The sequence below is a fragment of the Onychomys torridus genome, chromosome 1, assembly GCF_903995425.1.
Source record: "Onychomys torridus chromosome 1, mOncTor1.1, whole genome shotgun sequence".
Classification (NCBI taxonomy): Eukaryota; Metazoa; Chordata; class Mammalia; order Rodentia; family Cricetidae; genus Onychomys; species Onychomys torridus.
Window position 1 is genome coordinate 103,288,792 of NC_050443.1, and position 71,237 is coordinate 103,360,028.

At 49.3% G+C, this 71,237-nt stretch overlaps 1 protein-coding gene across 1 annotated transcript; it reads left to right on the forward strand.

Moving 5' to 3' along the window:
* The first annotated feature begins 25,746 nt into the window (after window positions 1-25,746).
* Il4r (interleukin 4 receptor) lies at window positions 25,747-53,089 on the forward strand. Its single transcript, XM_036191597.1, has 10 exons — window positions 25,747-25,816; window positions 40,016-40,102; window positions 41,786-41,924; window positions 43,552-43,703; window positions 44,446-44,597; window positions 45,919-46,075; window positions 47,424-47,523; window positions 49,790-49,868; window positions 50,313-50,362; window positions 50,685-53,089. Exons 2-10 carry the CDS (start codon window positions 40,033-40,035, stop codon window positions 52,198-52,200), a joined length of 2,415 nt encoding a protein of 804 aa, XP_036047490.1. The 5' UTR covers window positions 25,747-25,816; window positions 40,016-40,032; the 3' UTR covers window positions 52,201-53,089.
* The last annotated feature ends 18,148 nt before the right edge of the window (window positions 53,090-71,237 follow it).

The window sequence follows — 71,237 nt, forward strand, 5'->3', positions numbered from 1 at the left end:
TCTAGATCTTTCCATCTCTGTCCTCATCTCTGTTCTTCTCAATCAATTCTCTTCTTGCTGTTCTTTCAACTCTGCCTAGGTCTTTTCCATCTTCTTCTTCCTCTTTGTTCCTCCAAGCATATATGTATATATTCCATTCATTAACAACTTGTTAGTAAAATCTACAAAGTAAACTCTCAGGAACAAGTATTCTGATAAGAGTCACACTTGGCAAAGACTTGGTCAGCTTAATTGGTGGTTGACAACAGATGTAGACTGTAAAAAGTTCTGGCTATCTCTTAAAGGATAGCTACAAAGGTTACAAGGAAAGAAATTAAACCAATGAGAGATTTAAGGAAAAGGCAAAAAATATGTGTACTATTTTATGTGATTAATAATATCCAGATATGGTTAGTCTGTTAACAGTTAGTCACCTGAATCTCAGGATCTATATATAATTAGTCTATGAGCCTAAAGTCTTGCATTAAAAACTGATGTAGAAAGTGTTCATTGTTATTTGAATTCGAGTGGGAGGAGCTAGTGGAGGAAGCTTAGGGCAACACAGGTGCTATTGATCTTATGAAGGACTAAGATACACCAAGGCCAGACACCTGCTTTATCACTTCTGGATCACTATAATTCTTCTGAAGAGTTTTGATCTAACAAGCCCAGGCACCTGCAATTCTGCTCTGTGAAAGTTCTATGAAGATACCTTATCTGGCCAATATTTACCTTGTCAGTGGCTAAGGATGGAGAGTAAGACCTCTATCTACAATCCACATGGAACAATAGATCTAGTAGGAAGCATATTTTAGTATGTTTCTATTCATAAAAATTGTACAGTTAAATAAGAAACCATCTTCTAGACTACCCACAAATGCATGCCCATAAGATTGAGATGCAATCGTGAGATTACATGTACACACAACATGGAAATGCACAGTAAATGGGGAGAATCATTGCTGTCATTGCATAAGAAGTTTACAAGAGACAGCCAGTTCATTCAAAAGGCAGTAATTCCATAACGCCTTGCATGATGGTTTCCTCTAACAGAACCCTTAGTTCTGATAGGTTGACTTTCTGAACACTAGTTGTCACTGTTGTATACTCTCATGGACTTTTGCTACCAGCGGCTCTCAATATCACAGATACTACCTCTCCCATACAGCACACTCCAAGCATATACATTATCACCAAACCACTCTCTTATGTTCTCATCTTAGCATCTATGGCCCCTTAGATGGACCCTCTGAAGCACTCTTAACTGCTGTCCTTTCTATATCATCCCTACTGTCAGCTCGAAGCAGTGAAGAGAGATTTGCACCCTAAAACCCCCCGACCAGCAATCCAGGTGATCTCTGGAAGGGACAAATGAGCCATCCATCTCGTCCTTCTTCTTGCCTTTTGGGGGACTTAACCAAACTGCATCAGTTAACTTCTCTGTCTAGCCAGCTCTCAGAAAACGCTAAAGACATTTCAGAACAGCCCAGTGTCCTTCAGGACCAACTCCATTCTTGGGCAGCTGCTGCAGCAGTCCAAATTAAAGAGGACATCCCTCCCCTCATCCTTTTATCTGTCCCCAGGGTCTGGAATGAATGGTTAAAGACCTAAAAGCCTCAGGTGAACTCAAACTCTGGACAGGATTTGATAACATCTGCAGGCAGCTAGGAGCTGGGAAACTCCTCCTGAGGTCAACGTATCGACCTCCTTCCGTGTTCACGACTCGGAGACTGGAGAGAAACCGTTCTATGGGTGCAATCTCCTACCTCCAAAGTTCCCGTTTCCGCCCTAATAACCCAGTCCCACTTTCGCTCGCCCGATCCTCCCTTCTCCTTAACCTCGGAGCAGTCATGTCATTTTCATTCAGTATAGCTCTTAATTTATATGTATGCCAGCATTGATAAAAACTTATTTAGCAGTTTATACTAAGCATATTTTGAAGAAATTGTGAATTTTATGTTACTTATTATATAAGTGAAATAAAAATTTATATATATATATATATATATTTATAATCTGTTTTGAAAGGCAATCTTTATCATTAAATTTTATAGCTCAATGAAATCTTATGACTCTAATAAATGTTTTATATAAACAATTAGCATTTTAAGTTTTATGAAACATTTACTATACCCAAATATATCATTTTAATAGGTTAAGATGCTTAGAGAACCAAAACTTATAAAGTAGTATGTATTTATCAAGACTTAGTCACAATATTTAAATTTGTGAATCTGCGCATGTATTTTAATTGGGTATGCCAAAAAATTTTTTTAGTATGTGGTAAAAATGACTTTTTTTTTGGTTTTTCGAGACAGCATTTCTCTGTGTAGCTTTGAAAAATGACTTTTTAAAAAGGGAGAACTGAAGTGGCTTTGGCTTGTTAAAAAATAAAAAAGACACAGTTTGTCTCTTTGATATAAACAACACAAGAAAACAACGAAAAACATTTGTAAATAATTCTGACATACAGGACATAATTACATGAGTTAGGTACACCCAGTTTAGAAGAACAAATTGAATATTTATTTAAGATGTGAGAAAGACTTCGTAACACAAAAGTTCAAAAGGTGAGGCATGACTTATAGACTTGAGGCTCTTAAGGACTGCCCCCCCCCAATTGAGGTGGAAGTCGTGTTTTATTGTGTTCCAGGCTGATTTCTAGGAGGTAAGAAATTAGCTTGGGATGTGTAGATGTTATTGAACTTAGAGGTCACTGCTTGTGCCCTAAGTCAAGTCGGGCCACCTCTTCCTCAATAAGGCCAGCTAAAAGAGCCAAATTAAAGACAGAAAGCAGAAGAGATGTATTTAGTGTGGCCACATTGGGAAGAGAGACAAAGAGGTCCAGCAGACCCCTCAGGTCTATCTTCAGAAGTCCAAGGATATGAACATTTAAGGAGTTTCTGCCATGCCCACCATTGACTCATCGTTATCTGGGTTTCAGTCTCATCCTGTAAGGTGGTTGGACAAGTTGTTGGAACTGTGTGAGATCTCTTTCAGGGAGACAAGGTTCCCCTCCAGCTGGTGCTTTTTCCTTCTTCCAGCATGAGACTCTTGGGAAATTCCCATTTTTAGGGGGCTCAATTGTGCTGGCAAGTCTCAAATCAATATGACACACAAACTAGGGTCATCTGAAAGGAGAGAAACTCAATTGAGGAAATGCCTCCATAAGATCCAGCTGTCAAGCGTTTTCTGAATTAGTAATTGACGTGAAAGGGCCCTACCCATTGTGGGTGGTGCCATGCTTGTGCTTGTGCTCCTGTGTTCTATAAGAAAGCAGGCTGAGCAAGCCAGTGCAGCACCCCTCCACGGCCTCTGCCTCAGCTCCTGCTTCTAGGTTCCTGTCCTGTTTGAGTTCCTGTCCTGACTTCCTTCAACGGAGGACTACAGTATGGAAGTGTAAGCCAAGTAAACCCTCTCCTCCCCGAGCTTGTTTTTTGATCATGGTGTTTTCATCACAGCAATAGAAACCCTGACTAAGATGCCAATATTCCAATAGTCTGATAGTCTGAGAGATACAAGTGTGTCTTTGGATATCTTTAAGTTCTGCCAGACCAGTCACATGGGAATCAAGGTTTATGAAGATGTTCCCCCGAAAAGCCATGTGTTACTACATATGACCCAGGAGCAAAGTATGGATGGGTCTAGAAAATGTCTGTTTCTGATGTCAGTGGAACTCAAACATTTAGTGGGTTTCTGGTTAGAAAAAGAAGCCAAGGAACACAGAACCCATGTTTCATGGGATGGGTCAGCCAAATGACAGACAGGGAAACTCACCAAGATGCATAAAGATGGGTCGCAGGATAAATCCCCAGGAATATTGTTGGGCAGACCCAGACATAGCTTCATTTGGTTATCTTTGACAGTCGGTGGAATTCTCCTAAACTTTGGGGACCAAACTGAGAGTTTTGGCTTTAAGACTGAAAGAATTTTAGGTCTGGTTTGTATAATAAAGATACTTTACTGTAGGCCTAAGAGTTTAAAAAGCTGTTCAAGAAAAACTCTAAGATAGGTAGGAGATAGAGGGGTGAGGTCAGAGGGGATGAGTGGGACCTAATTTAGAGTTTATTTTTAGTTTTGATACAAACTCTAAACAAGTTTTTAAATTAATTTTTAATTTTAGCATCTAATTTTACTCACATGTAGTTCTTTATTATCACCAATTACCAATTTATTGGTTTTTATAGATCATTTTACATTTTAATTAAAGCATGCTGCCAATTTGTGTTTTTTAAAAAAAAAGAAAGAAAAGAAGAAAAGAAAAAAGGAAAAGAAAAAAGAAAAAAATCATTGCCTTGAACTTTGTTAAGCCCACAAGATGAACCTTTTGGAGGTAGTAAATATTCATGGTATCTTTAGATATACCCAATTTTCCAAATACTGGCAAGTTAGCAATTATCACACATAAACCCAGCTAGAATAGAATACCAGATTACAGTTTATCTCCAAACATTTCCCCCTTGTGGAAACCTTGGTGTGTGTGTGTGTGTGTGTGTGTGTGTGTGTGTGTGTGTGTGTGTGTATTTTCTCCTAGGAAATATGTGTTTGGGGTCACCTTTTGTTGTTGTTGTTTATCGAGACAGAGTTTCTCTGTGTAGTTTTGGTGCCTGTCCTGGATCTCGCTTTGTAGAGCAGGCTAGCCTGGAACTCACAAAGATCCTACTGGCTCTGCCTCCCGAGTGCTAGGATTAAAGACGTGTGCCACTGCCACCCAGGCTTGGGGTCACTTTTGTGTGCTGCTTTTTGGTTGTAACTTTCTCAGCTTTCACCCTGAGGCCATCTTCTTCCACTGAGTCTCTGGATTATTTTACACATTTATGCAAACAGGAGGGGGTCTCAAGACACTATGTAATGAATCTCTCATATGTGTCTTCCTGGGTAAGCCAATATCAGTCCCTTCTGATCCAGAAACCAGGTTGGGTTTCCTTATAAGGCTATTGTATGTCACGGGATGTTCCCCCTGACATTACCAAACTTGGGTGGGAAGAAACAAGTGCCTCTTGTCTTCAGTATCTATTATGGGGTGCTTGTAAAATCCCCAAGCAAAGGGCTTAGCAAGGTCACAGGAGAAACAACAGGGAAAAAAATGTAGAATTTACCATTTGAGAAGGAGCATCAGGAGACAAAGACCAAATGATATTAAATCAAAGTATTTTAAAGATAACAAAAACCAAGACAACAAAACAGAAAACAAAATGCCTTTAAAGTTCCAAAAGTGAACAAAATCCAAACAAGCAAACAAAATTAAACAAAATGTCTAGACCAAAATGTTTTCAAAGCAAATAAACTAAATACCTTAAACCAAAAACTATGAAAGCAGACCAAAAAAGGCATCTATCAAATTAGGATCCTTAATTAACCATCTCAGAATAAACAAATGGATTGTCAGCCAAACCAAGGGAGGGCTGGAGCCCTAGAAAGAACTCAGCAACAATACACAGAGGAAATAACACCAGATGGCCTATACTCAATGGGTCCATGCAGGTGATTCTGCCAGTGGAACATTCTCAGGCCCCAAGTTGGGTGACATAACTGTCAGTCCAAAATACCATAGCTCACATCTTAAAGAGAGTAAGAGATAGTTTGTTCTGGAGACTTCTTGAGTAACCATGACCCAGGAACACAGATTTAGTTTACCCCTAATTCTGTGTTTCCACATGGAAGAAGTTTCATAGTTTTACAGAACAAAGAAAGTCATAAATCAAGGCAAGTTTAAAATACATTGGTGGTTATATCTGAGAGATAGGTACAAGATGGAGGAAGCTTATATAGGCCTAAGATGCTGTCTTAGAGTTTCTACTTCTGTGACAAAACACCATGACCAAAATCAACTTAGGAAGGACAGGGTTTATTTGGGCTTACATATCCTGAATTATAATCCACTGAGCGAAGCCAAGGCCAGGACTCAAACTGGGGAGGAATATAGAGGCAGAATCTGATGCACAGACCATGGAGGATTGTGGCTTATTGGCTTGCTACTCAGCCTTGCTTTCTAGTAAAACCCAGGACCATAAAAGGAGAGGTGGCATCACTCATGATGGGTTGGCCTTCCGCCATCAATCTCTGTGGTGGTTTGAAAGAAAATGGCCCCCAAAGGGAGTGGCACTATTAGGAGGTGTGGTTTTTGTTGGTATGGTATGTTTGTAGGTAATGTTCTTGTTGGAGGAAATGTGACACTGTAGAGGTGGGCTTTGAGGGTTTATACATGCTCAAGTCACACCCAGTGACACAGTCCACTTCTTGTTGCCTTCTGATCAAGATGTAGACAGCACTATGTCTGCCTGCATGCCACCATGCTCCCCGCCATGATGATAATGGACTGAATCTCTGAATTGTAAGCAAATCACTTCAATTAAATATTTCCTTTATAAGAGTTGTTCTGGTGATGATGTCTTTTCACAGTAATAGAACCCCTAACTAAGACAATCACTCATCAAGAAAATGCCGCACAGGCTTACCTACAGCCTGATCTTATGGAGGCAGTTTATCAATTGGCATTCTCTCCCCTCCAATAACTCTGGTTTTGTGAGGGCTAGAGTTATGTTTTAAGTTTTAATTACTGTGCTTAAGAGATCTGTAAAACAAAAATGCCTCTATATACTTTCCCAAGGACAGATAATTTCTTGGAATGCTGGGGGTTGTTGCTCATGTAAGATAACAAGTCACATGTTTTCACTTCTGTAAACAAGCTTGCTTGCCCCAGCTGCACAGGATGTGCTTGATCACATGTAGGCCCAGAGTATGTAGGTAGGAAGTACATCAGGATGTACTTGCCCCAGATTGGATGAAGGCAGGGAGTATGTAGCCTTGTGCATTTTGCCTTTATAAACAATTGACCAATATAATTTGTGACCGTTCTCTGGGAATCCTGGGTATGGACATGGCCAGTGTTCATGATCCAGGTAGTATTTAATGAAGCTTGCTTCAAATTTGGCTCAAAAATTGTGGTAGTGGTCTTATTCTCAGCTGGTGGGATCAACAGTTTGTGTCAAGTTGACATAAACACTAGCCAGCGCAGATGCTATCTGATGGCATTCTTAGCTTTTGGCTTTGTGGATGCTATAGTCTGCTAAGTTGATAGATTTTAAAATGTTTTTTTTATCTATTAGTCATAGGATGTTAGTTCTGACAGAAGTGGGCAAGGTATGAGTGTTCCAGGGCCTAAAACTAGCCCTAGATAAGGTCATTAGCCTCTGGACCTGCAACATCCCAACCTCTCCAGACCATTGGAATTTTAATCATTCAACCCATGTTTGCAGACAGGGTCTCTTTCCTGGAACTCCCGTTCACGCGAGTAATGCATAAGGGGTTCAAATGTTTTCACAGTGCACAGAGTTCTCCACGAGAGTCCCACAAGACCGCAAGTTGACCTCTGGGAATAGTGAGTAGATGCTGAGGCCTTGAGAGTGGTTCAATATTATTGTAATGTTCTTATTTGGAAATGCATCTCCATTCAAGAGATAGCCTGTGTAACCTGATGACATGACAGGGGAAGTTTGTTGTTTTATTATTGTAGATATGAGAGAAAACAGCCAGAGGCATCTGAAGTGTCCAGAGCAGAGAGAGAAAGGAGATTGGACATGGCCGGGTGAGAAGTAAGAGCAGAGTACAGCGGTGGGGGGAGGGGGGACAGAGAGATAGAGACAGAGAGACAGAGAGACAGAGACAGAGAGAGGAGGGAGGGAAGGAGGGAGGGAGGGAGGGAGGGAGGGAGGGAGGGAGGGAGGGAGGGAGAGAATATTAAGAAGCAGGGTTATAAGGACAATGAGGAGCTGGGGGTAGGGAAGCCTGTGAGGAGTTTAGGGTAGGGGAGGAGGTGAGAAGGGCTATGAGGTCAGCAGGGACTCTGAAGTGTGTAACTGTACTTGTGACATGGAGGCCAGCATGGGCTTTGGTATGTTAATAGGCACCACTGCCAGCCTTTTGGCCAGTGGTAAGGGAAGTGGCTCCTTTTGGTAGAAGAGAACCACTTCCCAAGTTCCTTCGGAAAATGATAGCTTTTATCTAACCTCCACGTATCCTCCTACAGGCCAGGTGGAGGCCATTTCTGGATATTTGGACTGCCATGGATGGAACTTGGGTCATCGGGGTTGGTGGCAAGTGCCTTTACCTGCTGAACCATCTTAGCCCACTACCTGCTGCCATGCTGTTAGAATCATCAGACAAGTTTGTACTTCTCAGTATACAGTTTACAGTGAAACACACGGATTTCTTTTCTTTCCTTCTTTTCCTTTCTTCTTTCTTTTCCTTCCTTCCTTCCTTCCTTCCTTCCTTCCTTCCTTCCTTCCTTCCTTCTTCCTTCCTTCCTTCCTTCCTTCCTTCCTTCCTTCCTTCCCTTCCCTTCCCTCCCCTCCCCTCCCTCCCTCCCCTCTCTCTCTCTCTCTCTCTCTCTCTCTCTCTCTCTCTCTCTCTCTTTCTTTTTTAAAACAGGGTTTCTCTGTGTAGCCCTGGCTGGCTGTTAGCCTGGAACTTAGAGACCCACCTGCCTCTTCCTCCCAAGTGTGGTGACTAAAGGCTTGCCACACTACATCACAGCTACACACACACACCTTAAGCAGCCTTTCTGATGCATGTTAACAATATGGATTCACCTGCACAATGCAAACTCCCCCTCAGGCTCTAGCTCGCTCACAACCTCCAAAAGTTCCTTATTTGACATATTTAATTTTGAAGAATGCTTGTACTTGAATAAGCCTGAGTCAAGGCACAAGGCACTTTCATCTCCTAAGAGCTTCTCTTTCTCCTCTTCCAGTGAAGCCTGGCCACTCTGTCAATACCCAGGTGGCCCCATCTCATCTCAACACTGTAGATAAGTTTTACCCCATATGGAATTTCTCATAAATGAAAAAAGATGATATGCACTATTTTTGTGACCAGCTTATTTCACTCCTGACAAAACAGAAAAATGGAGAGGCAGCTGCATGTGAAATTCTGCTCAGGCAATCTTCATTTTAGAACATAAATATTCAGAATAAAGTGTTAGGGAATTAGAGTTCGGGGTGTGTGTGTGTGTGTGTGTGTGTGTGTGTGTGTGTGTGAGTGTGTGAGAGAGAGAGAGAGAGAGAGAGAGAGAGAGAGAGAGAGAGAGAGAGGTGGATGGATGGGGAGAAAGAGAGGGAGGTTAATTGACTGACTAGACTTGGTCAAAATAGAAAACATTTCTCATGTAGCCCAGGCTGGCCTCAAACTCCTTAGGTAGTCAATGACAACCTTGAACTTCCGATACTGTACCTATGGAATGCTGTATGCGGTACTAGGAATTGAACCCAGGGCTTTGTGCATGTTAGGCAAACACTCTACCAATTTGAGCTATATCCCAGCCCTGAAAATATGTCTCTTACTGTGGATTATAAACAAAATGACTAAAAAAGGAGTCAATTCATCTGGGGTTGCAGCTCTGTAGTAGACTACATGCTGAGCATGTTCCAGGCCTGGATTCAATCACTTGTACCACATAGTACAAAGAACAGTAATTCTTTCCCCTTCTTTCTCTTTTTCATCTGGATTCCTGTCGGGAGCACAAAGGTTCTTGTACCCAAGATCTCCAAGAAAACTAGAAATGTTAAGCATACAGGATTGTCCTCTCAAAGGAAAGGGTGTAAAAACCTGTTTTTCCACCCAGAAAGCTGGGGGTTGGAGGTGATTAATAGCCTGGTGATCTTGATTATCTGTTGGGCTAGGCCATATCAAGCTTCCATAACCAGGACTGGAGGTGGCTAATAGTTCAAATGACCTCTACACTGTCTGTGTGACAGAGACTGTTAAAGACCATTATGCTTCTCTAGGCCCTTAAGCTAGTGCAGATAGCCTGTCTCTAGAACCCATCTTCTTGGAAGAGATGACACATACTTTGAGTTGAGTTCCAATGTGATTATGTCCCCTTGTGCACAGGGTATTGCATTACACCAAGAAATTTTGTTTTTCCAAATTGTAATGTGTTTAAATATACTAGCAATAAACAGCCTGGCATCAGACTTCCAAAGTTTGATCCAGCCTGTCTAAGTCAAGCTGCACCTAGTTTTCATTCTTACCTCTTCACAGATTGGTTCCCTGCCTTCCATGACACCTGCAGGGTCCCCCACAGATTCTGGCCAAAAGCCTGTGTGTGCTCTCCCTGACGCTCTGGGTTTTCTCACTGCTTCTCTGAAGGTCTCTCCCTTTTTACTATGCAGCTGATGGCTGACCTCAATTGCTGACCATACGGGCTGTCCTGGACCCTAACTCAAGCAGGCACAGCATTCTTTCTTCCTCATTTCCATGTGTCTTCTCCCAGAAACTGCTGAGCTCACACCTGGCTTGATCTGTGGGGTTTTTTTTTGTTGTTGTTTTGTTTTGTTTTATTTTTGTTTTTTTGTTTTTTTTTTTAACTCTTATAAAATTGTCCTCAAACTTAAAAAAAAAAAAAAAAAAGAGGTGGGTGGGTGGGTGGGAGGAGGAGGAAGAACTTACTAATCCAAAGTTCCCATGGTTAGGATTTGGGATCCACCCCCACCCCCACCCGCTCCTGCCACTTGCCTCCTCAGCCCATATTAGCTACCATCTCTTCCTCCCTTTGGTCTACTCTTTTTACTTCCACCCTGGCCCTGAAGCTAGAGAACTCCTGCTCACCCATCAGATGCCCTCCTGACTAGTTGTCCCTTGTAAACCCTTTCTTGCTCCTAAGCTCCTCTCTCTAAATCAGCACTACAAATATCCAAGTTCCTTTGTCACTCTCCTCCAGCTGACCGCAGGCTTATGGGGACAGGGGCATGATGTGTTCACATCTGCAGTCTCTAGCTTCTACAGGTCTTGGCATGTCATGGGCATCAGAAAATGCTGACTGAATAACCAGTGAGCCCCAGGGTTCTGGGTGGCAGGGTTGTAATACGTCAGCTTTATTCTGTTCCTTTTTGGTTTCTTGTTCTGAACCTCCCTGGAACCTCAGCTTCAGTGTCCCACAAGCTCCTCCAGGTCTCCTCTGTCCACCCCAGTACCAGTACTGTCATTGTGTCTCTTCCTGCAGCCACAGAAGGGACAATGGCTGTTACCTTATATGGTCAATGGCTGCTATCTGTTAGTAGAAAGTGACACTATGCCTTCATATTCATAACCTTTGTCCTTGAGCTGCCCCCATCTTACCTTAGTTCTATGTCTATAAAACTTGGAGGTGTGAGGGCCCATGCACACATCTGTATGGGGGATGCATTCATAGTTTTACAAATACTAAGTTACAAACTCTGTATCAGCAGTCTTTCAAACCCTGCCCTCTCTTTGCAGGGGGTCACATCTTTTTGACAACTATTACAAGTGTGCATGTGTGGGTGGGCACACATGCTACGGCATATGTGTGGAGGTCAGAGGACAAGTCTCTGGCATTGGTTCTTGTGGTGTTTGAATGAGAACGGCCTCCGTAGGCTCATGTTTGAATACTTGGTCCCCAGTTGTTAGAGCGTTTGGGGAGGATTAGGAGGTGCATGTTTCTTAGAGGAGGTGTGACACTGGGAGTGGGCTTTGAGGCTTCAAAAACCCATGGCATTCCGTTATCTATCTATCTATCTATCTATCTATCTATCTATCTATCTAGTTATCTGTCTATCTATAGCTCTCTCTCTGTTTCATAACTGTATTTCAAGATGTAAGCACTCAGCTACTGCTGCAGCACCATGCCTGCCTGCTGCCATGCTTCTCACAATGATGGTCATGGATTCACCCACTGCAACCATAAGGCCACAATAAACTCTTCCTTCTGTAAGTTGCCTTGATCATGGTGTCTTCACAACAATAGAAAAGTAAGTAAAACAGTTCTCTCCGTCCACCTTGATATGGGTCCTCGGATTAAGGCAGGTCATCAGGCTTACACAGTAAGCACTTGTCCCATCAACCATGTCACTAGCCCCAAGACAAATGGGTTTAAAGAGTGAATGCCAGGGCCCAGGAAGGGAGGAAATGTTTGTGTTTCCATGCCCTTCAGTTCAGCAACTTCGATCCTCAGTGTTTTTCCTGTGTAGACAAGTGTATACTGACAGACACCACAGTGTGGTTTAGAGTGAGGGAAAGACAGGAAACAACCTAAGTCTCTACTGGTAAGAGAGTGACTAAATATCCATTGTGTTAGTCAGCTTTGCATGAGTGCAACAGCAGCTGAGCTAGTCAGCTCGGGAAGAGGGATGGCTTCTTCCAACTCATGCTAGAAAAGAGTCCACAGGTCCACTGGCCCTGGGCCTTGGATGGAGAAAGGCCAAGCAAAGCTTGACCTAGACGCGAAGGAAGGGAAAGAAGAGACTGAGGCCCAACAATACCTTCCAAGGGAAGTTTCTTGTTCTTATTTTCATTTGTTTGTGTTTTTAGAGATGTGACCCAAATGCACAAGATAATTCACAAAGAGGAAAATTTACAATTCACAAAAAGGAAAGACTTGTTTTTGCTCATGGTCTCAGAGTCAGAACATCACAGTAGGAAGGCACATGGCAGAGAATGTCTAATTCAGGAAACAGCAGAGAGGAATGGTCCATGGACCAGCTAGAACCTTCAAAGGTGCATCCCCTGTGATCTCTTCCTCTAACTCTTTCCTGCCACCTCCCCAAACAGTGCCACTGGCTGGGGATCAAGTCCTTAACACAGGACCCTGTGGAAGATGACACACCCCTGACCTAAAACCTGTAGGCCCCACCTCTTGTAAGTGATGGTCAGTCTGAATTGTCAACCTGATGCCATCTAGAGCCACCTGGAAGATGGGCCTCTGGTTGGGTTGTCTCAAATAGGTTATTGCCATGGGCAGCACCATTTCCTGGGCTGGGATCCTGGACTGTAAGAAGAAAAATTGACCCAAGTATAAATGTTTATCTCTCTCTCCTTCCCAAGATACAGCGTGACTGACTGCTTCATGCTCTTGTTGGCTTCATGGCTTTGTGAACCAAAAGCTACTCTTCCTTCCTTACCTACTTTTATGGGATGTTGTCTCACAGCAACAAGAAAAAGACAGCTCTGTCATCTCCCCAAAGCACTGCAAAGAAGATATTTAACATGGGCCTTTGGGGCCAATCCAGATCCAAATGCCAGTGCCTGCACAGTGGGCCTGCATGCTGCCAGCAATGGTGGAGGGCTGTCTGTGGTGGGTAGCAGATCTTCTTCTTAAGTGCTGGTGAGTACCCAGTAAGCTTCATGGGCCACACGGTCTCTGTCACCTCTACTCAAACCTACTAAGACTGTGCAAAGGCAACTGTACATGATGTGTGAATGAATGGTTGTGGCTGTTTACCAATAAAACTTTATTCATTCTTGATTAGTTTTAGAATCAAGATGCCAAGACCTCTTTTTTTTTTCTTATTTAAAAACAGCAGAAGAGAGGATGGGCCACCAGACTACAGTTTGTTGACACAGAGAAATGGCCAGTTGTTGGTGAGCAATTGAGTTGCTTGGGGGTGATATGTATATGTAAGCATTGTGTGTGGATTATTCATGTGGGCACGCACACGTAGAAAGGTAGTTATCAAAACATCACCAGTCGTGACTTCTGAGATTTCACATGACTTCCAGTTACATTTCTGTACTTTTCTGCATAACTTCAACTTTTTAATTGAAGATTGTGGCATCTTTGCTGATGTCATGCTTTGAGAGCCATGGTAGCATGTGGCATGTCTGTGGCTCTCCAAGTGATAGGTCTCACGTGACTCTGCTGATCTTGTCTGGGTTCTCACCTGGGCTGGCTGTTTCGGATTGGCTTTAGCTGGGACCGCTAGGGCAACCTTGCTCTCCATGTTTTTTTTTCCTCTGTTTTTTCCTCAGGAAAGCCCAGCCCTGAGACATTCTCCCTGCAAAGCAGAAGTGCAAGTAAGCCCAACCATAAGACTGAGCAGGCTCTTGGTCCCTTGTCGGATGCTAACATCCATTGGCCAAGACAAGCCCTACCGCGGAGCTCAGAGCCCAAAGAGAGAGGTCACTCATGAGTTCAGTGGTGAGGGACCTGGATGAAGGAAGGGGTAAGAATTGTGACTGTCAGTGCAGACATGCATGCTTTTGCAGTCAGCAAACACAGGGATGTCAGAAAGAAGTAGGGTGGCTACCCAATCTTCCACCTGCCTTCACTATGTGGTTACAAGTGACAAACTCCTGCAGGAAGAACAGTGACTTTATCTCAGCATCCCAACAAACCTCAGAGGGTCTCCTTGGCTCTAATTGGGCCACAGAGCTGTCTCTGGGCTCATCAGACGCTGAGACCTTGCTGTGCACTGATTGGCTACCCAAGAATCATCTTCTGTTCTGATGGGCCTTCTTGGCACCATGCCTTGTTCCTATTGGTCACCCCAGCATCAGCTTCTGTCTGGTTAACTACCTTGGCATCACCTACCATTCTGATTGGCCACCCTGGCATTACTTGCTCACTCTGCTGAAGGGGGCATCAATTCTATCCATATGGATAAGAACTGAGGGGATGGTTTACTGCGGGCATGTTAGTGATGTGTCCCATAGCAGGTGTCTGACTTAGGTTAGACATCCCCAGCAGCTGGCCTGAGGCATACACTGTGGTGAAAGTGGTTCACCTGGAGGGTGACCACAAGGGACACTAGGGAGGAGGTAGGAAGTAAGTGGAGAGGTGAGAAAACCGGTTCAGTGAGCATTATGAGCAGGTTGATGCCAGGGGAAGTAGGACTGTCTGGGTACCACCCTGAGCCTGCACAAATACACACACACACACACAGACACACACACAGACACACAGACACACACACACACACACACACACACACACACACACACACACACACACACACACCACAATTTCCTGGGATGTAAATAACCTGAGACACTCACTTGCCATTTCCATTCACAGTTGGTTGAGGGCTGTTCCTGGGGACGTTACTTCCATGGCCATTGTGGCCTGCCTTGGTACAGGTCGAGTGGGCCTGTGGCTCAAGCAGAGAATCACAGGAGCTTCCAGCAGGAAGTTGATAATGGCCAGTGCTGGGGACACAGATGCACCAACTCCAATGACACTGGCTTATTTCATTCTGTGAGTTATTTCTCCTAACCCTGTGACAAACATCTGAGGGAAACACAACTCAAGCTGTGGGTGCATCATTCCCTGCGCTAGGATCCTGGACCGTAAGAGAGAGAAACATAGGAATAATCTATTTGGGTCTGCTATCTCAGAGGGTTCAGTCTGCCATAGTTGTGGGGAGGTTACAATGGAGCAGAGTGGTTCTCATCATGACACACAGGCAACAGAGAGAGTAACTGTGCCAGCTGGTGGGGCCTTGCAGCCCACAGGCAGGGCAGGTGTCCCTTTGGTTAATCCTTTGCCTCAACAGACACACCTGAACATGTGCTTTCCTAATTTGATAGGCATCTCTTGATCCAATCAGACTGATTATCAAGAAGCATAGCAGCCTGCACACTGTCTTCCAGGCAAGGAAGCCAGAGATGGGGCCTCTAGACAGAAATCCCAAAGAGGAAGTGTGTCCTAGTGGTTCTGGCACACTGTGGAGGAGGGGGTGTGTAGGCTGGTTTCTGCTTTGCCAGTTCTAGCCAGAAGGATGTAGACACTATTTTTTTAAATCTCTGGGTCTCATGGCAGTCCACAGGTTCTGAAAGGACTAACTGAGTGCCAATGAGCAGTTTGTTTATATGATAAGCATGTGGGAAGGTTCTAAGAACTGAAGGCTATAGGGCTGAGAACAGCCTGGAACATTCCTGAGAAGAATGTCCAGATGCTCCAAGACAAGGAGAAGAGAGAAGAACTGAGTCAAGGCTGAGGACATGGGTGGACTAGAGGGGACAGTGAAGGACATCACCAAAATGAACGGCACAGATACTGGTTACAGGCGGAGAGGGGACCCAAGAGCAGCCTGGAGCAGGGCAGCCACCCTGTGTGGGGGACTTGCCATGTCCCTTTTCAGGAAACCTGGTACCACCTTCCGATACTCTTGCAAAATAGCCAGAAGGTGAGGTAGGGTGTTGCCCTGCTCACAGCTCAGCTTCGGCATCTTCATGCTTCCTTCCCTGGGGACCAACCCATCTCAGCTCTGTGACAGTTAAGATGGAAAATCCAACCAAGTGGCCTAAGGAAATAACCCAAAAGTCCAAGTAAAGGGGTGGGCGGCAGACCTGGCTGCATCCCCAGAAGGAGTGCATTTATTCATTATTTATTCCATGTGGAGTTGCAGTCTGGCAGAGCTCAAATGGGGGCAGCTGTCTCTGCTCTTCTTGGTGTCGGGTTAAAACAACAGCCACATTCATTTTGCTGATGATTCAGCAGCTAGGTCAGAGTTCAGTGGGCTCAATTATCTCCATTTCACTTGATGTCAGCTAGAATGACTCAGGGCTGGCAGTGGGAGTCATTCGAAGACTTGCTCAAGTCTCAGTATCATCTGAGCACTTCCAAACTTCAGTCCCCATTGTCCCTGGGCTCCTCACGGCATAGTGACTCCAGGCTAGTGGACTAACTGCTCACATGTCACTCAAGGCTCTCAAGATAGCTGGAGAACTGGGCATGGTAGCACACACCTGGGACCAGAGGAAGAAGAGGCAGGAGGTCTGCACCGCCAAGACCAGACCTAGCTACAGAGTGAGGGAAGGGCTCTGAAAAACTGTCTTCTACTCAGCTCAGCTTTAGAAGGCACAGTGTCATTTCTAGCACATTCTATCCGTTGAAGAGTCACTGAGTCTAGCCAAGGTGAAGAGGGGAAATTAGACTCTTTTTTTTTTTTTTAACGAAATTCCATGAGGATGGAAAATGTTCTGACGGGGAAATGTTTGGAGCATGGCTCTCACTGATGGAGATATAATGAATGGGCAGTAAAGCATTATGTTGGAGTAAGAATAAAGTTGGATGGTGAAGGTATTCGAAGTACCTCCTTCTGAGAGTGAGTGATGCAGCTCAGTGGGTCCAGTGCTGGTCTAACATGCATGATGCCCTGGGTTTGATTCCCAGCACCGCATAAGCCAGAGGTAATGCTGCACGCTTGTAACCCCAGCCCTCGGGAGGCTGGGGCAGGAGGGCCAGAATGCAAGGCCATCCTTGTTACTATATTAGTTACTTTCTTGATGATGCCTCAAAATATCTGACCATCAGTCTAAGGAAAGAGGAGCTTGTTCTTACTCAAAGGTCCAGGGGTCTTGTGCCAACCACATGGCTCAGCAGGGAAAAGAAAGCCTGACAACCTGAGTTCAATCCCTAGGACTCACACGGTGGAAGGAGGGAATTGTCTATGGAAAGTTGTTCTATGACCTTCACACAAGTGCTGTGGTACATACACATGCATACATATGCACTAGATAAGTGAATGAATGAATGAATGAATGAATTCCTAGGTACAGTCCATCACAGCAGCAGAAACTTGAGGCAGCCAGTCCACAGTCAGGAAGCATAAGAGCAGTGAGTGCTGGTACTTGGTTTGATTTTTGGTTTTTTTGTTTTGTTTTTATGATACTTAGAACCTCATCCCAGGGAATGGCGCTGCCCACAGTGAGGATGGGCACCTCTATTACCTAGTCAAGAATCCTTCACAGACATGTACAGAGATTTTGTCTCTATCAGATTGCAATCAGTATAAATGACATCAGCCACATAACAAACTCCAGGCCTGCCTGAGATCTATGAGACCCTTTCAAAACAACCACAAACCTGGGAGACAGGTCTTTCAGCACAAAGGGGGCTTGGAATCGACCTCTTTGTGTTATGGTTCAAGTCAGGCTCTATGTAGAAGGTGAATACAGCTTGGTTGTACCAACAGTTATTTCTGGATGCTTGGTATTAGCTGGGTTATACAAAGGACAGTTGGTATTAGCACAGTGGCATTAGCAATGAGCTATGGAAGGGTATACAAGCCCAGGTAAACTAGGAGCCCCACCGAGATTGTTTCTCAATGCCTAGTTATACCATCATCAGCCTAGTTCACTAGCATTGCTTTCAGGGTGGTTGAGATAGTCCCAGCTCCTCCAGCAGTCACTTTCTGAATGGACTGTATCAACCATTCACCGTGACATTTACCTGCTCAATGACTGATACTAATTCAATCACACAAGCACTTTATTATTATTATTATTATTATTATTATTATTATTATTATAATTAGGTTTTGTTTCCGTTACTTCAAGACAGGACCGCACACTGTAGCCAGCCTGGGCTGATGCTTCCTTCCTATGTACTAGATCTAGTGCTTGAATCATGGTCCCAAGCATCCTCCTCTCTTGTTCCTCTTTTTCTACTCTTCTTCTCCTTCTATTTATTCTCTCTGCATACCAACCCACCTATCCTTTCTCCTGCCTGGCTATTGGCTGTTCTGCTCTTTATTAGACCAATCAGGTGTTTTAGGCAGGCAAAGTAACCCAGCTTCACAGAGTTAAACAAATGCAACATAAAAGAATGCACCGCATCTTTGCATCATTAAACAAATATTCCACATCATGAATAAGTGTAACACATCTTTAACTAATATTCTACAACAAATATTATGCGCAACTCTCTTGCCACAATTTTAAAGTTTTAAATTATTTTATGTGTATAGCTGCTGTGCATACTGAAAGGACCAAGCAGACGCCATAACAGGCTGCTCAATCTTCTCTCAGAGATCAGGTCTCAATTTCAGTTTCCTGAGACTTGAGCAAGCAGTTTCTGGGAGGGCCATGAACAAAAGACAATTAATCACTGATGCCCCTGACAGCAGGGTCAGGAAGATAGAACACACTGAGCCTGGGTCACTGAGCCAGCCCCTGCAGTCAGTACGCTCTAAGCCAGTCAGTCTCCATGGCAGCTCAAGGACAAAGCCTGGGCCACTGAGCCAGCCCCTATAGTTAGTATGTGCTAGGCCAGCCAGTCTCCATGGCAGCTCAAGGACAAAGCCTGGGACTTGTCCAGGCCTGCCCCAAAATGGATAACTGTAACCCCCAACTAACCCTAGCCAATTAAAAGTTACAAACATGATAGCCACTCACATAAAACAATCCTGAGTCTGTTACTATGTAGTCTGTAGACCCCAAGTCCCCTCTTGCTTTAAAAACCCTGCCTCATTGCTAGTCAGGGGCTCTCTTGCTCTGCTGCTGCATCAGATGGATGAGGAGTCCCAAGTTAACTCAAAATAAAAAGACTTTTTGCTTTTGTATCGGATTTGGTCTCTTGATGGTCTTTGGGGGACTCTGGGTACAACATATGCAATGTCCTTGGAATCCCAACTAGACCCCAGAACTGGAGTTACAGATTGCTGTGAGCTGCCATGTGGGTGCTGGGACTTAAACTTGGGTTTTCTGAAAGAGCAGCCAGTGCTCTTAACCTCTGAACCATCCCTCCTGCCCTCTTATCACAAATCTAATAGACTATAAAACAGATTAAAAATCTTTGAAACATACAAATTACTACAATTCAAGATGGAAAAATAACTAACTTAATTTACCTGTAATGGAATCAATAATTAATAATATCAAAAAAAAAAAAAAGAAAAGAAAAGAAAAAAGAAGGAAACAAGGTTGGGGCTGGCAAGAGGCTCAGTGGGTAAAGGTGCTTGCCTTCAAGCCTGATGACTTGAGTTCATTCCCTGGGAGGAGATTGAAGCGGAGAATTTATTCCCAACAGTTCTTCTCTGGATGCATGCACAAAATGAATAAATATGACTTTAAAATTGTTAAAGGTCCAGATGGTTGCAATGGTGAATCCTAATAAACATTTAAGGAAAAATGATGCCAATTATCTATGACACTTTCCAGAGAATAGTAGCAAAACAAGTTCTGTCTAAGTGATTCTGTGTGACTGCTGTTACTCTAAGACCATAACCAAAAACGACGTAAGAAATGAACACTGCAGATCAGTATGTCTCCTAAGCATAGACACAGAAGTCCTCAGCAAAATGATAAAGTCAGATCCAATTTTGTATGGGAAGAATCATAAACTGCCATTAAGCAGGATTTATCCCAGCTGTGTATAAGGCTGATTCAACAGTTGGAAGTGAGTTATTGCCATCCTTCACATCAAAGACAGCTTGAGAAGGAAGGCTGGTGAAGAAAACATCTTATCATGCTCACTGAGTCAGAAAGAACATTTTACAAAATGTTCATGATAAGAAAGAAAAGGGTCACTAAAATGTCTCAGAAAACTAGGAATTGAGTGTGGGGAAAAAGAAGAAAGAGAAAAAGGAGGAGGAAGAGAGAAGGATGAGGAGGAGGAAGAAGAGGAGGAGGAGGAGGGGGAGGAGGAAGGAGGAGGAGGAGGGAGAGGAGGAGGAAGGAGAAGACAATGATGACTCAGAACAGAATGAAATTTCTTCAGCTTGATAAGGAATGTCTGCAGAAAGCCCCACAGCTAGCATGTCACTCACTGGTGAGTGACACAAGATCAGGAACAAGACAACAGTGTCCCTTCCCCCACCTCAGTATCACACCAGGTATCCTGTCTAATGCAAAAATACAAAGGAGGCCAGGTGTGGTGGTGCAGGCCTTTAATCCCAGCAAGTGAGAGGCTGCGGAAAGCAGTTCTCTGGGGGTTTGAGGACAACCTGTTCTAGGTAAAGAATTTCTGTTCTCTAGGTAGAGACCCTGTTCAAGCAATCAAACAAACAAAGTAACAAAAGCAAACAAAAAGAAACAAAGGGAGGAAGAAAGACAGCTTGAGAAGGAAGAAATTAATATTATTATTTATATTTTAAAAATCGGGGGACTGGAGAGAAGTCTAAGTGGTTAAGAGTACTGGCTGCTCTTCCAGAGGGCCTGGATTCAATTCCTAGCACCCATATGAAGGCTCACTATCATCTGTAACTCCAGTTCTAGGGGGATCTGAGGCTCTCATCTGTCCTCCATGGGTACTGCACTCATGAGGTGCACATACACTCATACACGCAGGCAAAACATTTTAACACATACAAATAAATATATATATATATTTTTTTTACTCCTAAAAAGTCAACAACAATAAACTAGAAGTAGTGGCTGTTTGAGGCAGAGATGCATGATATAAGATTAATAAACAAAAAGCCAACTGCTTTCCTGTAGGCCAGGCAGGAAATGTTGGGCCTTGGAATTAAACACACAAAGCTAGTCACATTTGTACCAGAAAAGGAAGGCGTTGTGCTTCACACCAGCATCCCAGAACTTGGGAGGATGAGAAAGGAAGACTGACATTCATTTGAGGGGCCAGCCCCGTGACATATAATGAGATTCGGGATAGCCTGAACAGCACAGCAAGACCTTGTCTCGAGGAATTAAGGGAAGGAAGCGGGGGGTGGGGAGGGGGGTGGGGGGGTGGGGGGGGGGTGGGGGGGGAAGAAGAGGTAGGTGCTGGCAGACTGCAAATAAGATCTACAAATGGCAATTTACAAGACAGAGCATATGAAGAGAGTGGCTAAAATCCAAAACTCAACAGCACCAAATGCCAGGACAGATGAAGCACCACTGAAAGGATGTGTTGTCTAACTGCTTTCTACAATATTCCATGTCTGTATCCATATATCAGGGCTGCTCTCAGCCCTGCTCACACAAGCTTCCCTTTGCAGTGGGCGGCAGCTAGCACGGACTCATAACTGGTCGAAGTGTGAGAAGGAGTGACTGTCGGTGCTCAGCCTGCCACAGGTCATCCCTGTCACTGCGCCCAAGGCTTGGAGAACACAGTGGAAGAGGGGTGGAAAGAATGTGCGTGGAAAGAGGGTTGGGGGTGGATGTGTGAAACACTGTCCTCTGGACACGACACGGCTATTACACTCAGGAGACCACAGCAGCAATGGTTGACCTGCCCAAGACGGGGCCCTTCAAACACTCAACGATAGAGGAGAGTAAATCCTGGGAGAGCCAACCTCTCTCTGGGGAGCCATTGGTAGTTAGTGGCTACCAGAGGGGAGGGGTTATTTGTTTAGTGGTATAGCTACTGTTTAGCTGTCCATGCCCTGATAAAGACTCCCAACCATGCTCATGCAAGAACCTTCATCAAACTCAGTGGGTCACACAAAAAAAGACATGAAACTGGGGGTTCAGTGGCGGGGAGGGGCTCAGAGGGGCCCTAGAGAATACATATACCTGCGTAAAATCACCAAATAATGCATTTTGTTACATTTATTTATTTGTTTGTTTGTTTGTTTATTTATTTATTATTACTCTCAGGGAAAGAGTGCATGCCATAACACAGGTGTGGAGATCAGAGGGCAACCTGAAGGAGTTGGTTTCTCTCTACCGGTGCCAGGGATTGAACTCAGGTCATCAAGCTTGGCAATAAGTGTCTTTACTAGACGAACCATCCGACCAGTCCTGTTCTGTGGGTTTTGAGAAATGCATGATGTATGAACCTATGTAAAGATGGAAGGAGTGAACCGGCTCCACAATGGAATTCTCTGCCTTTCACATGCCTGTGATGGCACACATGTACCTCCCTCCAACAATAACACATAAAGGGTTGTAGAATATTATTTTAAGGTGTGTTACTTTTGTTTGTGCTCTGGAACATTTGTTTAATGGTGCAAAGATGTGTTTGATTATGTAAAATTCACCTGCGGTCAGGAGGCCGAGTTAGCGACTCGCTGACGGGAAGTGGCAGGGAGGAGCCAGGGGGAGAAGGGTTTCTAAGGAGGGGTGAGGAGACGCTTGAGGGCTTTTTGGAGGGCCTGAGCAAGGAGAGGAGCTGAGTTGCTTGCTATTCAGCCTCTCTGAAGAGCAGAATTCTACCTTAACCTTTGAATCTTGAGTTCTTTAGTGGGACAGAGATTTAGTTAAGTTCCCTTGGTAGCTTTGAAAGAGTCAGAGCCTGAGGGAACAGAATTCCCACCGGCTACGGCCCTTGCGGCCTAACCACTGCTGGTAGCGGTGGAGTTACAGTTGATGTTTCAGACAGCTGTGGCTTAAAGGCAGCAACAACTAAATAAAAGGACAACAATAAAGGATAAAAAACACTATGCAAGAGGAGAGTGAATATTAGCACCGAGTCATTGATAGTAACACATTGATTTAACAAAATGCTCCACTCTATGCAGAATGATGATACTGATAACTGGGGAGAGTGTGTATGAAGTCTATGTTTGAGTTAGTTGTCCTCTTGTCATCACTGTGACAAAGGACCTGGCATAACTTAAGCAAGGATTTGTTTTGGTTCATTGTTGCAGACATTTCTGCCCAAGTTTTGGCTTGCTCCATTGCGTTTGGGCTTGTCTAGCTGAGCTGGTGAGATTCAGGCTCAGTATGTTTGCATATGATGGGAAAAGGGCAAGTGGAGGAAAGCTGCTCACCTCAAGGCAGCCAGGAAGCCGAGAGAGAGCAACAGGAAGCAGCCAGGGACAAATCTACTCTTCCAAGGCACATCCCTGGTGATTTACTTCCTCTGGCCAGGTCCTGCCTCCCAGAATCCACCACCTCCCAGTTGTGCCATTAGACAATGAGTCCATTGGTGGGTCAGTCCAGGGAGCAGGTCAGAGGTCACCTCTCAGTGACCGTGTCCACAGGTTGGAGACCAAACTGCAGCACGTGAGCTCTTTGAGGACTCTTCACATGCAGACCATTGCAGTACTACATGCTCAATTCTTTGTTTCTCTTGCATGTGTACATACATGTGCAGGTGCCTGTTTGTGCGGGTGTACATGCCTGTGGAGGGCAGAAGTCAAGTTTGGGTGTTGTTCCTCATGAACTGTCTGCTTTTTGTTTGTTGTTTGTTTGTTTGTTTGTTGCTGAGCATTCAACCTGGGTCCTCAGGCATGCTAGGCAATTGCTCTACCATTAAGCTATGGCTCCAGTCTTCACCTTGTTGTTGAGGCAGGATCTCAGGTAGCCCGTGTTGACTTCAAATTTGCTATGATGACCTTGAACTTCATCTACCTCCATTTGCAATCCTGCACAGAGATTACACACATGTGCCACTTCACTGAGGTCATGTAGTGCTGGGGACTGAATCCAGGGTCTCATTCATGTCAGGCAGGTACTCTATCACCTGAACTACATCCCCTTCCCTGTCTTGTTTTTTGAGACGGGGAAACTAGGCCTCACTGATCAGCCTGGATTGGCTAGCTAGCAGGCCTCATGGATCCATCTCTGCCTCCCCATTACTGGGATTACAAGTGTATGCCACTAGCCAAGCTTGTGTGGGGGATACATGTGTGTGTGGTGTATGTGCACACGCATGTGCATTGGGTGTCCTGCTCTATCAGTCTCCACTTTATTCCCTTGGGGAAGAGTATCTCACTGAACCCAGGCGAAGATGTCAGCCAGAAAGCCCCCCCAAAACCTCCTGCGTCCACTTCCCACAGTGCAGAATTACAGGCAAAATCAGGTTTTCACTCTGATGCTGGGATCCAAGCTCAGGCCCTGGTGCTGGTGCACCAAGCGCTCTCAATCCACTGTGCCCTCTCTCCTGCTCCACTCTCAGCTTTTTACATGGAGCTGGGATTTAAACTCAGATCCACTGTGGGGATCAAACTGAGCATTCTCCCCAGCCCTGTGGGAGATTCAATTATTCTATCACACTGCCACCTTTCCCAAAACAGTCTCTTGTTAAAAACTGAAGTAAGCTCAAAGGCAGTTCTATCCCTCTGCTGGAATGTGCTCTGAGCTTGTAAAGAGGCAAGCATGGGAAGCCCCTGCAGTGAGAGATGAGCCTGGATTACCTGGGGCTCCCAGCTCACTCTCAGGCCAGGCAGAGTGGACACTCAAGCAGTCTAGGACTGTGGTGAGAAGGTCTGTCTTCTTGGCTCTGTTTTGACATCAGCTCAGATTCATAGAAAGGTTGCAAGAGGAGTACTAGGAATCCCCTTCACTGTGCCCGACATTTCCCAAGGCCTCCCTGATCATGCGCACTGGCCTTCCGGTCTGTCAGCACTCTGTAGATTCTGATTTCACAACCAGGCATGCAGGCTCTGGCCCAGCTGCTTTCTTGGCCTACTTCTGCAAGAGCCTCTCTGAGCACCAAGCAGGGCTGGTTCCAAGCACCATCACAGGCCAGCCCATTTCTGCCACATGTAGATGCATCTCACATGGCCACTCTTCCCAGGTCAGGGTCATAGAATGTGGCAAGGGTAGCCACACTGCTCTGAGTTATCCAGTCACCATAATGCAGAGTTGGTGCACAGACAGGTGGCCCAGGATGGACAAAAAGGTGGCTTAGAGATAGCAAGGTATGGTGGCTCATGCCTGCAATCCTAACTTGGGAAGCTGAGGCAGGATCGTTGTGGACTACAATGCGACAGCCAAAGCCGCTTAGCAAGATCCTGTCTAAAAAACTAAGAAAATTCAAAAAGTAGGATGGCAAGCGGGGGTGGGGGGTGGGGGGTAGGAAGGGCTGGTGGGGGGGTGATGGCTCGGCTGGCAAAGGCTCTGACTTTGTGGAGTCGGTTCTGTCGTTTTTCACTTTTACATGGATTCTGGGGATAGAACTCATGTCCTCAGCCATCTCCCGGGCCCTTGAGCAAGTTTCTTAACAGTTCAGTGCCTCTGTTTCTCCATCTGAAAAGGATGGTTGCACACGACTCCCTGTAAGGTAGTGGCAGCATGGAGTGCCAGGACCTGACAAGAGCACTCCTGATTGATGAGCTGTTTTGCTTTCTAATTTCTTTGGAGTAGACGCAGGGTAAACATTAGAAGAATGAGCACACATCCATGATCACAAGCCGGGCTGGTATGTTGGGCCAGGGCAAAAATTCGAATCCTGAGGTCCTGAGACTCATAAGCCAGAGTCCCCGAGGGTTGCGGCGCGTGAGGTGGGGCATGCAAATAGCCCGGTGACAAAAGGAGGCCCGGCGGTCCGCGAGTGAAAATGAGAAGCTGGCAGGGCGGGGAATGTAAATGACTGTGCACGGGGCGGGGCGTCGCATGTAAATAAGGGGCGCCGGACGGCGTAGGAAGCCGGGCGAGGTCCAGCGCGCAGGAAAGCCCCGCGCAGCGCAGCGCGTGGAGCCTGAGCGCACAGGTAGGAATGGGCGGTGGGGAAGGTTCGGGATCAGCCAGAGGTGGCCGCGGAACCGAGCAGGGCTGAGACCAGAGTGCGCGGATCCTCGGGTGGGCGTGGGGCTGCCGGGCTCCCTTCCTGGCCAGGGTCTCCTGCCGTCGGGCGCGGGTGGAAAGCAGGTGGACCACCCACCCGCTGGTACCCAGGCAGTCTCCGAAGTCCCCACCGGGACGCTAAGAGGATCTTCTAGAAGCCGAGACTGCCTAGCTCCTCCCAGGTTCCGGTTCAGTAACCCAGGAACCTGAGTATTTATTGTGGCAAATTGGACGTTGTATAAGCCAGCCAGTCTGAGATTCAGAGCCTGTCCCTGAACCAGCTTTCCTGGTCCCTGCCTTTCCCCAGTCCTCTGGGAGGTGTGGGGCCCACTGTGGCCTTCCCCACTCAAAGGTGGTTTTTGGGGAGTCGAGGGGTATTTGCTGAGACATTTCTCCCATCCTAAAGTCTGATGGAGAAACTGAGGCTTGGGATATATCTGGCCAGAGAGAATCATGAGTTCCACAGTCCTGGCAAGGCCTCTTAGGAATCAGCTAGGGGAGTCATGACCGCATTGGGGGACACTGAGACAGAGATAGGAGGTGACCAGTATGCCATCCATTTGTTCTCCAGTTCATCCGCACTCTGCTAGCTGTTCTAGGCTCTGCCCTCTGAGGAAAGAACACACAAGACAAGGTTAGGGTGTAATGAGCAAGACACCTCTTACTGGGGAACTACAATCCCTGAGCCAGTTTGGGGTGTGGGAGAACACTTTGGCAGGTTGAGAATCAGAGGCAAGAGAAGGCATGCAGAGCTGTGGGTACAGCATGGGCAAAGGCTAGAAGGTAGGAAAGCTCACTATGCCACCCAGCTAACTTAGGAGAGCCAGATATATGGAAAGGTAGTGCTGTCGGAGGTCCTGGGTGCCCTGCTGGAGGGCCTGGATAAGTCACAGGCCAATTCCTGGGCCTGGCCCTGCTCCTGGATCTTCAGGGTAGGGGTGGGGAAACACGAGTGAGTTGTCCAAATGACCACACACTGGTAACTGGGCAAGGTTGTGATCATCCGAGGGTTTGCGGTATCGGGCTGTGCTGTGAAGTGCTGGGGTCTTCTGCAATACCATTCCAGACTGGGGAAGGCTGAGTGGCCAGGGAGGCTGTCCCTGAGGAAGGCACAATGGCCTGCTGTTACCCTTGGGGACAAATGAAGAGAATGTTTGTCCTCATCCACACTGCACCCTACTTTGCAGCCTTTGGGGCCTGAGGCGGGGACCCAGCTGGGGTACACATTCACGCTTGGTATATGTAATAAGAAGCTTGTCATGATCCCCTTGGCCCAGGAGGTCTGCTTGGGAAGTAAGGCTTGGAGGTTGAAAGCCAGAGCTTCTGACCTAGCAAAGGCTTGATTGGTGTCTTGCGTGCTCCAAGCTCAGTCTCTGTGGTGAAGTTCTGAGGACACTCTAGCCGTGTGGTGAAGGTAGATGAGGTCATTTATGCCCCATTCAGAAGTGCACCTGGGTGCAGCAGGTGCTAAGGATTAAGTGAACAGATCTTTATTGTTACCCACAAGGATTCATTTGGCAAAGCGAGAATACTGACATCCAGTTATGTGTGTGGGGACTTTGCTGGGGGTCCCACATCGGAGAGTGACAGAGGCAGGGGCCAGAGACTCCTTTCCTCCCCACCTGGCACTGCACTGTGCCTGTGTCTGCCATGACCGGACACTCTTGAATATTCCTCAGTTGAACCTCTGAGGTCAGTTTGGCTGCGTCTGACTGGATTTCCACTTCTGGGCTGGTATATCTGCACGAGGCTTGCCTGGGTGGGCACAGACTCACCTGACTCAGTCGAATATCCAGCATGGATCCGGGCATCTTTGGAGTCCAATATTCTGGTTCTCTGAGCCGGAGGCAGGGGGCGGCGGGTAGAACTGAAGACAGGGGCCTGAGCCTCAAATCTGCCCTTGCTGCTCCTATCCATGGAATCTCAGAAAAGTCACTCCACCTCCCGTTTGTCGGAGGTGTCTGGGATGAGGATGGTCATGAAATGGCGTTTCTAAACCATTGCTCATGGAAGGACAAGGCAGTTGATTGTCTTCTCCCACTTAGGGGACATTGCTTTACCAAGCTGCCCCTGGTACTTCTTTGCTCTGAGGGACCAGGTGTGCCAGGTGCTGTATCAGGACAAACATGGGGTGTTTGACAAAGTCCTTGTAGTAGTTTAGACTCCCCGAGAGGAACAGACTCTCACACCAGATCCACAACCCTGCCCCACTGTTCTGAAGAGTAATCAGGGCCCCTCTATGGCACCACACTTGCAACTGATTGGCGGGCGATGCCAACCCTGTTGGGTCATGAGTAGCATCTCCTACACACCATTAGAGGTGATGCGTCTAAGCTCCTGGGGTTTCACAGGCACCACCAGTGACAGGGCCAGGCAGGGTCCTGCAGAAAAAAATGGGAGAAACAAAGGTCAGCAGGAGTCTCTTGGAGTGGTGACACAGGACTTCCTGTGGCCTGTGGGCTAGGAGTGCAGTTCAGTCTCTTGAGTGTAGCATGTCTTTCTGAGAAGCACTGATGTCAGGCAGTTCCAGGTGCTGCTGCCACTGACTCAGGCTGCCTCTGGGGCCCACAGCCTTGTGGAGGCAGCAAAGCTTCAAGTGGGGCCCCCAGCTGAGGGACTCCTAGATGTGTGAGCATTGGGAAGGGAAGAAGTGGGTTTCATGGGGTTGGTGAGAAGATGAGGGGGGGGGCGCCGCTCTGGGACTGAGAGCCTCCAGCCACCAGAAGTGTTACCAAAAGGAAGTCAATACTCATACGTGCTGGATGTCAACCAAAAGGCCAGGGTCAAAACCCCAAGTGACCCAGCAGTAGAGGTCCCCAGGAAGCTGACAGTCCTGAGGAGAAGGTGACTTTAAGGAGTTGGCTTTGGAGTTGAGACCCCCAAATAGGAAAGAGCAGGTGCAAAGGCTCTAGGCACGGAATAGTCTCCTTGTGTTTTGCCCACAGCAAGGAAGCAGCAGGACTGGATGGGATGGAGGGAGCAGGGAGGGGCAGGAGGAGAAGTCAGGGGAAGTGGGAGGAGCCAGCCAGACACCTATATTATCTTAGTTTGTTTAGGCCCTGGCAGGCAATGGTCTGTAAGACACTCACGTTTTCTGGGTGAAGTGACAAAGCTCAGTAACTTATTTAGGGTCACACAGTAAGCCTCCCGTCTTTACCACATGCAACTGAGGTCAGCTTTTTACTTGGCTGTGCCCAATAATCTTGTTCATGCTGCCAGGCTTCCACCCAATCAGTCCGAAGATTATTGTTAAATGAGCCCCTTCCCCACAGTCCTAGGGAGTGAGGAAGGTGTGAGGAGGGTCGGGGGGGGGGGGCAAGTATATAAGTGCATGTTGGGTTGAGCTCCTATCCCCAAGGAAGAAAACAGGCTGGTGTAGAGCCCTGACAGGGAACACTGTGATACCAGTCCTACCCACAAGCCTACATGCTTAACCTCTGTTCAAGCTCCCTAGTGGAGGAGGAGAGTTTATAAGAACAAGATTGTCTTGGTTGGATCCGGGAAACATCGTTTACTGGTCCGTTTTGGAGAACTTAGGCGGCCTGAGGTTTCCTAGGGCAGCCAGAGGGGTGTTCCGCCTTTTCAAAAGAGGAAGTGAAACCCAGGGAGGAGAGCCACAGCCATGGCCGTGGACTGGATATCCTTCCAACCAGCAGAGTTGTAATCTCCTGTCCACTTGCCTCTGGGAGATCCTACCGCATTGCTCTGGGGATGACCACGGATGACCACTGAGACCAGCTTTCCAGGAACCTCAAGTTCCTGGCCCTGGTTCAGCTCCCTTGGAGGTACTGACCATCCTTCCACTCCAGCTCAAGGTTCCTCGGGTACGGGCTGTTCAGCTACAATTATTCTAAGTGTTCCTTCTACCTTTGCTGACTTTTGAGTGCAGTCTGGCTTTGGATTTGTCTTGGTTGGAGTCCTTTGTAAAGCCTTTTCAGTCGGAGCTGAGGGAGACTGTCATCACCTCCTTGTATCTGGAGCGTGGCCTATCTCCATGGCCATAGTTAATGAGAGTCAGCAGCCCCCTTGGCGTTTGTAATGGTTGGGCTGAGGGAACCTCCATCTTTCTCCATCAGGTGTTTCTTCCCACCTGAAATGTGTTGTTTGAATTGTTTCCAGTCTTTCTTGTTTTCCAGTATACTTCAGGCTAAATAAGTCTGTGCTGTCCTTCTGTCTCACTGCTGGAGAGATGCTAGTTTCTTCTTGTTTCTGCTGAGGGAGCTATTTGGAAGTGGTGTGTGCTTTTGGAGTGTTTTTTTGATGGGTGGCGTTTTTTGTTATCTCTGCCACTGGATGCTAAATCTGGTCCTTCAGGCTGCTGTGGTAGAATCATGTGGCTTCTGTCTCAATGGTGGGGAATTTGTTGGTCTTTTTAAAAAGGGATTTTTCTGACCATTTTTTTTTCTGGACATTCTGATGTGTTTGAAAGGATGTATGTGTATGTGTACAAATGTACATGTGCATGAAGTCCGGCGTCTTCCTGGATTGCTCTCCACCTTGTATGCACAGCTAGTTTATCCCCCAGAGTTTGCTAATGGTGTTTGTCTTGCTAGCCAGCTTGACTTGGGGATACCCTGTCTCTGCTTTCCTAGTGTTGGGAGTACAGGTGGCTTCCTATACCCACCTTTACATGGGTGCTGGGGATCCAAACTCTTGTCCTCACGGTTGCCCAGCAGACACTGTAATCACCGAGCTACCTCCCCAACCCCAGTGATCGATGTGTTTGAAGTTCACCGCATACACCTGTGACCTCAGCACTTGGTCGGCTGAGGCAGGAAGATCCTGAATTCATGGCCAACCTGGAGGACATAGCAAGTCACCCTATGTATTTTAAAGTGTATGTTTTCTATTGAGAGTGAAGTCCTGGAAGACATGTCTGTCAGTGTGAGCCCACTAACCACACCAGCTGTTTTCTGTGCGCTCGGCTCCCTAACTCATCATTCTCCTTCAGCATCTGTGGGTCTCGGCCCGGCTTCTGAAGCGGTGTAGTCAGTCAGATGTGCATCATTGAGCAGGCACAGCAGGCTCTGGATGTCACCTTCCCTCTCTCCATGTGGAGCAGCCTGAGCTCTTCCCTGCCACATTTGAAGTGCCCTTCCCCCTGGCAGTCACTCCACGCCTGCCACCCTTGCTTTTTCTCTGGTGACTTCATGCCCGCTTGCTGCTAGAGGACCAGCACTCCAGTCTGCTCTGGAACCGGGATCCTGAGCATATTGCTTTCCTGTTCATAGAGTGGGGTGCGGCCTGCCCTGCCTGTCTGCGGTGGGGGTGTAGCTTCATGCGTGGAAAAGCACTTGCCTCGAATGTGTGCTTATGGGCCTGGATTCAGTCCCTAGCACCATAGGGAAGAAAATGCGATACTGAAGAAAGCAGGCATCGCGGACCTATCATACATGCGTTCATCCTCCAGCGCAAAGCTCCTTGGCTGGTATTTCAGACAGCAAGGCTGGCAGAGGCGAAGGCCCGAAGGCCCAGTGGGAAAGCACCTGGCCGGGATGAATGTTGTGAGATGGTCTATGACTCCAGTCTGGCTGCCTCCTCTTTCGTGGATATGAGGCATAGACCTTGAGGGACTTTCAGTTGAGAATTGGCACAGAACTGGCAAAACTCAGAGAATGGGAAGGAAAGGGATGGTTAGACAGTGGAAAGGTAGACTGAGTAAGAAGCAGGCTTGTCTGCGGTGGTAGAGGTATGGTGAGGAGGGCAGTGCCAGGGGAGGAGGGTGGGAAGTGAGGGAGACAGCGTAGGTAACCCAGCGAGTGGGACTGCCTAAGGCACACTTGTTGACCTGGGTGGCAGGGGAGGTGTGGACTTGAAAGACAACTCTTCAGCTCCTCACCTGCCTGGTGAGGGCTCTAGAAGTTCTCTGACACCTTGATGAGCAGGTGAGGAGGCATCTCCAACCCACCTCCCTTCCCATCACCATGGTGCCCAGTATCGGGGCATGGTAGTGGTCACAGGGACAGACAGGGTGGACTCTCCATGGTGCTAGCTCTGGAATGGTCCTGGAGACCCCTTCTGCCATTCTTTTCCTCTTGCTGGGGTCTCCCAGCTTCCCAGGTCAGGTCCCACCCACTGAACACCACTAATGATGGTGGCCACATGGGGACCCCAAGCTTAATTTAGTTATTTAGGAGTTATTTCATTATTGTTGGACAAAGGGCCAGGCACAGCCTAGGCAGTGCTCTGTTTACAGATACAGAGAGCCTACTACTGTTCTCTGCAGGCCCTTAGGTCAGAGTAGGGGGGCTGCGGTTCTCAGGCACAGTGGGGTGACTGTGGAGTATAAGGGACCTGTGTGAATGCTTGGGGAACCTAGCTAACACTTCAGGGTCCTAAGGAACCCACCGTCTACTGACGCTAGAGACTCAATCTTCTTTGCTTCACTTTGCCTATTTCTATGAGATAACTCTCATGATGGAGATCAGGCTGGCCTTGACCTTCTGACTTGGGCCGTCCTCATGGCTGGCTGCAGGGCACCCCCTCATGGCCTTTCTGTCAGCTCCCTACACACAAAGCTCTGGCTAGTAGTGTAGCCTGCCCCTCCACAGCAGGTCCTCTGCTGCCTATTCAGTCCCATATCTCCTGAGGACCTGGTTCTGGCTTCTCGTCCTGGGATCTATGTCTGTCCATCCTGTCCTCTGCCCATGCTATGTGGCATGGAATTGGAGATCTGGTCCTTCTGAGCCTGTCTTCCACAGTGGGCAGGAAGCTTGTGCCTATGAGCCTTCTCCCTGCCGTCATGGTAATGATCACTTTTAAAGTCTCTGGCTTTTCTCAGTGGATAGAAGTAAGCCTTTCTCCCTTCTCCGTAAACCCTGTCCCAGGCCATGGTTAGTATTTTTGCTTCCTCGAAGCTGCTCACTAAGGCACATAAACCTGTTCCTACTTCCCAGAGGAGGAGACTGAATTCTGACCTCAGCCTGCAGGTCTTGGGCGGTCAGGGTGGAGTTGCACTTTGTCCCGGAGCCTTGACCTATATCTTCGGCACACTAGGGTCCTTGCCCATGTGGGAGGCCCTCTGTGCCAGGGCTCAGAACAATACAGGGTTGAGACAGCAGGAAAAATGCAGACAAGTGCCCCTTGCCCTCACCACACCTGTCTGGCACACTGGGTATTTACCTGTGTCCAGTGTCTCCTGCTGTGGGTGTGAGGGAGGGGCATAAAGTCCCAGTCACCACTAGACAAGTTTTCTATTGAAGGCCATGAAAACAATGGCAGGGCCTGAGTTTTGGTTCCACCACTACCTCTCTGCTGGACACTGGACCAAGAATGACACGGTCAGAGTTCAAATCCCAGCCACAGTAGTCACCAACTGTGCATCCTTAGGCAGGTTCAGAATCTCTCTGGGCCCAGGTTGCTCCATCTCTAAAATAGGGCTGATACTGGATTGACAGTCTTCTCAGTTGGTGTCAGAGTTCAGTGGGCCCCCGAGAGGTGGGAGGATGGGGGGACATGCAGGGGTGATGGTGCTGGCTTCTGCAGATCTCCGGAAGCAGACAGAATTGAATCAAGTGTTCAGGAGCCAGGCATCCTGTTTCTGGAGCAGTAAGTAATGACCATAGTGGAATTGATCACAGCTCGCTGGCCACGGCCCAGAGCCCTGCTGTAGGCCAGAGATGGAAAATTCTAGCAGAGGAAGGGGCATCATGCATCACCATGGAAGCCCCCCATACCCACTTCGATGTCCTAACAGGGTGTTAGAAATGCAGCGTCAGGCCTAGCTGCTGGGTGCTGCCACCAGAGTTCTTGAGGAAAGGGCTGGGCAGGGACGGTCAGCCTGAGTGGAGGCTGGAAGGAGCTGGGCCTAGTTGCTCTCTTGGCTTCCAGAATTTTCCATAAGATGGGCTTCAGTGATCCTGGTTGGAGTTGCCTGAAGGCCTCCCCAAGGACACTTAGCATTTGGTGAATCTGTCCTCATGAGAGCCACTCCTGTCTCTTCTGGAGGAGGTTCTACTCACTGCACAGCCTCCGGGCTGTTAGCGTGCATCCCTTCAGGACTCTCAGGCTCTCTCTAAGCCACTAGAACATTCTGCTCCTGGGGCCAGTGGCTCCTTGGACTGGTGTCCACAGTTCGTGCTATTCCTGTAGGCTCTTCCGTGGCAGGGTGCCCAAGCACACGCTCCTCTGCACCAGTCATCAGGTGTCATTGGCCCTGCTCTTTATCCAGCTCCAACAGGCCTGCTTCTCTTCCTTCTTTAGAGTCCTTAGTGGTTCCCTATTGCCCCCAGCCAGTCCTGGAGTCTCTGGCCTGGTAGACAGTGCTGCCACCTGGGCCTGCCGTTATAGCCAATCACACCACAACTCGCTCCATCCAAGAGCTCAGCTGCAGGCAGGAAGCTCCAGGCCCTCACTGGTGTCTGGTCTGCTGGGTTAGTCACCTTCCTTACCTCCAGGCCTCCTTGAGAATTTTCTGAATCTGTATACTGGACTTAGGAATTGTTCACCCTCACCAGGAGCTTGGAAAGCTGACTCTTGGCTCAGAGATCTGCCTGCTTTTGCCTTCTGATGCTGGGATTAAAGGTGTGTGCCACCACACCCGACCTTTGTGTTAGTAATTCTTGATGGTGAGGTCTTCAGTCTTTCTTCCTGCATTGTCCCTTCCGCCCTTGTGGGAGCCCTGGGACCTCTTGCTGGCACCTGCGTGGTGGGCTGCTGCCTGGCCTCACTTTTGCTCCTGACTCCTAGGTCCTGCATACCACCAGCCACAGGGTCATTCCTAAAATCTCACATTTGCTTAAAACTCTCCAGTACCTTCTCACCTCACTCTGGTACTTGTTAAAAGAATCAAATAGTGAGACCAGCTGGTGGTGCGTGCTTCCAGCCGCTCAAGAGGTAGAGACAAGGATTACAAGTTCAAAGTCTGTCTGGGCTACAGAATGAACTTCAAAGCCAGACTCAGTCATGTAGTAAGGCCCTGTCTCAAAATAAACACACACACACACACACACACACACACACACACACACACACACACACACGCGCTGGGCATTAGCTCAGATGTAGCATGCTTGCCCAGCGTGTGTCAGACCTTGGGTTCAATCCCCTGTACCAAGAAAGAGCAATAAAGGAGTTGAACAGCAATATTTATAACTGTAGGAGGTGGTACATAGTGGATGCTTTCAAGTCCTCGTGACCAGAAAGGGTACACAGGAGAGCAGGTGGCATCTATGGGCTTACTGGCTGCTTCTCACTCCAGTGACAGCAGGAGCAGCTGTGCCAGCCCCTCCTGGGCTGAGCCAGCACAGATAGGAGCCCTGGCTTGCACTGCCTCCCTGTCTGAGGTGGGGCTGCTGACGTGGCCACCATTTCTGGGAACCCCAGTGGCTGCTGCCTGGGAGCAGTGTGTCCTTGGCCCCCAGCCAGCCCAGCCCAGCCGTCTTGAAGTTGAGAGGAAGCCGCAGGCCTACTTAGACAGGAATCTTGGGTCAGTCACTTCAGAAGGCACCACAGCCCCTTGACCTTGGCTTCCTCTGCATGTGCAGCTTATCATATTGCCATCTGCCCCACATTTGCACTGTGTTTCCAGAGGCAGCAAGGTGGTCAATCCCACATTTTGTGGGTTTCATTCTGGCTCTGGGACCACGGCAGGAATCATACCAACTCCTGCTTTAAGTGTCCTTCCCTGTGGAATGAGATGCTGATGGCACCTGCCTCACAGGGCGTCTGAGACGTAAGCTAGGGGAGTAGTCAGCATCCCATACAGCCATCTGGGCAGAGGTGTGGTCCAAGGTCTGTGTTCAGATTGTTGGATTTGCTCTTGCCTATTTCTCACCACTCACCCTAACACACAGCTACCGAACACACACTACAGAATATGCCAGGCAGTGTTCTGGGGACCAGGGACAAAGGAGTGATGATAGAGACCCAGACCAGTCCTCTCATGTCTAGCACTTATGGAGACAGACTCACAATAGCTCTGGTGACACATACATGATTTAAATGACCAGTTCCCTTTCTTTTTCAGGGAGGGCTTGAGAGTCTCACTGTGTAGTGCTGGCTGCTCTTGAACTTAGAATCTCCCTGCCTCTGCCTCCCAGAATGGGATTAATGGCATTCGCTACTGTGTCTGGCCACAGGTTACAGTTCCATTTCTCAGTCAGGAGCATCTTAAGGGGGGTTCCACATCTTTCTGCTGTCCCAGCTTCTTTGGTAGACTATTTGTATGCTTTGACTATTTTTCTCAAAGAAGTGTCAGAATGGCTGGCAGGATCTGTATTTTAAAGCCTTGAACTCTTCATTGCTTCCTCTCGTCCTTTTCTTGTTTTCATTTTTCCCTCTTGCATGGCTGGGGATGGAACTAAAGGCCCTCTGTAGGCTTTGGCATAGCTTTTCCACCAAGCCACATCCTCAGCGTCCTTCTTTCTCCAGTCAGGTCCCTCTCTCCACCATCCCTGTGCTGGGGACAGAGACGTTTTTGCTTACCCTCCCTTGTTGGGGTGGAGGTTAGTGCCAGGCTGAGGCTGGGGTGATTGCTCAGTGGTAACAGGGCCAGGAGAGCCCTCAGCACAGGGGGAGGGCCAGACATGGCTCGCAGGAGTGTTTCTGGGCTGTCAATAAGAAGGAAGCTGGTAGCTACTGCTCAGAGGGCCCTGGAGGCTTGTGGGGCCTCAGGAGGGTGAGTAGAGTCTTCCAAGTCATGTCACGAGGGACTTGGAGTTTGTTTGTTTTTTCTACTTCCTCAAATTTAAACTTTATTTTCAGATAATTGAAGCTTTAATGCAGTTTTAAAAATAACAGAGAAACAAGGAAGCCCTCAGTTCCCCCAGGGTTGATCTTGCGTACTCGAGTGTGTGTGTGTGTGTGTGTGTGTGTGTGTGTGTGTGTGTGTGTGTGTGTGTGTGTGTGTGTGTATGCGTGTGTGCACATATGCCCAAGGTTGATGTCGAGTGTCTTCCTCTCTTACTTTCATCTTCTTTTAATGATTTATTATTTATTTTATTTTCTGAGGATGGTTATCTTGCCTGACTATATGTCTGTGTACTTCATGCATGCTGGTGTCCTTGAAGGCCAAAAGAGGGCAGGCACTGAGTTCCTTGGAACTGGAATCACAGAAGGTTGTAAGTCGCCATGTGGATGCTGGGAACCAGACCCAGGTTCTCTGTGCTCTCAGCTGCTGAGCCATCTCTCCAGCACTTTTGTTGTTGTTTTTTTTTTTTTTTTGTTTTTTGAGACAGGGTTTCTCTGTGTGGCCCTGGTTGTCCTGGAACTTGCTCTGTAGACCAGGCTGGCCTCAAACTCACTGAGATCCGCCTTCCGAGTGCTGGGATTAAAGGTACCTGTAGCCCATCATCTTTTGAGATGGGGTCTGTAATAATAGTAACAGCCTGGAGCTCACACATTAAGCTAGACTGTGGCCAGTGAGCTACAGGGAGTAGCTGTCCCCTCACCCCGAGAGCCAGGGTTACAGACACACCGCTAGATCTTACGTGGGTCCTGAACTCAGGTCCTTCTAATTGTACAGCAAGCACTTTATCCACTGAACCCTCTCCTCAGCCCCTTCCTGGGTTGCTTTCTTACACATCTCTACAGAGTCACAGCCCAGGCACTGGCCCCATTGGTCCCTAGAGATGCTCCTAGCATCACCATCTCCTTAGGCACTTGCTCATAATTTGTGACTTTCACACAAGCCTATGGGCCACAGTGGAGACCCAGGACCCCGCGCAGCACAGGAGTCCACATGCAGCTCCTTCACCAGCAGTCTTGGGCCCCCTTCCAACCCTCATGGCCCGAGCACCCATTCCTAACATGCGATTTCTACAGTGGTGTCTAAGAGTCCCCTGTCACTCTCCTGTCTCAGGCACCTGGACTTGACTCTTAGTTAGGCAGGCTGCTCTGAGGCACCTGTGGTCTGGGGCCCATGTGGAGCTGGGCAGGTCTGGGTTGTTGAGGGGAGTAGTGGTCCCTGAACTTGTTCCTCATTTAGGAACGACTCTGGCCCCATCCACATCAACAGCCAACAGCTCCAGACAGCTTGCAGTTCCAGATTGAGCTTTCAAAACCCCGCCTATCAAAGACCCTCGATGGATGTCACCACTTTAAGGAGTTGCCTTTGCTACTGAGTCTACACTTGGGGCTCCAGGAGCCCCCAAAGTGGAATGAAATGTTAAGTGTATGTACCTTGCCTAAAGAGGGTTTGGCTTGCACTCTCTTTAGTGACCCTTTGAAGAAGGACTTTGGGCTTCTAGAAAGTGTCTGATAGCACCATGAGAGGCAAATTCAAATCCTGTAGGGCTTCTACAGCTGTGCAACCTCAGGCAAGTCACTCAACTTCCCTGTTCCTTCATCTGAAAATGGGGGAATGGATAGTACCTCCTTGGTAAGGCTGTTTTGAGTGGGAGTTGGGGAGAGGTAGAAGAAAACAGTCTGGAACAACTAGCTGCTTAAGTGAGTGGTGTTGCAGCTGCAGCGGGCAGAGCTTTCCAGGTCCTCCAGGACATCAGGTCATCATCGTGTTCCCCTCCAAGAGATGCACAGGTTCACGTGGGCACCGTCACCTCCCTTGTCCCGTGTCTCAGTCTCTGTTAATAGGAGCCATGAAGACCATTGTTCCTGAACAGCCGCTGTGCCATTGTCCAGTTGTGAAGCCCTTGGCCTTTCCACAGCGAAGCCAGGCTGTTCCCATTTGAAGTTGACAAGTGTGAGGGTCAGTTTTCTTGGCTGATTTTATTTCATTGTTGGGTTCAGGCTGTAGTCCTACAAGCTGAGGAACATACTTGGAGCTCAGACGCAGATGGACCTGGCTTCTGGCTTTGGATCTGCCTCCTTGAGGGTTCCAGGCCTGTGTAGCCCAGGTTGGACTTGACGTCACAATCCTCCTGCTTCAGCCTGCCAGATGCTGGCATCTTGTCCTCTCCAGGCTGGGTTCCTGTGTCTTGCCCTGTCCCTTCATCCTTGGAGCACTCTCTTAAGCTCATCTGTTGTTCACCTTCCTAAAGTTGTCTGTTTCTCTCTGGAACTCCAGGTCCCTCGGTGTGGGGCTGCAGTCACATGTAATGGCAGTTACGAAGGACTGGTGTGAGAGGGCAGCCCCAGAGTTGCAATGGAGCTGAAGAAATCGAGTGCCTAGTAGTAGCTGTGGTGGTGCCACAGCAGGCCCCCCACACCCTGAGTGCTGCATGTGCAAGCTCATAGAGCACAGTGACATTAGGAATTCACACTTGGTGGCAGTGCAGACACATCTCTGCCTTGAGAGCTCACCGCACCACTGGGGACAGTGTCCTGCAGGTCACTGATGCCATGAGCCTTTCTTTGGTGGCTGGAACTGGATGCGTGTGTGACTGACTGGGTGTCCGTCCACCTTGTGACTTGCTTCCTGTGTGTGACTCTGCCAGGCCCAGCCTGCCAGGTCCGTGCAGCAGAAGGAGTCAGAACCCAGAAGCCGAAGAACCCTGCTGTGGGCTCACAACTGCTCAGGACCAAAGTGGGCCTGGGACTGCAAATTTAGATATGACCTGAGATAGAGACCCAAGCAGGAGGGGACACTGGGACCAACCCACTGCTGCCCAGAGGGAAATGGCACAGGCACACAGCTTCCCCTTCGCAGAGCTTTCCTACCCCCCATCTCTCCGCTCCTCTTCCTCCTCCCATCCCCCCATTTCCTTTCTTTCTTTCTGCTTTGAGCCTCCCCCCCCCCCCCCCCTGCCCCCACCATGCTGGCGGTGGAACCCAGGGCCTGCCATGTGGCCAGGCAAGCGCTAAGCTGCCCTAGCCCCTGAGCACTCCCGGATCTGGGGTCTTCATGTCATTTCCCTCCCTGGGACCACCCCCACCCCAGCCTGGGTTGTCTTTATCACTGAGCCAGGTGAAGCACTTCCAGACTGTTCCAGCCGCAGTGTGGGTGGGCCCTGCTGGTTTTATCTGTTTCTTGAAGCTGCCAGCACCCCCTAAGATGGGCACTTACTAGATAGGGATGCTCAGGCACTGTGTGCAGCTTGCTCTGGTTCATGGCTGGTTTGGGAGGGAGCCAGGATTTGAACTTGAGAAAGTCATGAATGTATGCCAGTGGCATTGTCTCTGGCTCTGTGTGGAGAGGACACAGAGATATGGGGGAGAGAGGCCGTGTCACAAGTGACTGAGCCCTGCAGAGCCCAGATCGGCACTCACCCACTCTTTTCTCCTGCAGGCACCTTTTCATCCCCAATGGGGTGGCTTTGCCCCAAGTTCCTGTCCTCTGTGAGCTGTCTGATTTTGCTGTGGGTGGCTGGCTCTGGTAAGTCACCACCTCTCAATCATTTATTCATCAATCGTTAATGGCATGCCAAGGTCCTAAGGTTCATCAGTGTGGTCACGGAAGGGGACAGCCAATGACAAAAGTCCTGACTAGTTATTTGCATTGACACTAATTCAAATTGAAGATTGAGGTTGTCCTGGAAATGTGTAGAAAATAATTGGAGTTATATGGCAAAGGTCATCAAAAGATGGTGGGAAAACTCAGAACCGAGTCAGGGGGCTTGAGGGCCAGGGTGGAGAGGGGGAAATGCAGTTTACACCAGGGTGCTCAAGGATGTTCTCTCAAGGGACAGTGCGTCCAACTTGAAGGAAGGCAGGGGAGGGCATGCCGGTGCCTGCAGATGTGTCTTTGGTAAGGCCCCCGGGCAGAGCCTGTCTGGCATGTGTGTGGAGGATGACACACATGTTACAGCTGAGTCAGAGGAGCTGGGAGAATCTGAACTGAGGACGTGGCAGTCGAGTGAAGACCAGGGTGGAGTGGAGGTCGGGAAGAAAAGAGGTTTCTGGATCAACCTAGAAGGTCACCATGAGGACAGATGGGAACTGACTTCAAGTTTCTCATCCCTGTGGCCAGGTGTGGCTTACACCTGTCAGCTCAGCACTTGGGAGACTGAGGCAGAAGGATTTTGAGTTTCAGGCCAGCTTGGGCTACGTGATAAGGCTTAGGCCAGCCTGGGGTAACTATAGAGACACTGTAAGAAAAAAAAAATTGGGGGCTGGAGAGATGGCTCAGAGGTTAAGAGCACTGCCTGCTCTTCCAGAGGTCCTGAGTTCAATTCCCAGCAACCACAGGGTGGCTCACAACCATCTGTAATGAGATCTGGTGCCCTCTTCTGGCCTGCAGGCATAACACTGTATACATAATAAATAAATAAATCTTTAAAAAAAAGAAAAAAGAAAAGAAAGAAAGAAAAGGAAAAAAAACAAATGGACTCACAAATTCTGCCCCAAGCCCAGACAAGGGCAGACTGTTCTGTGTGACGGGCAAGGCCAGGGCAGCTGTGGGAGGAGGAGCGGGGTCAGGAGGTCAGAGTTTTGTTTGCTGTGTGAGCACTTACTACACGGCAGGCCACACCTACTGGCATGTACATTGTGACTTTGTCTGGAACGTGGCCATGCAGGGCCTGGGTCAGAAAGCTCCTGAGGCTCCCAGATAGCAATCAGAGCACCCCGGAGTTAGCAAACCCCCATGATCACTGGCTGTACCACAGCCCCCTGGTCTCTCAATTATTGGCAGGGAGCTGACATAAAAGTGCCTGTCCCCTCCTCCTGCCCTGCTTCAGTCTCTTCTGTTGACTAAGCCTCTTAGACACCAAAGGACAAGAGCCTGAGCAGTACAGAGCAGGGTCATCCTCTTGCCTCAGTGGATAAGGGGGTAAGGGGAGGAGATGTGGGGAGTGGGCAGTATGCTTTAGGGTGGGTGCTACTGAGGTGGAACGCGCGCGCGGCGCGTGTGTGTGTGTGTGTGTGTGTGTGTGTGTGTGTGTGTGTGTGTGTGAGAGAGAGAGAGAGAGAGAGACAGAGACAGACAGACAGACAGACAGACACGCGTGCATGCATGCAGGCATGAGTTCTTGGTCCTGTTTGCCCTGGCCTCCCTCTTACCTTGGTGGTAGAAGACCCTGGCCATGATCCCACTACTCAGGCCATCTTGTCTTTGCAGGGAGCATTAAGCTCCTGGGTGAGCCCACCTGCTTCTCTGACTACATCCGCAATTCCACTTGTGAGTGGCCACTGGATGGCGCTGTCGACTGCAGATCTCAGCTCCACCTGTTGTACTGGCTGGACTTCGAGTTCTCTGAGTAAGGAGAGTAGGGGGACCATGCCCAGAGGTCTGTGCAGGCCTTTGCTGCTCTAGGCAGGCACCAGGATACATTGTGCTGTGTGGCTTGTGGCAATGTATTGGGTGGTGTCTGAGGTGGAGCCAGGTCTGGGATGAGGTATCCTGTGTGATACTACAATTTAGCCGAGCTTGGAGCTTGGTGGTACAGACCTATAACCAAGCAACTTGGGAAGCTGAGGTAGGAGGGTCACAAGTTCAAGGCCCACCTGGGCAACTTAGTGAGATCCTGTCACAAAATTAAACAAGGGAAAGGGCTGAGGATGTAGCTCAGTGGTAGAGTACTTTCTGACGGATGACCCTGAGTTTGGTTGCCTGCACCTCACCCCCACCCATAGGGTACAGAGGACACTGAGGGACTCTGGACCTACTGTCACTGGATCATGTGGCTGGAATATTCAACTAGACAAGCACTTCTCCAACTTCTTTTGCACCTGAATGTTAGCAAGGTCTAGAGCTAGATCTTGTCTCAAAAAGAATCACAGATGCGGTTGGCAGGATGGCTCAGTTGATAAAGACTCGAGCTGAATCCCAAGGCTTGAGCTGAATCCCCTGGATCCACATGTTAGGCAGAGAGAACCATGGAATTTTGACTGGTGATCCCTGAGCACACTTAGCCATGGGGCAGGACTTCGTGGAGTTTGTCATGAGGGTAGATGGCAGGTCATACAAGCATGGTGCCCAGGCTTGTTCTGGACCATTCCCTAGCACCCAGGTGCCCTGTGAACATTGTACCTAGGACAAAACCAAGACCATAGACCTAGTACTCCAAAGACACAGACACAGCCCTAATGCCTCCTGGGGGACCCTCCACCCTCCTGTTGCCTTAAAACAAGTGAACTGTGCTTTTGTCCACTGGCTCAGACCAGACACTGGCAAATGATGGACCTCAGGTCAGTTGTCCACTACTTATATTTTTGGTTTTGTTTGTTTGATTTTTGAGACAGGATCTCTCTGTGTAGCCCTGGCTATCCTGGAACTCACTATGTAGGCCAACCTGGGCTCAGACTCACCAAGATCTGCCTACCTCTGCCTGTGCTGGAATTAAAGGCATATGCTAGCTACCACATCAGGCAGACTACTGTTTTTACGAATAAAGTTTTATTAGCATGCAACACCTCATTAATTTGTATCTTGTCTGTGTCTCCTTTGGGGCTGAATCAGCAGTTTGTTGTGGGGACAGCAACTATATTGTCTTCAAAAGCCTTCAATTTCCTGTCTGGCCTTTTACAGAAAATGAGTTTTGGCCCCTGGCCCATGAGATGTAGGTGGCCCATTGGCAGAATTATACTGGTGTGTACAGGACAGGAGCCTGTGGGAGGTGTGCTGGGCCTTATCACAGTCCACTGTAAACTGAGGGATGCTGGGACACCTTGAATTTCTTAATGCTCTCAAGCTAAGTCCTGGGATTGAGGTCTGTAGCCAGAGCAACATGGGAGTGTCCAGAATGAGGTGGGACAGGGCTGTGGCCAGCAAGATGCTAACCCCAAGTCAGGTGCCAGCCCGGTCCTGGCTGCTTAGGTCTTCCTGTCAAGTGGTTGGGAAGCTGGTGATCATGGGAAGTTCCCTAATTCAGCCTGTGCCTGCAGAAACCACACATGCATCCCAGAGAACAGCGCCAGCACCATGTGTGTGTGCCACATGTCCACAGATGAACCAGTCCAGACAGACACCTACAAGCTGCTCCTAAAGACTAAGGGGCAATTGCTGTGGTATGGCTCCTTCAGGCCCAGTAGCAATGGTAAGTAAGGCTGGCTGGCTGGGTGCCATGTGCAGGGGGGTGGGTGCACACTGGCAGGAGGTCAGCTGCTGGTCTGTCATATAACCTTGACCATGGAAGGTCTGCAGCAATCCTTAGCATGAGCTTCTTCCCACGTAGGTTTATTTATATCACTGAGGACAGAGCCCAGGACTTCACAGGTGCTAGGCAAATGCTCTGCCGCTGAGCTGTACGTCTCCATGCAGGTGTAGTTGAAACAGGAATCCAAAGCAAAAATTTGCTGCTGGGTGACCTGGTGATGTGACTTATGGGAACCTCAACTTGCAAAAGAGGTTGAGTGCCCTCATCTTGTAGATCAGAGAAGGCAGGCAGCCTGCCTGAGGTCACACAGCTTCTCAGTACCAGGGCCAGAATTGAAGAGCACATCTCCCCAAGATCCCAGGGTTTTCTATCTGTGGTTAGAACGGCTGCCCAGACCACCGGGGACCCACAAGTTATTAGAATTGGCCCATGAATGAATTTAAAGTCATTTTCGCATTGACTTGAGCATACACATGACAGCCGTGGTTTCACAGATATGGTGACGTAAGAAGTGACGGAACTGGCCCCTGTAATCTCAGCACTCAGGAGTCAGGAAGGAAGGTCAGGAGCTGGGGGCCAGCCTCCCCTACGAAAGAAGAAGAGATGAAGTTGTTAGTCGGGACATTAAAACAAAATAGATTTCGGGGCTCAGGCCCCTCATGCAGGCACCCTTTCTCCCCAGTGAAGCCCCTGGCTCCAGACAACCTCACAGTCCACACCAATGTCTCCAATGCATGGCTGCTGACATGGAGCAACCCGTACCCATCGAAGAACACCTTGTACAAGGAACTCATCTACATGGTCAACATCTCCAGAGTGGACAACCCTGAGGAAGTAAGTGGGTGCCATGGGTCCCTGCTGTTGCCTAGGGATGGGCCTGGGAAGGAAGCCTCCATCTTTGGAGTCGGGAGCTTGGGAGGTGGTATGGGGTAGGACAGTGAACTAGAGAGCTCACTCCTTGCCAGGCTCTGCCCCGGGCACATCTTTCCCCTTCCTGGTCCTCCATTTTCAGTGTGCACCTGTGTTGGCCAGTTTTCTATCACTAAGATAAAGTACTGAGATAATCAACTTTACAAGGCAAGGTTTATTTAAGTGCATGATTTCCTAGAGATCAGTCTGTGGTCACGTGGCCCCATCACTCCGGGCTAGTTGAAGCAAGCACTATGGCCAGAGTGGAGCAAAGCCACTCCCCTCACGGTGGCCCGGAGGCAGAGGCGCACACAAGCATGCACCCACTGCCCTAATGACTCCTAAGAACATGCCCTGTGACCCACCTTCCTCACGCTAGATCCCACCAACTCACAGTAGCTCCACTCTAGGGACCAAGCCTCTACCACAGGACCCCAGGAAACATTCTGGATCCAGACCATAGTATCAGGAAGAGGACAGACCTATCCCTACCCTCGTAACTCTGTTAGTGAAGGGCTTTGAGCCACACCTGCTTCCCGGAAGGGGACAAATGAGGTTATTGGTGGCAGAGTGGTCACTTCAGGCTGGGCATACTCGTGGTCACGTTTGCTTTTGTGTGTCATTCATGGTGACCTGTCTTGTGTGCATGGGTGACATCACAGCTCCTTGCCGAACACACATTAATGTCTAAAAATAGAGTTGAGCTGGGTATGGTGCCTCTAACCACAGCTCTCAGGAGACTGAGGAGGGGGTGGGGAGTTCTAGACTAGCCTGGGCTACATAGACCTTTCAAACAACAACAGCAAATAAACAATCCAAAACATTTCCTACACAAGAAGGTGTCATCAGGTAGACAAAGGTAGGTGTCTGCAGGGGCTGCCTAGGTCCCTGCTTCAGAAGCAGGTGGGGGTTATTGCCTGCCACCCATGTCCTTCCCAGCATTCCCAGCGGTGGGATGACTCCAGAAAGTGCCGAGGTCACTTACTCTCAAGGTCGTACGGTTTAGCCTTAGTTTACAGTGTGTTCAAACTCAGTTTAACCCATTTGTCCGGATAATGGCTGGTATCACCGCTAATCTTGGGAGGAGCCAGGGGAGGGCTGGCAGCCTCTATTTCATTCTGTGGTGGAGGGGATGTGGGAACGATCACATGCCCAGCTTGGAGGGATCATTCAGGACAGCAGCCAGGCTGGGAACCAGCACACGTCCCTGCCGGCTGTCCACTCATCCGTCCTTCTCTACTGACAGTTCATAATCCACAATGTGACCTACATGGAACCGCGGCTGCTCCTCCCAACCATGACCCTGAAGTCGGGGGTGCACTACAGGGCACGGGTGCGGGTCTTGGCCCAGAGCTTCAGTAGCACGTGGAGTGAGTGGAGTCCTAGCATCATGATGTACAACCGTGAGTATCCGTGCCCTGGGCTGCGAGGGTCTCTACAGCCATGTGTGTGCTCTTGTCATGAATTCCCTCCTCCTGACCCTCAGGGTTTCCAGTCCTGGAATGCCTCTAACTGTACATCCCCCCCCCCCCCCCCCCCCCCGTGGATGTGGTATAGTGGTCAGGGGCTGCGGAAACAAATAGGCCCACAATTCCATGGTGGTCACTGTTTAGTCCATTGTGAAGCAGTCCGACTGAGTGCCACAGACAAGTCTGAGTCCCTGTATCCAGCACAGGGTAGCTGCACAGTCGGGGCTGGGGAAGGTGACTCAGTGGTACCGCTGAGGGGGCGGGAGAGCTTGTACAGAATGGACACAATAGATGGCACACATTTTTCAAGCAAACGTTGACAAGCTGTTACTGAAGGAGCTTGGGGCTCCAGCAGTGTAGCAAGCACACCGGAATCTGGGAGCTGCAGAGCTGACGTGTGTCACAGACAGAAACACGGGGTACAGGAGATGGCTCCGTGCCACGTGAGTGAGAGGACCTGAGCCCGAATCCCCAGAACCCATGTAAAAGCCTGGCGCAGTAACACATGTGTGTATCCTGATGGGAATTAGGAGACAGGAGATCTCGGGAGCTAGCCTGTGTAGACAGTGGTGAAAACAGACCCATCGCAAACAATGTGAAAGGCCAGGACTAACACACGTGTGCCATGGCTCACACACTCCCGCACACGTCATGAACAAAAGATTAAAAATTGATGAAAAACCAAAAACAGAAGCAAAGAAACCAGGTAGAGCCAGATGATGGCACGTGCCAGGAAGGAAGGGAGGGAGGCAGAGTGGAGGGTGGAGGAGATGGTGGGAGACGGTGCCAGAGACATCTTCTCAGAGTCAGTGAACAGAGACGCCTGTGCTCACGCTGAATGTGTGACCTTTTAAATCCCGTGGCCTTCACAGCCTGTGAGAAAAGGATGTTTCTAAGCCCACTGGACAGATAAGAACACCCAAAGGAATAACCAACTTGCCCGCCCATGCCCCCCCCCCCCCCCCACCCTACCCCACCCACACCCCCCGGCTGCTCAGCAAGGACTTGATAGAGACAGGCTTTGAACTCAAACCCTTCCACTGGTCAGTGTACTTGACCTCTGAGCTTTGGGAAGACAAGAGCAACGGCTTCAAGCTGTTGTGATCTGGACTTGGATGGGGACAGTGAGGACATGGGTGTGTAAGAGGGAGAGTTGAGGGACAGGTGGGAGGGCTGTCGGCAGCCAGGTAACCAAGGGTCCCAGGGGAACCCCAAGTGAGCGGAGGCAGACTGCACATGGCCCGGGGCGGGCTTCCAGCTCATGGCTGTCCTTCCCTTGCAGACTTCCCCCTGCCCCTGGAGCAGCGCCTCCCACTGGGGGTCGGCATCTCCTGCGCCTGCATCCTGCTCTGCTGCCTTTTGTGCTACGTCAGCATCATCAAGTGAGTTTCTGCTTTGGCTGCTGCCTCAAGCTGGCCCTTCTGGTGTGCCAGGTGTGGGTACCCTGCTTATCTGTCCCGGCTGCCGTGATACACAGTCACGGGATGACCACTGTGCTGCCAGAGACAAGGATGGCAGGGTCCCCGGTCCGAAGTCTGCCGCTCAGGGCAGGTCAGCCAGTGGCTGGGCGTTTTCCACAATGACTGTGCTCAGGTGGAGAGAACCAGGGAAGTGGGGGTAGTGATGGTGGGTGCTCTGGAGGGAAGGAACTGGCTGGGGCTGGGGAGGGAATCTTTCTTTGACGTAAAGGAATGCAGCTGTCTGTGGTCCCTCTCAGTACTCTTGGTACGGCCCAGGCATTGGGCCTGTGGTGGGAGCAGAGGAATTTGAGCAGATGGTGCAAAGGTAGTAGGATGTGGTGAGGCCTAGTGATTGTGCTTGCTGGTTGGTGGCTGGCGAGCTGTCCAGAACCTGAGCTTTGTAGGCTCAGAATGACTTTGAGACGAAAATCTCTAGGGAAGCCTGGGCAGGGCTGGTAGATGGGGAAGATCTATTTCTGGTGAGTTCTACCTTGGAATCTTAGGCCTAGGGCCATGTTCTTTGTGAAATGAGATTAGAGTAACTGAGGATTGGTACCAGGGAACTGCCCACGCTTGTCTGAGTCTTCGGGAAATGCCAAGTCCTCTCTGTGGCTTGCCTTTCATGCCCAGGTCACCCTGAACTAGGCACTGCTGCTCTGAGCCTCAGTTTCTCTCTGCCTTGTGGCTCTTCCCTTCCCCCCACCCCATGACCCTGCACTATTGTTGGAGGCTTTTGCTCTTTTCGGGGGGACCTGCCACCCAACTCCCAAATAAATCATGTGTAGAGGCTTATACTTAATTATGAATGCCCAGCCTTAGCTTGAGTTAGTGTCTTGCCAGCTTTCTTTAACTTAATTATCCCGACTCCCTTTTGCCTCTGGGCTTTTCCTTTTCTATTCCTGTATACCTTTGTTTCTTACTCTGTGGCTTGCTGTGTAGCTGGGTGGCTGGCCCCTGGAGCCCTCCTCCTTCTCTGGCTACTTCTAGCTCTCCCTTCCCAGATTTCTTCCTCTGTGTATTCTCTCTGGCTGCCAGCCCCACCTATCCTTTCTCCTACCTTGCTATTGGCCAGTTCTTTATCAGACTACCAGGTGTTTTAGACAGGCACAGTAACACAGTTTCACACAGTTAAACAAATGCACAGAAACAAAAGTAACACACCTTAGAATAATAGTCTACTGCACTGCACCCAGTGGCCTGTAGCTCTCAAAGGCACATGACATGTTCTTGGTCATGTCCCCACCCTGAAAGTTCTGTCCCTTGACCTTTCCAGGGCTATTCCTGATACTCCCAGCCTGGCTTCTCTTTCTCACTTTCCTCTCTACACCTCTACACTGTTTCATTTTTATTTTTTAAGTGGTTTGGAACCCAGGGCCTCACACATCCCACTCTATTCCTGATCTCCACCCTGGCTTTCTACCTAGTTTTGGCCTCAAGACAAGGTCTTGAGAAGTTGTCCAGGCTGGCCTCGAACTCACTTTAGCCCAAGAAGGCCTTGAACTCTGACTTCCTGCCCAGACTCCTCTTGAGTGGCTGGGTCGATACCCAGTCACCATGCCTGGCTGTGGTCTTTGCTCATGGTGAACGAGTACCTTGTGACCATGTCTGCGTATACTTCTTGCTTCTCTTCAAGGCAACCCACAGGGGCTTTGCCTGGCTCTCTGTCTGCCTTGATCCCTGTGGCCCTGGCCTGGCACAGTGATGGATGCATAGTAGGTGCTCAGCAAATAATGTGGGAAGATGGTGGAGAGAGATCCACTGGAGCCAGGCAGTCCAGGAAGAGAGGGAGAACCTGCTTCTCCATGGCTCCTAGCCTTTTGGGCTTGTTAAAGCCAGCATGGCGGAATGCTCCTGCTGCTCCTAAGAAGCGACTGTTGGGGGAGCAGGATCCTTGCTGTGTAGCCTGAGCCTTTGCTGGTACAGAGGCAGCTTCCTCAGAGACTACCATAGTGTGAGTCTGCAAAGCAGCTCTGCCAGCACACTTGCCCTGGGCCCCTCTCCCCATTTAGAATGGCCACGGTGATAGAAGAAATCATCCTCAGCAGATTAGGACCAAGATTGTTGTTCCATATCCAAAGTGGAGTCAGTGTGGCCTCCGTGCCCGGGGAGGAGTGCTTGCCAGGATGCTTGCAAGAGCACCTTGGTCACTGTTCATTCAGAGACTGACCCACTTCCTTTCCACCCTCAGGATTAAGAAAGCGTGGTGGGACCAAATTCCCACCCCAGCATGCAGCCCCCTGGTGGCCATCATCCTTCAGGACTCACAGGTAAGATGCAGGTGTTCCGTAGTGTGACACCCAGCCACGGGTAGGGTGGGGGCAAGGAGCACACCACTGGGACTCCAGAGCCAAGGAGGGTAGTGCGTGGGTGCCAAAACACCACACAGTGGACAGTTGTGAAACCCTTATCCATGTGGGCCCAATATTATTTCTGCCGTGTTGTGCTGGTCACACCGAGTACTAGGCCCAGGTCAGAGTCAAGGATGGGATGGGGGGGGGGGGGGGCAGAGTGTCTGAAACCATTTGCCATCCCCAGTGCACTTTCTTTCATTTGGGGGTGGGGAGGGTGGATGAAAGCTCCCAGAGCTCTGTGGGGTCTGTGTGGACCTCAGCTGTCCAGGTACAGTTGCTGTCTGTGAAGACATCGAGCCTTCTGTAGCTGGGTTGGGCTGGCCGACAGCACCCCACTCTCTCATTGACTATCTGTTTTAGGTGCCCTTGTGGGAAAAGCAGACCCGAAGCCGGGAGTCAACTAAGTGCCCGTATGTATCTGAACTTGAACTTGGGTTGTCGCTTTTGTGGATTTGGGAAGTGTGGTAGTTACTTGGCTGATAGTGGGGTCATTCTCCCTCTCTGTCCCTCTCTGCCCTCCTCCACACAGCTCCCTTCTTTCTCAGGGAGGCAGGAGGTGATTGTGGGTGGTCGAGTCCCCATTCTGCAGCGAAAACAGACCGGGTATTGATTATAAAGTCAGAAGTCCCTAACACCCCAATATCAATGCAGGGTGACCCCATGCAGGTTCTATTCCATGAATAGGGCTTTATCGAGTGTGGCGAAACTGAACCCTAAGTTTTATTTCTGCAGACACTGGAAGACTTGTCTGACCAAGCTGCTGCCCTGCTTGCTGGAGCATGGTGTGAAGAGTGAGGCAGAGTCCCCGAAGGCTGCCAAAACTGGGCCTCTCCAGAGTCCTGAGAAGGCAGCCTGGCGTCCTGTGGAGGTCAGCAGGACAGTCCTCTGGCCAGAGAATGTCGATATCAGTGTGATACGCTGTATGGGGCTGTTTGAGGCCCCGGTAGAGACTGAGGAGGAAGAAGAGAAGACGGTCAAGGGGGACTTGAGCGTGTTCCCTGAGAACAGTACAGGTGCCTTCCAGGAGGGGCAGGCAGACATCATGGCCCGGCTCACTGAGAACCTGTTTTCAGACTTGCTGGAGGCTGAGGATGGGGTCATTGGCCAGTCCAGCCTGGAGGAGTCGCGCTCCCCTCTGCCTTCAGAAAGTGAGCAAGCTTCTGTGGCCTGCGACTGCTTCCCCATGGGGTCCAAGGAGGCCACTTGCCAGGCCACAGGGCAGTCTTCACCCCTGGGCCCTCCTTCGGGCAGCCTAACCCACAGTGCAACTCACCCGGCCTGCACACAGGTGGCGCTTGTCGTCACAGACAATCCTGCCTACCGTAGTTTTAGTGACTTCTGTAGCCAGTCCCCACATCCTGGGGAGCTGACCTCAGAACAGCAGCAGGCTGGCCACCTGGAAGAAGGAGACCCGCCATGCCCAGCTGGCCCCCATTCTTCAAGCCCACCTATGCACCAAGGGGACAGCTGGGAACAGATCCTTCACCTGAGTGTCCTGCAGCACGGGGCAGCTAGCCCTAGCCCAGCCCCTACTAGTGGCTACCGGGAGTTTGTGCAGGCAGTGAAGCAGGGTGCCTCCCAGGACTCCCGGGCACCTTGCTTCGGGCCCAATGGCGATGCCGGTTACAAGGCTTTCTCTAGCCTGCTCGGCAGCAGTGAGGTCTGTGCAGACACAGCAGGACCAGGGACTGACAGTGGGCACGGAGGCTACAAGCCATTCCAGAACCCTGTTCCTCACCAGTCTCCTAATTCCATGCCCTTATTCACCTTCGGACTGGACATGGAGTTGCCATCTAACCCTCTGAACTCAGTCCCACCCAGCAGCACCCCGGAAGGCCTTGGTCTGGAGCTGGGACTCAAAGGAGGTGACAGGCTGAAGGCCCCTCCTGCAGATCAAGTGCCCGAGCCCTGTGGGGATGACTTGGGCCTTGGCATTGTGTACTCATCCCTCACCTGCCACCTCTGTGGCCACCTCAAGCAGCACCACAGCCAGGAGGAAGGTGGCCAGACCCACGTGGTTGCTAGCCCCTGCTGTGGCTGCTGTTGTGGGGACAGGTCACCATCCCCAGGGAGCCTCTCGGGGGCCTTAGAATCCTGTCCTGGGGAGATGCCACCAGACTCCAGCCTCACCTCAGCACCCAGGACACCTTCAAACTTGTCAGTGGAGGGCAAGACCCCTGGTCATGCTCCTTTTTCCAGCCAGACCACCAAGGTGTCTACAGGCACCCTGGGCATGGCAGTTTCTTAGGTGAGTGAGGGTGGTGGTGTTGCTGAGGTCTGCACTGAGGCCAGGGTTCATCCAAGCCAGGGATGTGCCTTCTGGGAGACATTCCTGGCAGGCTTCCCGGGAATCCAGAGAATGGTGAACTGAAGATGTAAACTTGGCCTGACCCTGGGGCTTGGAACCTGGCTGCCTCCCCACCACTGGCCGGGGCTGTCCTCTCACGAGGGACTTGAGGGCTCAGTATGCTGTGTCTCACAGCAGTGCTAAGGGTCCTAAGCCCTCTGCTCTCCCAGCTGTTGCTGCCCTACCTGCTCAGGCCCATTCTTTCCCCCACCAAATAGATCTGTTGCCCAAGGCTCACAGCAGTTCCGGCATAGCTCAAGCTGGAAGCTGAGCCTAGACACAGCTGCCTGGCAGTGACTTGGGAGGCCCTAAAAATGGGTGGAAATTGTTGGTTCAGGCCAGTAATTGGCCCCATGGTGGCCGTTCATTGAACAGCTGCTATAGGTTGAGGCTGGAGGCAGAATCTGCTGCTGCAGCTAATTCAAAGCAACAAGGTTACAAGACATTTCTCAAGTAGCCAAGGTCACTGCCCACACTTGACCTGCAGCCAGGGCTCCTGGGATGTGGAAGCGGAGATCTCCCAAAACAGATGCAACTGCCCAGTGGTGGGTCCCAGTGGACACCACTGCTATCAGTCAAGGCGAGACCACAAGGGGGTGAGGCTGTTTGTGGTTGGTGGCCGTGGGGTAGGGATCGCATACAACAGGCCTCAGTCTGACTGCGTCCTGGAAACATGGGGCCAGGCTGAGCAGCGTCTGTCTGTCTCCACCTTTGAGACTGCTCATGCGTTTGTGAGGAGGGCAGGCCAGGCCACATGGAGCTTTACATCAATAAAGACTCTGTCTTGTCAGTTCTCTTTTATTATACACAGGCGCGCGCGCGCGCGCACACACACACACACACACACACACACACACACACACACACACACCACATGCTCTCCAGGCCCACAGCAGTTTGACAGCACTCGCCAAGGCCTCCTGGCAACCTATGCAAAGCAGCTGAAGTGTGCAGTCTGAGGGAGCATGAGACAGGGTTCCAGCAGTTGGTTTAAGGGGGTGACTTGGGAATGGGGCGGGGCTGCAGTGGCTCCGTCCCTCACCATTACCCTTCAGCCCTAGCTGCCACAGCTTGTGCCCAGATGTGCCTGCCGGGGGTAGGGGGAGCCAGGCACCTTTCTCCAGCTCCCACTGTCTTTAGTGGGGGCTGTTTCCAAGGGAAGGGGTCCCCTCTGTTTCTTGCCTTTAGGCAGAGTGTAGAATATGTTGGATGCTTCTTAGCACAGAGGACGTGACACTGGCTGCTGCGTGTCACTGAAAGTAGCACAGCACTGGCATCGGTAACCCACCCCCCCAAGTTGGGCAGAGGCGTAGTAGGGTGGGAACCCAGCAGGCCAGCAGAGACCCTTTATAGTCTGTATTCTGAGGATGATGCTCAGAAGGAAAGACAGGTCACTGAGGGAGGCTTAGAGAAGGCCACGTCTGAGATGAGCCCATGGTATCTGCAAAAAGCCAGGAAGAACTCGGAACATGTTGGGCAGCAGGTGGCCTATGTCCAAAGTTTGAGGCACAAGGGTCTGGTGAGGTCACAGCACCAGAGATTAGGGTCCTGGCATGATGGGGGCCAGTGTGCAATTGGACACGGAGTGTAGCTAGTTCTGCCTGCCAATGGGGTGGTCCAGGAGAAGCCAAGCTCAGTCTTTCACATCTCGGCACAATGTTTTTAAAGACAAGGTCTCAGACTAGCCTCCAACTCACATCCCTCCTGAGTACTGGGGTTACTAGGTATGCGCTACTGCTCAGCTCCCTAGAATAATCTTACCACACCCCTAGGCAGGAGGGAAATGGAGCCTCCCAAGGTATACCTCCTTGTGGGGTTCCTTCCCTCCTGGCAGAAGCAGGAGTCTGAGGTTAAAATCCTCATTGCTCATATTTGCATCCTGGAGGGAAATGACTCCCACAGGAATAAGCTGACTGTCCCAGGGAATTGTTAGCGGCCACCCTTGGAACTTCCTCTGTGATTACCTCTTAAAAATTTCCTTCAGCTGGACATGACGGTGCATGTCTTTAATTCCAGTAGCCGGGAGCTGGAGAGTTTGAGGCTAGCTCAGGCTATGTAGTGAGTCTCTGTCTCAAAGCAGCCTCATGGGCTGGCACTTGACCTTCAAGGTCTGGTCTCTGGATTAGCCCAGGGTAGCCCACTGGTCCTCTGCCCACCTCCTCTTAATACTGCCTGCAGCATCTCTCCTCATTTGCAAGTCCAGGAAGTTGCTAAGACCTATGTGGCAGTGCAAGCTCCATTAGCACCCTCCTCCCATCTCTTGGGTGCTGTAGTGGATGGTGAGTACGTTAGGCAGGCACTTGGGAGCTGTGCCCTGCCCTTTCCTGGCCTCACCAAGGCCCTCCTGCTTGCGGTCATTTACCATGGAGTGGGCCAGCCTGTGCCCTCTGGCTCCCATACTCAAGTAGCTGAGGCCTACCCTTTGTGAGTTCACACTGTCACTAGCCCTGGTTCTATGTACTATTCTCCAACCATTGATAAGGCAACTTCTCCCTGATGGGCAATTGTTAAATTTCCTCAGATCATAATCACAAATCATCAGAACTTTACTTCACATTTCCGGGACGAGAGTCAGGACACACAGAGAATTGTTTGTGCTAGTTACATTTCTCAGTGGCAAGCCCCAGAGAGGCAGCCTACAAAAGGGGAGGCCTATTTGGGCTCACGGTTCAGGGTGTTCGGGCCACCACGATGGCCACAGCAACTTTGCAATGTAGCAAGCTTGCAGTGGGGCTTGTACACACCTTAGTGACAGGAACTGGAGGTGGTTATCACCTTCAAGGCCCACTGGTGGCCCACTTTCTGCTAGAAAGGTCCAGTAGCCACACAGCTCCACCACCTCCCAAAACAGCGCCACCAGCTGGGGACCAAGTTTTAAACCACGTTTTATATCCATTATAATAGGACACTGGCTCAACGTTCCATCTGAAGAAGGGCCCTTGCAAACAAGTGACTGTGGACAGCGGCTCCACTCCACAGAGCCGTCCGCTAAGATGGAAACTGGGTCTGTTTTCTGCGCTGTCCTCCAATACCACACACCAAGTGAGTTATAAAGAAAAGAGGTTCATTTCAGTTCACAGTTCTGAAGTCAAGACATGGCCTTTTTGACGATGGAGGCCTCAGGTGATTCAGGGCATCCCATGGGAGAACACAGAGTGTGTGTGTGTGTGTGTGTGTGTGTGTGTGTGTGTGTGTGTGTGTGTGTGTGTGTGCATCCCATGGGAGAACACAGAGTGTGTGTGTGTGTGTGTGTGTGTGTGTGTGTGTGTGTGTGTGTGTTTGGTGAGAGCATGTATCTGGTTTCTGTGTACAGCCACTGAGATTCAGTCAGAGCCTTCTCTAATGAGTTTACCTAACCCTGATCTCCTACCAAAGGCTCCTCTAAATACCACAGTGAGTAATTTCCTCCTTTCAATCCCTCTCCAAGGGGATTCAACTCCAGCCAAGCGTCCCAGAGGAGACACACCACATTCAAACCACACAGGAAATGCTTCCCGTTGCTTGGTCGGATGCCTTGAAATGTGACTGGTTAGACAGAGGAGCTGAAATTGTCACTTAAAAATGAACACAGTTGTTTATTAGCCTCTGAGTTTTGTTTCCGTAAGTTTTTGTCAACGGCCTCCACCTAGAGGGAACTAGCTGGAAAGGTGGAAGAAGAAAAGACCCGAGGGTCGGTATCATACGGGGGGGGGGGGTTGGGGGGGTTGGGGGGTTGGGGGGAGGCTGCAGGCGGGGGGGGGCGCGATCAGCCCCGTACTGCAGGCTGGGATTTTCCCAGCAGCCCCCGCTGCATGCTCTGGGAGCCGCGATGAACGCGGCTGCTTTAACTCCATGGAAGAAAACGCTGCTCGGTGCTCATTGTGGTTCCGGCCTCGTGGGCGGCCGCGGAGCACGCGTGTCCTGTTCTACCTTTCTGACATGCTTTTCCCACGAAGATCATTAAATAAAAACCGAAAAAAAAAAAAAAAAAAAAACACGCCCCAAGTCATGGCAAGTTTCTGCCCTTACCACGGGCTTGCCTCGCACTGTGAGTTCGAAATGCCCGTGACGTCTCGGACTTGCCGTGACGTCACACGCGGGCTCAAGGACGTCAGTGTTTGTGGGACCGAAGGCACGGTGTGTTACCACTCTGGGGTGAAAGGCGGGAGAAATGGGGGCAGGAGCAAGTAACACCCAGCGGCTACTGTATCCAGGAGGCCCAAGGTGGAAGGGCGAAGGGAAGGGCTGTGCCCTGGTCCCTGCTGCCCCCTGGTGGCCCGCATTGGCCCAGCACCGGTCTGTGTCCCCGGGGTTCCCCAAGTGCCGCCCAAGTATCTGCAGCCCAACTTCTCCCACAAATTCTCCTGCACTGGGGAACAGCACAACCCCTAAACCTAGCTGTGTGGCGCCGGGCCAGTCTGCCACCTCTCGGAGCTCAAATCTTCATTTGTAAATGGAACCTGTCTCATGAAGGCTGTGCTGAGTGAGAGTTAAATACGTGGCTTCAGTGAGCCCTTGCACACTTAACGCTTTGAACGCTTTGGCCATGGAGTTGTCCTATGGAGTGCATCTGAATGGTGTGGGGGTAGAGCAGTAAATCGTGGTCAAGAAAAATGACATCCTTGGGATCAAGGACAGAACAAGTCAAGTCCAGAATAAAATGTGCCTCACAGTCACCACCCTGTGTCTGCACATGTCCCCATCTCTCCACAGGGCATGTGCAGAGTGACTTCACTGGTTTTCCTGTGCAGTGCTGGGGATGTTGAACGTAGAGGTTCACAACAGGCAAGTGCTCCACTGCTGAACCACGCCACCCACACCCCACCCCTACACACACACACACACACACACACACACACACACACACACACCGCCAGTGCATAACACCAACTTCACAAAGGTCCAGTTCCTTCATCCCAGCTCCTGCCATGCTGACCCAGATCAAGTCCCTCGGAGAACGATCCTCTCTAATGTTATTAAATCCGTGGTCTGGATGGCATACAGCTGCATTGCATACTGTCTCTTGAGCCTGTCCCCTGTGTCCTCTTTGATGAACTCAGGTCCTAGCCACTCTGGCTTACTTCTGTGTATTGTGTACCCACCTTGGCATGGTCCTGCCTCGATTTCCAGCTGGGTGTCTCAGTTCAAGTCATTCTACACAGCTGTCCTTTGTTATCATGGGACCCCAGGTCACACTGGCAGTTCTTCCTAATCAGAAAAAGCATCGTGAGAGGGTCCTTTGCCACCATCCTTCCACTCTGTATGTGGCGGACAGTGCTTTGCCAGTCATATTGTGATCCTGTAGAGTCACAAATGCGGCGCAGTGAAGGGAAGGTCCTTGAGCACATCACTGAATCAAAACCCGCGTCTCGATTCCCAAGCCGTGTGTTTGTCTATACCCGAGCTGCTTCTGCAATGATTAAGCAGTCTTTAGTGCTGAAGCAGGCAGAACAGGGAACTCTGAAGGTAGGCATGCCCTAGTTCCTGGAACCCCATGTTTATACTGGCAAGGAGACAACTTGCCAGTAAAAAAAACTGCAATGCCAAGCCAGGGGTCTCCTTCCTGCCTTCAGCCACAGGAGGGGGGGTACGGGGGGCTGATGTCTATCTCAGCCTCCCCAGGCCACCTCCTGTTCCTCCTACTTCTCTTTTTGTTTTCTTTCTTCTTCCCCTTCCTCCTCCTCCTCCTCCTCCCTCTTTTTTCCTGGAGCTGAGGATCGAACCCAGGGCCTGCGCTTGCTAGGGAAGCGCTCTACCACTGAGCTAAATCCCCAGCCCCCCCTTTCTTCTTTTACTCCCTTCATCCTCTTTCTCTTTCTCTCTCCCTCCTCTTCGGCTCCCTCTCCCCACACCAAGTGAGTGACAATCTTTTCTAAACCCGGTCTGGCAGAGACAGTGCCGCCAGCAGGGCACCTGTGCCTTGTAAGAGAATAAGAGAGCCAATGATGTCCTCTGCCATCTCTCTTCGACACCAGTCTGTTCTGGGCCACCCACAGCAGCCGTTGAACATTCATTCGCACAGCTGGGGTTCAGCCATGTCACCGTCCTAGCTGGCACATTCCATTATCTCATGCCATATGTACAACCACACATTATGGACGTCCACCCTCTTTCAGTGGGTCTTTTACCCTCTCAGGTGGGCTGCATTGCCCAGGCCTTCGACTATGGCCATGCTGCTGCATCCCGGGTCCAGAATCATGGAGCCTGACAGATGGTAGTTTTTCACTCAGACTGTCTTGACCCAACGCTGGCTATCTGGTGGGTGTTCTCCAGCACTGCTCAGTGTGGCGTTCTGGGCATCACCTGCCCCCCCCCCCCCGCCGCCACAGTGTGGTGATCTGGGCTTCACCCCCCAGCCCTCAGTCACTTCTCCTTCTCGGCTGATTGCCCACCAGGGTGGCACAGCAACTCACAGCAGTGAGCGTGGGTTTCTGTTCCGGTGTCTTCACTTCCCTCCTGCTTATGGTAAAGACTGCGTTCCAGCTTGAGGAGACAAGGTTTCTTTGGAAAATGAAGTTAGTTAAATAAAACACTAAAAACAGTCTAGAGACGAATAACAGGAAAAGTGGAGCTGGGGGTTGGGAGACAGCTCAGTGGGCAAAGTGTTTGTGAAAAAAGCCAGAGAACCTGAGATCAGATCCTCAGGACCCATGTGAAAAGCCAGATGCACCTGCAACCCCAGAATGAGGGAAGCCATGGCAAGAAGACCCTGAGGCCACTGGCAACCAGTTTTGGAGTCAGTGAGCTCCCAGTTCAGAGAGAGATCCTGTCTCAAAAACCATGAAAGACACTTAATGTCGACCTCTGGTCTTCGCACCTACACATGTGCACATACACAATGATGCACACACACACACACACACACACACACACACACACACACACACACACACACACCACAGATACTGTGTGTGGCTGTGCACACAGGAAGCAATCCCAGCCAGGTCTCTCCCACTGCTCACCACTTCCCACTCTATGATCTGTTAATTCTTAGACCCTTAGCTAGTGTGACCTTGTCACATTCTGCAGTTTCAGACTCCTGGCCTCCCTGGTGGACCTCCTTCTGCCCAGCAACCCCACTTCTCCAGAGTCCTCCTGCTTCACAGGACCCTAGGGTATCAGGTCAGAGTCTGTTCTCTTGATGACAGAGTGGCCTCTTTGGGGATCAACTTGTGATTCCCAGTTCACAAGGCTTCTGTGGATCAGATCTCACCCTTACCTCTCCTGCACAGCATGTGACTCATGCTCAGCCAATCAGAGAACCCCTTCACCACCTGGTACAATGGGTGGCACAGGGTGGCACATAAGTAGAGTTGACCATTAAGAGCTTTCCCAGAATTAGCACTGGACAATTGGACTCACTAGGTGCTTTCTATGGGCTCCACAGGCCAGTAGGCAACAAGCTTAGTCTTCCGATTACTCCTCCACCACCACTTTCTGTTCCCACGAAGGCCTAACCACCTGTGCAAATGAAGCACGTCCCAGTAATGCCTTCTGCTCTGAAGGAATTACTTCATCCCCTTGGCCCAGCCATGAATGAAACCACAGCCTTAAACTTTTAAAACAATGAGCCAAGAGAGACCCTTTACTTTATCACGTTGATTGGTTCCAGGTCTCGCTATGGGGCCTGGGTTGTGCTGGAAATAGCCTCTCGCTTCTGCCTCCCAAGTCCTGGGACTGCAGGTGTGCTTCACAACTCAACCTGAAAAGCTCGTTCTGGGCTTGGGGAAGTGGCTTGATGGGCCAGGAGCTTGCCTGGCAAGTGTGAGGGCTGCACCATTCCCAGCACCACATAATGCAGATATGGTGGCACATGCCTGATACCTCAGCATGGAGATGAGCGTGGAGGGCAGTGACAGGCAGATCCCTGGGGCTTGCTGGCTAGCCAGCCTAGCCAAATGGATGAGCTCCAGGTTCAGTGAGAGATGCTGCCAAACAAATAAAGCAGAGTATCGGGGAGGACACTTGATAGTGTCTCTGTTCTCTGACATGTGGGCACATACACCTGCACCTATGCACACACACTTGAACACAAGCACATACCTATACATGTGCGCATGCACACAGAGTAGTTGTGTTCTTTGCAACCACAGACTGCTAATTGAAACAGTGATGGGCCTTTTCTCTTCTTCTTTTCTCTTCTCGCCTCTCCTCTCCCCCTCCTCCTTTTCTTCTTCTTCTTCTTCTTCTTCTTCTTCTTCTTCTTCTTCTTCTTCTTCTTCCTTCCTTCCTTCCTTCCTTCCTTCCTTCTTCTTCTTCTCTCTCTCTTCTCTCTCTCTCTCTCTCTCTCTCTCTCTCTCTCTCTCTCTCTCTGGACTATAGAAGCCTCAAGCTCCCTATGTAGCCAAAGATGACCTCTTTTCTGGTGCCTTCACCTCCTGAGTGCTGGGAGTATGGACAAATGCCACCATGGTGGGCTTACTGGGGATCTGTGCTAGTTTGCTGTGATGAAACACTGGCCAAAAGTACCTTGGAGAGGAAAAGGCTATTTGGCTTATACTTCCATATCACAGTTCATCACCAGGGAAGCCAGGGCAGGAGCTCAGGGCAGGAACCTGGAGGCAGGAACTGAAGCAGAAGCCATGGAGGAACGCTTTTATTGGCTTATTCATCATGGCTTGCTTAGCCTGCTTTCTTTTGCAAGGTAGGACCACCCGCCCCAAGCTAGTACTACCCACAGTAGGCTGGGCCCTCCCACATCCACATCTGTCCTCAAACAAGAAAATGCTGCAGAAACATGCCCATAGGACTGTCTGATGGAGACAATTCCTCAACTGAGGTTTCCTCTTTTCCCAGGTAACTGTACTTTGCGTCACTTTGACAACAAACAAACCAACAACAACAACAAAACCTGACCACCACAGGATGGAACCCAGGGCCTCATGAAGTTATCATTCATTAAGACTGAATGCATGTAGCAGAGAATGTGCCATTTTAACTATTGCAAATAGACACTCCAGGGCTAGGGACATGTCTCAGTCAGTGAAGTGCTGGCTGGAGGAGCCTGAAGACCTGAGGTCTGTTCCCAGCACCCATGCAAAAAAAAAAAAAAAAAAAGAGGCAGGCACCTGTAAATCCAGCTGTGGGGAGGCAGAGACAGGAAGCTTCCTGGTGCTTGCTGGCCATCCAGTTTAGCTGAACTGGGGAGCTCTAGGTTCAGTGAGAAACTGTCTCAAAGTATGCAGTGGAGAGAGATGGTGGAGACATTCAACACTGAGCTCAGGCTTCCATGTGTACATGCGTCCAAGGTGTACACACACACACACACACACACACACACAGTCCAGCAGGCTTTAGTATATTTGCCATGGACTTTCCATCACTGTATAACTCCAGGACAATACCGTCTCCAGACGCGCCACCATCCACCCACTCCCAGCAACCAAAACATTTTTTCAGGCTCAGTCTTCACCATTTCTCCTCTGAGGCTTTCAAAACAGGACAGAATACTCTCTCCAAGTGCACATACCTCTTTTATTACTTATTAATTAATTTTTGTTTTGTTTTGTTGCTTAAAGCAAGGTCTCACTGTGTACCCTAGGCTGGTCTATAGCTCCTTTCTTTTTAAAAGATAGCATTCATATTAATTTTTGAGGCTATCACACATGCATACATATGGTGTGTTTTGATCATATTCACCCTCAACTCCTTCCCCTGACTCCTCTCAGAACTATGCTTCACTCTGACCCCTATTCAACTTCATGTTCTCATCTCTCTCTCTCTCTCTCTCTCTCTCTCTCTCTCTCTCTCCCTCTCTCTCCCTCTCCCTCTCCCTCCTCTCCCTCTCCCCCTCCTTCCCCCCCCCTCTCTCTCAATAAGTCTCAATGGAGTCTGCCCATACATTGATGGGTGTGGAGCCATGCACCAGAGAGAGCATGGCTGGCCTCCCAGGGGCCACACCCTTGGAGAAAACAGACCCTCTTTCCCTCCTTCCGTCCCTCCCTCTCCTCCTCCCTCCCTCCCTCAGATGCTGTCATTAGCTCCTCAGCTAGGGGTGGGGGCTCACAAGCCCCTTTCCACTCCCTGCTGGATTGCTGACTGGTGTGGGCTTGTGCAGTCCTCTGCACACCACCACGGCTGCTGCAAGCTCATGAGAGCAGCGGTCCTGTCTGCCCGAAAGACATGGTTCAACTGGTTCTCCCTAGCCTCTGGCTCTTAGGATTTTTTCCACATCATTCTCAATGGTCCCTGCGCTTGAGGACCATTTACCCACTTTTGACTGAGCACCCCACTGACCATCTCTGCACTGGGATCAATTGTGAAGTTTTGCATTAACCACTCACTGTCCACCGTGACACGAAGAAACTTCTCAGATGAGCTGCACCAGTAGAGAGATGGGAATTCAGAGGTCAGCTTGGTACTCTGTCCATTTAGCAAAATAATAGTGGTGGGCTCACCCCAGAGGCCTGGAGCTCCGGGTCTCCTGGCTCAGCCTCCCAGATGTGCCCCCCTCCACACCAGCTTGTTCACCTTTGTAATAATGGAATATTTTAAACAAACAGAACGCACGATTCCTGTTCATCTTTTAGTAATCTTGATACCAGGGCTGAGATTCATTCTTTCTTCCATCCCAGCCCCTAGCCCAGGACCAGGCTAGCACAGGTATTCAGTAAAACAAAATAAAATGGAAAAAGGGCCCTTCCAGTCACTCATCCCTAGGTCAGACCAGGACATAAAAATTCTCACCAGTGTTTGTTGATCGGCTGGCTGCCATTGTTGGGAACCCAGGCAACACTTGGATTGTGTGGCAGGCTGTGTTGGGGGGTTGGGGGTTGGAAGGGACTTTAGCAGAACCGATCACTTTCCACACTAACAATTTATTAAACCCAGAACTAAGCTGACAGTTACTCGCCATGGCTGAGTACCCCCTAAAACCACCCCCAGACTGGTTCTGCACCTACTTCAGACACTTCAAGGCAAAAGAGTGGGCAGGCAGAACAGAGCAGGTGTTGTGGGCATGGTGACTTTCTTGTGGGGCTATTTATACATCTCCAGAAGATTGTCCAGGGTTCCCATGAGTGGGTCCTTGCAAAGCCTTTAGCAGCACTGGCTCCTTTAAAAACTCTGCTAACTGAGGCTGACGAGGTGGCCCAGTGGGTAAAGGCGCTTGCTGCCCAGCCTGCCAACTTGGGGCCCACATGGTGGAAGGAGAGAACCAAGTTGTTCTCTAGCTTCCACACGTGCACCATGACACATGGGACGGACACACACACACACACACACACACACACACACACACACAGACCCTGCTAACTGGAGATGGTTCATGTGGCCTGGGAGAATGACCTCATCACCTTTCAGCTCAAATGTCACCACCTTCAGGAGGCTCCTGGGCCTTGATCAGATGTCTCTCTTCTGGGTCTCACAAGCCTGGGCTTCTTCATTAGCCCCAGAAGGAGCCCAGCACAATGTGGGTGCTCGCTCAGGAAAAGAGCAAGTCACACCACCACCCCATCCAACTGGCCACCACCCTGTCCTAGGCACCAAAACTCTGGCTTTGTCACCATGCGGCTCTGTGTCCCCCAATTTCCCTTGATGTTGACTATGATGGAGAGTCAGTCACAGCGAGCTTTTTTCTTGTCAGTTACCACCTCACCACACATCCCAGTTACGAGCAGGAACTTGGTTCTTTCAGTCTCCTGGTGGCGTGCATTCCTGCTACCTGGCCACTTTTCCTCTCATGGTTAGCTCTGTCCCTGCCTGGATCTACTGTAGAACTCGGCCTGGGTTTGTTCAACCTGCTCCCTCCCCAGCCTGTGAGCAACAGCTATCAGAAACTGATTGTTGACAGTTCTCAGTAAATATTCTTGTGAGAGTTTGACCTTTTTGATGTGGGGAAACCACGGTAGCCAGGACTTTCAGTAAACCAGGGCCTCTGTGAGGAAGGGAGTCTCTGCCGAAACTCACCACAGCTGCCTGGAAGCAGAGTCATCACATCCCGCCTCCCTGTGGGCACCCATTCTCAGGAGACCCAGTGTCTGTGAACCATGGCAGAGTGTAGGGAGAGGAGGGGGCCCTGAGAGGGAGGGGTGATACTGAGCAGCTTGCACACATGTGCACACATGGGCCTGGACCTATCTGTAATGCACTTGGTTTGTCCCTAGGATCATAGGGGATTGATGGAGGCTCAGGGTCCTTGGGTAACATGGAGGGCTCAAAATGGTTCTGGTCTCTGAACAGTACAAGCTACCACCCACTCCTGCCCAGGGCCCAGTTGTGCTACATGACTTCTGAGAGAAGGCTGTGTGTGCTCATGTGTATGCATGTGACATGGGTGGGGTTGACATGATCACTTGATACACAGCGAAGTCAGCTCTGAGTGCAGAGGAAACATGGGAAATGGGGGCTCTCTCAGATTTGGCCACTGTACATCTTTTCCCAGGCAAGATTATACAGGCTAGACCTGCATTTCTTTCTGTTTTATTCTCAGCTCCTAGCATAGCATAGGGCACACAGTAGGTGCTTCATAAATATCTGCTCTTACACAAAAATGTGCATACATGTCCCTCTGCACATTGCCACTTTCTTGTACATGTGGGAGATGGGGTGGATGGAGGTTCTGCATTTTTTTTTTTTTTTATGTAGGCAGGTGGACAAGGACATACGAACCTGTGTGTCTCTAGTGGCCTGTTAATCATGTATGATATAACTCATGCTATGTAGGGATCCATGTCTGTGGACTCTGGGTATATATACATGTATACACATGATACATGAACAAGCAGGGGCAGTGTTCACATGACGACTGGTCACGTGATGTCTGTGAGCAATGTTCTCTGTATGCAGGGGGCTTGCACGGGGGCTTGCACGAACACTCGTGAAGCAGGCTAAAGGAGAGTCCTGTCTCTCTCTGACTCGGTGTCTGCCTCCCCCACCCTTCTTCCTGAGTCACCTCGGACTCCAGGAACAATAAGACTGATAAACATCCTCATATCAAGGAACTGAAACCACCCCAAAGGAGGGACAAGCCACTCCAGGTGATGGAGCCATCTGTGGTGTGAGAGTCTGCACCTGAGTGCCAGTGAGCATCTTGGGGGAACCACGGTGCCCCTTGGGAGATGACAGCAATACTCTTTATAGGACCATCCTGCAGGACCGGAACTGAGCCTGTGGCCGCCCAGGCTGCCCGCCCAGAGTGACTGTCACACAAGCCTCCTGCCCTGCCCCGATTCTCCCTCTTAAACCTAACACTCACATCAGGGTCCCAAAGACAAAGATGGACTCGGGGTCTCTGGACACCCCTTATCTCTTCCTCTTCCACACAGATGAATCTCCTCCTCTGCTTTTTACCATTACTTGTTTCTTTGTTGAGGAGGAATCTGTTGGCATTGGTCAAGCTGGTGGCTTGTCCTATAGTCTAGTGACAGGGCTGTGGCTAGCAGATGCAACTTGGAAGCCAAATGGCCGCTCCAAGCCCCTGCTTCTTATGTGGGTGACATAGGCAAGTTAAATTCTTCGTGCCTCAGTGACTTCATCTGTGAGATGAGTCCATCATGACACCCACCTTCTGGAGCGGTTTGTGGAGGGGATAATTAAGATAGAAACATCAGGTATACAGTAGGTGCTCACTCAATGCATTCTCTCTCATTGCTTCTGTGTTGCACATACTGTATACACGTTTTGTATACTAAATAAAAAGTTGTGGGGGCTTTGTTTGTTTGGTTTGATTTGGTCTTTTGAGACAGGGTTTCTCTGTGTAGCTCTGGCTGCCCTGGAACTCGCTCTGTAGACCAGGCTGGCCTCGAACTCACAGAAATCCACCTGCCTCTGCCTCCTGAGTGCTGGGATTAAAGGCGTGTGCCACCATCACCCAGGTAAATGAAATGTTTTTAAATGAATTTTTCTTCATTATAATCATGTGCATGTGCCACAGCCCACTGTGGAAGTCAGTGTATGGCTTTCTGAGTCAGTCCCCCTCTTCCTCAGTGGGTTCTGGGATGGACTCAAATGATCAGACTTGTGCATCAGGTGCTTATTTTATCTTCGGAGCAAACCAGTTTTTCTTTCTTCCTTGTCTCCTCATCCTTCTCATCTTTTTAATGCTCCACTCCTTCATCCAGAAGTAAGATCCACTGAGCTTCGTCCATCTGGGGTGGTGCTGGGGGTGCCTGTCACTGAGTCCTGGGGGTGCTGGTCACTGAGTCCTGGGGGTGCCTGTCACTGAGTCCTGGGGGTGCCTGTCACTGAGTCCTGGGGTACCTGTCACTGAGTCCTGGGGGTGCCTGTCACTGAGTCCTGGGGGTGCCTGTCACTGAGTCCTGGGGGTGCCTGTCACTGAGTCCTGGGGGTGCCGGTCACTGAGTCCTGGGGTGCTGGTCACTGAGTCCTGGGGTGCCTGTCACTGAGTCTGTTCTCCCACAAATGGTGGTAGGACCAGAAGGACCAGGGGAACTGGGGAGTCCAAAAGGAGCCAAGCAGCTGGGAAGGGAACCCAAGGGGGTTAGCCCTCTACTGACTCCTGCAACTCTCCTGGCTTAAGCCTGGGCTTAGCCCTGGGCCCTGGGCTCTGAGGCTGGTCCCTGCACACTTGGGCCTTGAGATCAAGGAAACCAGCAAGGAGAGCTTGGTGTGTTCATTACAAGATTTGGTAGTGTGAGCACAGAGGGGGTAGTGTGAACACAGAGGGGGTAGTGTGAGCACAGAGGGGCTAGTGTGAACACAGAGGGGGTAGTGTGAGCACAGAGGGGGTAGTGTGAACACAGAGGGGGTAGTGTGAGCACAGAGGGGCTAGTGTGAACACAGAGGGGGTAGTGTGAGCACCGAGGGGGTAGTGTGAACACAGAGTGGGCAGTGTAAGCACAGAGGGGGTAGTGTGAGCACAGAGGGGGTAGTGTGATCACAGAGGAGGTAGTGTGAACACAAAGAGGGTAGTGTAAGCACAGAGGGGGTAGAGTGAGCACAGAGGAGGGAGTGTGAGCATATCTGATGAGGGGATCAGGAAAGCTTCCCAGGGGAGGTGGAATCTAAGGAAATACAAGGAGTAAACTGTCTTCCAGGAGGCAGCAGGGCTGTCCCCTGGGCAGAGGCATAGACCACACAAAGACCAAGGAAGCTGACTGCGGACAGGATAGGGAATGCCTGGAGGTTAGCAGGAGGGGGCTGGTGGCCATATGAAGCTGGGAATTAGAAGGGTCTTGTTACTCGAAGGCCAACCTGACTCAAGTCTGGCAGGAGCATCTGTGTCCTAAGTGGGGGCGGAGCAGGGCAGAGAGCCTTAGACAATTGTGTTCATTCCATAAGTGTGTAGTGAGCACCTCTTGGTGCCAGACACTGGGTGTGCTTTCACGAGGGACTGCACAAAGTCCCTGTTCTTTTGAAGCAGAGTCAATTGCAGGAAGCAGATAGTCAGGGGATGTCACAAGGACACAGTGTAGCTTGGGTGACCTTAGCGCCAGGCAGGACTAGCAGAAGAGGTGTTGGAGAAACACCTTGACCTCAATGGGCGGGTAAGAAGACCATGATGACAAAGGGACATTTGACCACAAGATGAATAAAGTAAAGGAACAAGCCACACAAACACCTAGTGCCATTGATGGAAGGGACAACCAGGGCAACAGCCTTGTGAAGGAATCTAGAGCAGCATGGACAAGGAGAGAGGAGAGGAAGTGAGGGGGCCAGAGACCCCAGGCAGGGGATGCAAGCTCAATGTGCAAATGCAGAGCAGGCCTTGGAAACTCAGCCACAGACATGTGCTGATCTCATATCGACCGAAGAATGATGGCACTAGCTGAACCAAGAACAGTATATTTTGGTAAAGGAGGCCCAGAGATCAAAGAGAACCCGTTTCTGCCATTTGGGCAGGAGCATTGGTGGCTTAGTGCAGGTGGTAGCTGTGGTTTTGGGGTGTGTGTCATAGAACTAGCAGCAATTCTTAGCAAGTGAGGCTATTGCGGTAAGAATAAGCAGGTATCAACAGTGGGGTGCCATGGGCATTCTGGGGTGCAACCCCATACTGCTGTGGAATATTCCTTTACATTGTGTGAAGATGTGTCACTGTGATTGGTTTAGTAAAAAGCTAGATGGCCAATAGCTAGGTAAGAAGTATATCAGGGACTTACAGAGAGAACTCTGGGAAGAACAAAGGCAGAGTCAACAGCCAGATGAGCAGTAGCAGAATGGGCAATACAGAGTAAAGGTAACTAAGTCATGTTAAAACCCATTGATTAAAAGATGTGGGTTAATTTAAGTTGTAAGAAGTAGTTAAGAACAAGCCTAAGCTAAGGCCAATAATAATAAGTCTCTATGTAGTTTTTTGCAAGCTGGCAGCCCAAAAAAGAATAGTCTGTCTACATATGGCACCCAACATAGGCTACATATGTCCACACAAAGCCTGAGAAAGCTAAAAAGAAGTTCAAAACATGGAGTTAAATGCAGCTTCCTGGAGTGGCTTCCTGGTGACTGAAGTCTGTCTGGTAGGCTCAGCATACAGACTGCCTGCAGGCTGGAGCCAACCACCAGCACCAGCTAAGCTGAGCTACGCCAGCAGCTGACATAGCAGTTTAAGATTTGTCTCACTTGATCAGAGAACGCTGCAGGTGTTCAGTAAAGACAGATACAGACCAAAAACTCTCTAAATAGGTTAAAAAGTGTTTTAAAAATGTATGTAAACTTAAAATAGAAAAGAAAATGGGTATAGACAGTGATAAAAAAACAAATAAATAGTTTACAGATAAGATAAAGTCTTCAAAGAAAAAATAAAATAATACAAAAAGTATAAGCCACATAAAGATGAAAAGAACACAGAGAGTCTGGGTCCTGTATGTTGCTTTGTTGACTTTAAGTTTTTTGAATGCCAATAAATGAACAGCACCTGCTGAGAGACACTAGATTGTGGACTGCTGAATTAAACCAGTCTACATACTTTAGAGATGTCATGGCTTCAGAATGGAAGTTGGGAAATATGCTGCATTGGGGAAGAGGTCATACTTTTGTTTCCACAGAAAACAAAAGGTTATGGATTCATTCAAGGTTGACTAAGACCAGATTTGATCAGAGGAGAGCCCCTAAAAATCCTGGCTATGGACATAAATAAACCTAGAAAAACTACAAACCAGAACAAGGGGACCAGACACCAATGAAAATGTGTGTCCCTGGTAATCCAGCCTCTCAGAGCGCCTCTGTAGCAGTTTTCTCAGGGTTCTGCATCAAGCCTGTTGGCTGAGATGGTCCACCCTCTCAGACTATTCTAGCCAGGACTACAAATAAGCCTTGCACTTTCCTATTGCACAGAGACTGAACAGCAAATGTTATGGCCAGTTTTCCCAGAACTTTACCATTATCTCAATTTTCTCAGGTTCCATAAAGATAACATTGCCCACAGACAACAGGAAGCAGGCTAGAGAACATGACACCCACATTCCCAAGAGGTGGGGTGGGTGGTTTTTGATCATTCAGTGGGTTATGGATGTTTGTCATCATTTGGGGGTTGGTTGAAGTTGTTACTGGTCATGATCAGGGAATAAAAAGGAGATTAGACTCAGGGACCTCTTCTTGAAGAGAAAAAGTATAGAAATGATGGGTGGATTGTTGAGTCTACTTTTGAAAAACCACTAGTCTCAAATGTTTTACATTGGTATGGATTTTTGTATATTAATTTTTTTGTTATACTGTATTTATGTTTCTATACTTGTTTAAGATATTGTATCTCTGCAGCTCATTTTAAAATGTAATGTAAATTTTTAGTCCTTGGAAACTATTTAGGAAAATAAAAAATAGGTTAATAGTAATCTATAACAATCAAACTTATAGTCATGTTAGTATGTTTTTAAGGTTAAACAGAGATATATTTTAGATAGATAGGTGGTCTTCAAATACTTCAAAGACCTACAAAATATGGAATTTAAAATGTTTTAAAAACATAAGACTTTTCATGACAGTGAGACGTCTACTCCTGACAGCACCAATTTACTTCAAAAAAGGATGATTGACATCAAAGAACCTCCACATGGAGTTTGCTTTCTTTATGACAAAAGTTAGCCATTTGGGCAAGGGGCTGCCCTTGCCTTAATTGCTGACAGTATGCTGTCCAAACTGGACAAGCAGGACACAAAAGAAAGTGAATGCCAAACTTTGCCAAGACAAGGTACGACAGTCCTTCAAAATTCCTGCTTTACAGAAAAGTCTGTCAGACATTCTAGGCCTGTAGGCCAAAAATGGATGCTCCAACATTACAGAAGAACCTTGGGATGACTGTCCATGCAGCCAGATGTCTCTATCATTTCTATAGTTTTAGAAGTTACTTTCTCTGTACTTCCTGTTTACTAAAGTAATAGTTTATCCTTTTGGGGTCTCTGATGGGGATTTGAAGACTAGATAGTTATATTTTAACAGTTTTCCTTGTTACCAAATTCAGAAAACAAACTTATATAAGAGGTATAAAGTTTATAAGGTTGAGAAATAAAAGCTTAAAGTTGTTTATCTAAAAAGGTAATTTTAGGATGGTAATAAAAATTATGACAAAAAATGGCTTAGGTATAAAACATTGGATTAAGATAGAATAGATAAAGGAGTAGTTTCTCTAAATTTGCCAAATACAAATGTACTGGACATTGTAAATGTAATTCTTACCTGATAATTTTTCTTATTGCATATACTTTTATTGTATTACTGTTAAAAACCTTTCTTTTTCATTTAGACAAAAAGGGGGAAATGTGGAATATTCCTTTACACTGTGAGAAGATGTGTCACTGTGACTGGTTCAATAAAAAGCTAAATGGCCAATATCTAGGCAGGAGGTTTAGCAGGGACTTCTGGACAGAGAGAGCTCTGGGAAGAAGAAAGGCAGAGTTGCTAGCCAAGTGGAGAAGAAACAGGATGGGTAGCACAGAGTAAAGGTAACTAAGCCGCAGAAAGGAATGTTGATGAGAAGAAGATACAGGTTAATTTAATCGGTGGTCCCTCCTGGGGCTGGGATTCACAGTAGAACTCAAGAGTGTGATGGTGGGAGGTGTGGGTTTAAG

Bases quoted from the DNA above. Each gene is read 5' to 3' on its own strand.
- Il4r (XM_036191597.1), top strand. From the start codon at position 40,033: ATGGGGTGGCTTTGCCCCAAGTTCCTGTCCTCTGTGAGCTGTCTGATT. The intron at 43,704-44,445 runs GTAAGTAAGGCT...CTTTCTCCCCAG, and splicing joins CTTCAGGCCCAGTAGCAATG to TGAAGCCCCTGGCTCCAGAC. The intron at 44,598-45,918 runs GTAAGTGGGTGC...CTCTACTGACAG, and splicing joins GAGTGGACAACCCTGAGGAA to TTCATAATCCACAATGTGAC.